A 71604-nucleotide genomic window follows, 5' to 3' on the forward strand; every position below is an offset into this window, starting at 1 on the left:
AAAATACTTCTCTGTTTGCTTATCCTAATGTGTTTTTTTGTTTTTTGTTTTTTTTTTTTTTTTTTTTTTTTAGTTCAAATGCTTGAGGATCACACCTAGTTTTAAAGATTCAAAATCTGCTCTTTCTATGAAAGACTGAGGAAGGTCTTACCCCTGTTTTCTGTTGCTTACCACAACATAAGCCTGGAAGAGACCACCAGAGACAAAGAATTTCCTTCTTTACAGTTGCAGACAGTGAAGTTTACTTTAAGTTCAAAGGATCCCATATGGACATTCCCTTCTGCTCAATACTTTGTGCGTTTCACAGATCGCAAAGTACACCCCCACGCACTGTAACAAACTTCTGATTTCCCCAAAGTGTGAAATTTTGCATGTGTTAGATAAATAGGGATCAGTAGCATTCCCAACAGCTTGTGCCTCTACATTTCTCTTCAATGTGCACTGAAATCAGTGTATTATGTGCAGTGCCTGTGTCCTCTGAATGATATGGTCTGGTGAGCATGCTCATACCTCATGCATACTGACAAAAAGGACCCATAACAAAATCTAATCATAGCCCCTCTTCACTCTTTTCCTTTTGTGCTTTGTAAACCTTGAACGGACCAGAATTGCTCTCTACCATTTTCCATTCTGTCTCTGGACTGTGTTTAGCTGAACATTTCATATCCTTGACTAAGACACTAGAAATGTTCCTTGTTGAGCAAAGTAATGGCAAATTGGGTGACAGGCTTGTTTGACAGCTTTTTAGAGGGGAATGGAGATGCAAGTCAGCACTACAGCACTTTCCTGAGTATGGACTTTTAATCAAAGAATAAAGTACAGATTTATGGAGATTCTGCTTATCTGAAATTTTTTTCAGATGCCAGGTGAAGCCTAATTTAAAAGAGAGGTGAGCTGGTTCACAATTCTGTAAGGTGCTGAGTGATTCTAAAGTGGTGCTGAATGCTATTGATTACCATTATTTGCAGTGGCAGTCCAGGATAATCACATTTGGCAGGATCTGAACCACCATAAATGAGCAAGATAAATGGGTAATAAAAAGAATGCAATATAAGAAAAGTAAGTTTGTATTTCTTGTTTTTGAAGCATACATTATGGATTAAGTCTTTCAGGAAATATGTGCTGTGTGTTATAAACCTTTACGGATTACAGGATTACACAGTGTTCATCTTAATTGACTTTAGTAATGATTAACTTAAACCTAAAAGCCTGAGATAGTCCTTCTTCAAAAGATACTATCCCGTATTTTCTCTGAAGAAGCATCTCCTAATAGTTCCATAATGAGAAAAAGGAAGACAACAGATTCTTGTGCAGATCTGAGTGAAGGGAAGGAGAATTTAAGGCTGAAGCGAGAGGTCGGACTGATTAGTGGAGTGTCATTAATTGCAGGCACCATGATAGGCTCGGGGATCTTTATGTCCCCTGAGTGGGTGCTGTATTATATGGGGAGCCCGGCCAGCAGTCTCCTTATCTGGGCTTCATGTGGACTCCTGGGCATGTTTGGAGCCTTGTCTTATGCTGAGCTTGGAACAATAATTAAAGAATCTGGAGGAGAATATATTTACCTCTTGAGGATTTTTGGTTCTTTTCCTGCTTTCCTTTTTGCCTACACTTCTGTTATCCTGGTGAGACCAGCGAGTTTGGCAGCTGTCTGTCTGAGCTTTGCTGAATATGCTGTCGCACCATTCTACCCTGGATGTTCATCTCCTCAGATTGCCATCAAATTTACAGCTGCTGCCTGCATCCTGCTTTTAACTATCATCAACTGTCTCAACGTGAGGTTGGCGACATCTATTATGAACATTTTTACAGCTGCCAAACTCTTGGCTTTGCTTGTGATTGTGGTGGGAGGGTTGGTGCTGCTTGCCAAGGGACAAACTCAGAGTTTTCAGAATGCTTTTCAAAACACGACTGCAGGTATTGGGCCTGTTGGAGTGGCATTTTATCAGGGGCTGTGGTCCTATGATGGGTGGAACAACCTGAACTACATAACTGAGGAACTGAAGAAACCTGAGGTGAGTGAGTGAGCTGGATTTTACTTACTTAACATTTCTATTAAAATGTTTTTTTCTATCTATTTTTGTGTTAAGAGGGGTAGTCAAGAGATTAGAGCATCAAGTAAAGAACACTGAGCTTTCCTTCTGTTTTGCTTTGTGCTCTGGGGCAGGACACTCTTGAATGTGTCCAAAAGGGCTATGGAGACAGCAAAAATGGGTCTTTAGGCAAAGCAGCAGCCTATGTACAAGAAAGCACTAAAACAGCTCAGTGACTGGGAAAAGCTATTAGGTTGGATGTTTTGGGGATGAAGTCTTAATATTCACAGGGTCTTACTCTAGGCACCTAGATTTATGCAGAAAACTACTGCCACCTCACTTCTCCTGTAATCCGTAAAAGGTTTATAACAACACATTTCCTGACAGGCTTAATCCATAATGTATGCTTCAAAAACATCTCTCTCTCCTCATTGCATGGAGGAGCCTCAAAGCAAACGAAGCTGTATTGGAGAGGGAATTTAACACCAAAAAACCTTTGTTTTTAATATCTACTTCTTAGGCATTGCGATATCTATGTTATAGGTGCTAAAATAGCTCACTTGCATCTCATGTTGGCTCTCTGTGCTACACTTCCTCTTCTCATAGATCAGGCATTACAGCACTGAACAATTCGGTGTTAAGAAGAGCTATGTGAGTTCAGAGGGTATTGACTGTTCTTTCCACCAGTGCAGCACACAAGATTTTGCAGACTTAAATGAAAGTGCACAGTTAAATATTAACCTGAATGACAACAAATATCTTAGATCATATTACATATTCTCCCAGAGGACTGTGAGCACTGATATTCAGACCCTTGCAGGGTCAGCATAAGAAATTGCCGTATCCTGTCCCACAGTGGGAATGAGGAATGCAAAAACTGGTATCTCAAGATTTCAGATGTATATATAATTGCACTGTGATCACTCTTAGCCAGTGTGATCACTGTGACCACTCTTAGCTACTGAGTAATTGCACTGTGACCACTCTTAGGCATTCCTAGCCACTTCTTTCAGTTGCATAAAGCCAGTTTACTGATTTTCCTGAACCTTAAAATGGTCTATGGAGTTCTAAGATAGCATCCTTTCACTAGGAAAAAAAAAGATAAATTCCTTCCTAGAACAAATTTCCCTTGTGCTGCCCAGCTTTGAACCTTGCTAACTGTTAAATGGGCTGCAATACACACTGGTACTTCATCCACGTCAGTGAGATATTCATGGGAAAACGCAGCACACCAGAAAACGTGATGAGCTGGCAACAAATAAACCAGCATTAAAATAATTAATAAGCATGGAACAGACATCATGGGCATACCTGATATTTTTTGAAGGTTGATGTAAAAAACTGCCTTGAGAATATGAATCTAAGTCTACTGTGAATGTATTCTCTGGGAAGGACTGGTGAATGAATGAGTTGGAATGAGAGATACAGGCATCAGCAAAGATAAAACCCCCAAAATCCTAGTGCAGGCCTACATATGCAACAACTAACATTGTCATCTCTGTTCCAGGTGACCCTCCCAAGAGCTGTGATGATTGCTATTCCTTTGGTGACATGCCTGTATTTACTAGTAAATGTGAGCTACTTTGCAGCCATGACTCCATCTGAACTGCTGTCTTCAGGAGCAGTGGCTGTCACTTGGGGGTGAGCTCTGTTTGTGGTAACAGCCAAGATGGTCCAGTAGCAAATAGGTTCCCTCTTGAAATTCAGAATATTTCAGCGCTGTTCCCAATGGGAATGATAGCACCTCACTGGTCAGGCCAGGAAGACCTGTCAGGCATTTACATGTTACAAAGAAGCATGCTGCCAGTCAGCTCTCTGTGACCTTCAGGGCAGCATGTAGCCTTTCTCTCATCAAAGACCAGGCTGACCTGCCCAGTCTGGCCCAAAGACACTGAGGCACACCTTGGCTACCAAGCTGAGGTGCTCTGCAGTGTGCCCCTGTTAGCCTGCTCCATCATTCACACTGGGAAAACATTCCCTTGTAGCCCATGTTTTTCTCCAGGGAGACTGGCTGTAAAGAAGGCATAAAGTGCACAGTGGAGCATCTCCCCATAAACACTGGTAATGCAGCTAGGATGAATATCAAGAACTGGGGACTGGGAAATGTCCCACAGTTGAGGTGCTTCCAGAAAATGTGAGAAGACAATGTACTGCCCCATTAAGGCAAAGGCAGTGTTGTGGAAGTGAGACAAGAGCCAGCTTGGTGAATCCTGTCCACTCAGCACCTGGAAATTAGACAAGACCAGAGTATATTGGTTCTGTTTCCCCATCGATGGAAGAGAAAATGACAGTGATCTCTTCATCATGCTTTGTGAAGGACAGGTGTTATGCATGAGTTAGGTTGGCTTTGGTAGTTGTAATTTTAAGTTGGCTTGGGCTTTTCCAAAGTGCTTAAAAAATGTTTTTATATATCACCATCTGAAGGGTAGTGTGTTGTCAAACAGGCTCTGTGCAGGACAAAGATTTCAAGATGAGAAGGAAGGGACTGTATTGAAAAATGCAGGCAACAGAATTCCACCAGTGACTTCTAAGCAGCTGATCTTCCACCAGAATATCCAATCTCTGTCTAAATATTTCCAAACACACAGAATCAATGATAGCCCTAAATGAGTTGTCCTGCTGAGACAATGACACATTAGATCCAGAGATTAAGTTGCTGCTCTTCCTCTTCCTAAAAAGTCATTAGTGCCTGTGTATACATTTCACAAGATCTCCAATTTGAAGATCTAACTGAACTCCTGCTTGATGCATCCTTCAACAGCTTTTCATGTCTTTATAAGCAGGTATTTTTAAAGGTGCTTTGTTTGAACAAGTTACAAAGCCTCATTAAGCTGCAATGGTATGAGGTTTTTCTGTACTTCCTTCTTGTCATTCCTGATGAACAAGTTATTTTTAAGCTTCCTCTTTTTTAACACATTTCTTTTTCCTGCCTAATTAACTTTTTCATGCCTGAGAGTGCAAATCAGGAAGAAACATTGAGCTGGAAAGCAGGGCACTCAAAAACCTGGAGGACAGGTAGACACAGGCTGAGGAGGGTGCAATGTTTGTGGTGCACAAGCAAGAGATGTAGTAGCATAACTAGGCCATTGAGGAAGGACAGAAGGAGTATAAAGAAGCCAGAGAAAGAAATGTAGCATTTCTATTCAGCCTGTATAAGAGAGCCTGTTGAAGAGCGACATTGGTGGTGAGAGGTCCAGCCAAAAAAGGAGCTAGCAAAACTCCTCTCGGCATTCCTTTGATTCCATGGCTTTAACAGCAACTGCAGATCTCAGTGGGTTTGTAGGAAGTCACTCACAGTAGTGCCTGCAGTTCATTTTTAGCACCCAAACACCAAAGTGCAAATCCCATAAGTGCAAAGTACATTGTTACAATTACTGAACATTTTATTTGAAATTTTGTGATATGTGCTGTTTTCCTTTGAGATGTTGAGGTTTAGAGTCATGTGATCATATGAAGTGTCCAGATTCTGTTATTTAGAAAGAGGGAAACTTTTAGTTAGGGTTATGGCAAGTAGTTTTATAACTTGAACCCTAAAAGGCCAGAACCCAGATACTAAACTAGTAAACTACATTTTAAAAAGTTTTGTGGTACATAGGCTACTATCATGGTTTTGGAAGGCCAAACACTTGATTTTTGAACATTTGTGACAGATTGTCCTGAAAAAGAGTACATACAGCTTAAAGTCACAAAATTCAGAAGGGAATATAAAGTATTGTTAAAAAATAGTGATACTTGAATTTGGGGGTTTTAGCCAATTAGATGAGCAATGTATGTGTGTGTATTTCTGTGTGTTCATGTGTGTGAGCACTTGTGATAATTTCCCCAAAACATCTGCATTTTGTTACTCAATTAGTATTCTTAACTTCATAGTGCTTCATTACAAAAGATGAATACCACTTTTAGGTCAGAAAATTATCATCTCCTCTAAATATCTACCTCCAACTAAATTTGCAACCCTACTTCTATTATGAAGAAACCAAATTGCAAATGTCTGTATATGGTTCAGAGTCAAACTTCTAAAATCCAACTATTGTTTTGGCTTAAGCATGTTTCACAGAGGAGCAGAAGAATGTACATGCAGATCTTTAAGTTTAAATTCTCAGGGATATTGGGTAAGAAGTTATAATGAAAATTATTCCTTCAGTTTTGGTGGCAACAGTCCTTCTACAATTTCTCATCTAATATTGTTTTTTGTAATAGCAATACCTCCAGGATTCACACTATAGCAGCTGTATACAAAAATGTGTTTTTTGCCTGTTGTGATGCCTTATACACCACGGGAATGTAGACAGACATAGACACACACCCGGCAGGAAGAAAAACTGCTTCTTCTGCACGAGACAAAGCTACTAACAACCAAATATTTTGAGAACTGGAAGAAGGCTTTAAACTATTAGAAAGACTTTGGAAAAAACTTCCTGTGAGACTAGTGTAGAAAAGAAGCCTAACTGGTTCTAACATGAGTACTTGATACATTTATGAGCAGGATGATATGATAAGAATTCTTTTCCACCTCAGGGACAAAGTCCTGGGCAGCTGGGCATGGCTGATCTCCTTGTCTGTCGCACTATCTACATTTGGTTCTTCGAATGGCACATTTTTTAGTGGAGGCCGCTTGTGCTACATTGCTGCAAGGGAAGGACATATGGTAAGGATGAAAAAGGGTTTGCTTTGAGCAATTTTACTTTCATATGACACTAAAGCAGAAAGGAAAACACGGTGTATGTTCATCTACTAGAGCAATAGCTCTTCAGTGGTTTATTTCTTGCTCAAAGACTTTCTTCTCTTGCTTTTTCTAGTGTAATATATACAGTCAGTCTTGACTTTCCTCTTCAGCCACATAATTTCAGAGGGTTTTTATGGACAGATACCTGATTTACATCTACCTTGAATTTTATGAGCAGCTTCGAAGTCAAACAATCAAAATTCTGCTGTATTGGAGCATCTGGCAGAGGCTCTAGGGTGACCTAGCTTATATACCTAACAGTGAGTGGAAACTTGGCTGTGCTCTGGGAATAGTAGGAGAAATCCTAGCAGTCCTGGCCATGGCTTTGTTTGCCATGTCATCTCTGCAATGAAGGTATCTGCACATTGGCTCCACTTCCTCTCACTACTTGAGTTGAGCTGCATTTGTTTTCCTCTGTTTTGAAAAGGTGTGTTGTGTTTCTCCCGGACCTTTTTCCTTTTTTGGTCCTTCCTCCCTGCACTGTCAGGCAATTCTCCTCTCAGGTACGAAGGACACCATTCACAGGAGGCTGATGTCCATGAATGGGTTTTTCTTACTGGTGACAGTGTCTGACATATGCCAGAAAGCCCAAGCTCAGCACTTGACAGAGAATCTGAATTTAACTCTACTAGACTGAGTAGGACCTGAACTCTTACTGCACTTCTCAGACATCAGTGCTGTAGCACAAGTGCTGGCATGATATTTTGATTGGAAATGAAAAAAACCAAACCTTTCTCATTAAAATTTCCCACTCATCCAAGCAATGAACAGGCTAGTAATTCTCTGAATGTTCTGGAACAAATAATGCCTTGTTTTCTGGTTGGTTGCATAAATGTTTAAGGAGTAGTCCTTAATTTCTCATTTTGCAGTAAGCCTAAGAGCAGTCAAATCCCAGAGAGATGTAGCAGAGGGCAGGGGAGTGGCACCATGCACAAGGCCAAATTTGCTTACTTAAGATGATCGGAAAAGCTCTGATTTGATTCTCAGCCTTAATCTGTCATGCTCGTAGTCTGAAAATCTCATCTTGTCTGCCTAAGCTAAGCAAATTTAATATGAAATCAGTGAGACACAATAAAAATATCCTTGGGGGGGGGTTCCATGTTTACATTTCTTGGAGATTAACTGCTTTTGTATTATGAAGCTTATTTGATGATTAAGAGTGGATCTGGCTGCAGGCAGAACTCCCACTGGTAGCTGAGGGGGATGAGTAAGTATCTGTCTGAGTACATGATATGATCGTATATTGTTTTACTTTGGCTTTCAGCCAGACATTCTGTCTATGGCTCATGTGCAATGCCTCACACCCTCCCCTGCTCTGATATTTACATCTGTTATGTCTTTAATAATGATACTATTAGGAAACTTCACCACCATCGTGAACTTTTTCAGGTATGTATAGCATTTCTGTTTATATCCTCTATGATCCTGGTTTTCAAAATTGTTTTAGAAGTATTTTCTTTTAGTATTTTTTGAGCTAGGACTATTACTTTCTAACTAATATTGTGGTTGGGGGGAAGAAAGAAAATAAAGAATTTAAGAACTAGCATGCTTGCAATGCATGATTGCTTCTGTAACTATAGACTTGACTGGACATGATTCATCCTTGTATTCCAATTAGTCTATAATATCCAGATCATTGTAAAGTTCTGATCATTTGTGCTTGAAAGGAAACGAATGTAAGAATTATTAAAGTTATATCAATATTATCATTTTTAATCAGAGATATGTACACCTAGGATCTGCAAGGCAGGACTGATATTGCTGCATGATCTCACCCCAAGCTTTATGATTTTTTTTCAGTTTTATAGCCTGGTTTTTCTATGGCATGACTATTTTGGGTCTTCTATATTTAAAAATCAAGAAACCAGAACTGCCAAGATCTTACAAGGTGAAGTAATAATAAAATTAACCCCCCTAACCCTTGTCCTTTACTGCACAAATGGCTAAGAGAGCATTATGAGGAAGGAGCACTGTGGTGGGTGCTTACAGATTTTATGTGGTTGTCCTTCCTTTTTTAAATTCACATTTTGTCCCAGCAAATTCAGTGAAGAGCAAGATAGTGTGGAAGTGTAGGCAAAAGTCAAGATTGAATTCTCCAGCTTGATAAGCTAATAATGTACTCCCCCCTCACTGCAGAAAATACATCCACCATATCCTCATTTTCTTAGAAATTTGAGAGGAAAATTAAGATGATTCTGATAAACAAAGCCATTACCTATTTATGCTCTCAGAGTTCAGTCACCCACCTTAGCTTATCCAGATGTAAGAGCCTTGCAGAAGACAAAAATCTCTAAGAAGGTCCCAAGTCCTTTGGCATGTCTAGGAGACAGATGTGTTCCCCACAGACTTGCCTAGTGAAAGGAAATTTACAGTTACCTGTGCTTTCCCTTTGGTACCATGAGGGAGTTGAGTTGTAGGATTCCCTCAAGGGGTGAGGGAAACACTTTTGAAAGAAAAGATCTTAGGAACAGTGGGGCTTGTGGGACCGTGAATGCAGGATAGCAGCTTTTCCTTGAGACAGGCAGAATGAATGTCCTGGTTTTCAGGGGATTCTTCCAGGAGATGACAAGCTGTGCAAAGCAATAGTGAATGCCCTGAAGGGCCTAGCCGTGAAGCAGAAGGGCAGTGCCCTATCAAGACTTCCAGTCAGTAGCTTCTGTGTCTCTCTCCCAAGATTAAGATGCTGGATGAGGATGTTTAGCCAACCTGTTGGCCAAATGGGATTCAGGCAGAAGAAGTTCTGTTTCTGTAGTAATGTTTCATACACTGTTTATAGCCTTTATCTTGAAGGACTGACTCTTTTCTCAAGCTCATATCTGAAAGACCCAGGTCAACTGACAACTTATGGCTATTGGCCTGCAGAGTCGGTCTGTGTGTTGCAGGGTTATGTCTAAGGGGAAAGATTTCCCTTGGTCTGAAAACAATCATTTTTATTGCCATTTTGCCAGAAGCGTTAGAGCCCAGTAGGGAGGGAGCAGAATGGAGCATTCCACCAAAACACATGAAGCCGATGGCCATGCTCTTACTGCTGGGCATGACCAGCACTTACCACACCTTTTCAGCAGAAGGCACAGAAGTAAACAATGAAAAATCCCAGCTGGAACATTCATTTTTCAACTTGTTACAAGATTTTTTCCTCTTGTACGGTCACTAACATTTGAATGAGAATGGCTTCAAATTTAAATGCCTTATGGCCAAACTTACTGAAATAACCTTTGAGGTTGGCTGTCCAGCCATCTGTGAACATCTGAAGGCACCTTCTTGCCCAGGGGTGGTACGATTCAGCTCTATGTGATTTATGCACAAAGGTGTGTGTTTTGCCCACTGCTCAGCTTTTCGACCCCAGGCAGTAGGGCAAGCAGGAGTGGGCCTGGTACTAAAAACAGCAGTTTGCATCGTCAGGTCTGGGAGAGCAGGGAAGACTAGTGATTGGGATAGGTGGCAGTGGGTAGCTCTGGAAGGGGTAATGAATCTTAGAGCAGGAGTGTACTGGGCATCTAGATGCCTGGATTAATCGAGATTCCTGGATAATACCTCAGGCTGCAGCAGAGCTTCACCTAAAAATGAACCTGTTCTCACAAAGAAAGGCAATACTATGCTGTGAAGCCTCTGCCCAAATTCTAGGATTGTCTAGGTCCTCAGTGAAGGATTACATGATTCCTTACCTTGATGTTTTCTTTTGCAGGTCCCAATCATCATCCCCATAATCGTGTTGATGGCGGCTGTTTACTTGGTGTTGGCTCCCATCATTGATCAACCCCAGATTGAGTTCCTCTACATAGTCCTATTCATTTCCAGTGGCATCATTTTTTACTTCCCCCTGGTTCGCTTCAAGTGCCACTCCCCCTTTTTACAGAGGGTTACTTTACATCTCCAGTTGTTTCTGGAAGTTGCTCCAACTGCTAAGAATGGAAACTGAGATAACATCCTCCTAGGGTATAGCTGGCTGCCCCTGCTGATTTATTCCAACACCTTGGTTTTCAAGCTCTGCCACAAAATATTTTTCTGTGAAGGAGAATGAGTACAGCGAAAGCGAACCCAAAATGTCTAACTAAGAGGGACTAGAGTAATGACTTCTCACGTTTCCTTGAGTGTCTCTAAAATTTGCAGACAAATTTTTCAGCTTTGCCTTGCGAAATTGCAGGCTGGTTCAAGCAGAATATATGCTTCTTCATTTTCGGACATGGGAAGAAGTGCCCTCCAAAACCTTAGCACTTATTTTTCAATGCAACAAAACACTGTCAATGAAATACTATTTCTATAGCAGCCTAAGCCTTTCCTGGCAATGTCTTTAATAACTTTCACCTAGCTCTGTCTTCTGTGACTGCAAAGCTTCTCAGATAAATAAAACATAGGCAAAAGAGACATTTTCAGAATAAAACAAGCCTTTCCACCCAGATGTCTGCTCTGGGACCATGGATTGCTTCTTCCAGTCTCAGATGCACAGTCACAACAGTTCTTTCTCTGACTCAGCATGTACTCCCACCATATTTTAGCCAAATCTTCCTACATCTCCCATAAAAAAAGCTCTGAGATCGGAAGTGCTTTAAAGCTCTATTAGGTTACTCATTTGAGAATGCATTTATCATCTGAGATCCACCCATTCATGGTGAGGACACAGGCTACATCACTCAAGTACTGGCAATCACCCAATACTCTTCCTACAATTCCCACAAAGACATAAAATTTCTCTTGTAACTGAATGAGAAAAAGAGAATTCTACATATGGGTCAACATATTCTTGTTGTGAATTAAAGAAACCACATACTAGGCTACATTAGGATAAGTGTGGCCAGCAGATCAAGGAAATGTACCTTGAGACTGGATATTGGTAAGGACACACCTGAAATACTGCAGCCAGTATTAGGCTCTCCTGTTAAGAGGGAGTTGTGAAGATGACAGAGCCAGGTTCTTCTTGACAGTGGCAACTAGGGCTAACAGCCACAAGTTGTGGCTTGAGATGTTCAGACTGAAATTCAGGAAAATTTCTTCATGAGCAAGGAAGTGCAGCCCTAGAGCCATGTGCAGGGCAGTGCACTTTGGATAAGTAACCTTTATATATTATTGATTTGTGTATGGATGCAGAGGATCTGAAAAGCAAAAAAGTATCATTTTCTGTGCCAGTTTCATTTTCTATAGCTATTATTGTTATGAGATATTCATTTTATTTATGTTGCCTAGGGTTTACAAGTGGAGGTGTTTCTAACATCAAAACAAGATGCTCATAGAATGGCAGGATGATTACAATAAAATGGACATTAAATTGAAATGAGGTTTATTTTGGTGTGCTTGTTTCTGTTTTCCATCCAAGAAAAATAATTCCATAGAAATATTACTATATGAATATAAACAATTGACACCAGGCTCATCTCGCCTTGGAAGGGAGATTTAAGTGCATGTGTGGGTGCTTATATATGAACACAGTTATTTTCCAAAGTGATTGCTTATCTATTTCAATCTCAGCACATGCAAATCAAGATTTCTCTTTCCTTCACCAGATCTTTGCAGTAGAAGTGTCAGGAAGAGCCAGGATATCCTTACTGTTCATTCTTACAGCACAGTAGCAAACACGATGGCAGGCAGAACTCTGCAGATGTTGCTGAGCTCCATGTTGCAGGTTGTACTGCATGATCGTGGTGGTCGCTGAGTGCTGAGTGCACATCTCTGGGTGCTTCAGATCCCTGGGTCTTGTCCCCCTTCCTTCATGGGCCCTGAGGAAAATAAGGTTGTCAGCATTGCCTCAACATACCATAAGACCTGCACTCCAACTCAGGACCCTGCGTATAACTGAATCTTGTGACTGACAGGTTCACGTGGCAACATGCAACCATCAGACGGGAGTTTTACCTTGATGCACAAATGTGCTTCAGTTTTTTGCTTCAGTCTTTACTGCTATGGCTAGCCCTCAGCAATATCAGACCCTAGAGACAAGAGAGAGAGAGTCTGGAGAAAGGAAGACTTCTCCATAGTCAAGGATGATCGGATTCGAGATCATTTAGGAAAACTTGACACCCACAAAGCCATGGGTCCCAATGGGATGCATCCAGAAGTGCTGAGGAAGCTGGCAGATATTATTGCTAGGCCGCTTTCCATCATCTCTGAAAGGTCATGGAGAACAGGAGAGGTGCAGCTAGGAAATCATGCTTAACCAATGGACAAAGTAGAAAAACAGTTCAAAAATTTTGCCTGTTCCTACTGTTCAGTCTGTGGCTGCCATACTTCATTGACAAGTCACTATTCCTATTCTGCTCTGAAGAGAGAGCTGCAAAATCAACCCAGATTTTCAGCAGGAGGTATGAGTCCTGGAAGAAGTAGGCAGCATCACAACTACATTGCTCCTGGCCCCTGAATTAGGCATTCAGACCTGCCCTGGGTATCTTTCAGAGTATTGCACTGTCTGTTGCAGCCTTAGTCTAGGGCTCTGCCAGCTTACCTCTCTCTCTACTTGTACCTCTAACTGTTTAAGATGAGGATAATGAAACATATGAATCTTGCAGGGCTATAGAGAATCTTAATCCATTCATGTTTGTAAAGTGAAAGGAAATCATCTCACTGAAGAAAGAATAAAAGGTTGCCAGTAATGAGGATTTTTCCCTAGGCCAAGCAGTCCTTCTTACCTACAATCAATATTAAGTGTGGTGCCTGCAGGATACGCATGTTTTCACCCTGGCTGGAGGGCCATTCCTGTAAGTCATGCCCAGCCGAGTCACCACTTTGGTGTCCTTGAATGGATGCCAGATCTTCAGCACCCTCTGCGCAGCTAAGGCACCATCCAGGTAGGAGCTGTGCCTTCAGCACAGCAAGGAGTTGCAGAGGAGGATGGCTCTGTTTGAACACACCTGGAGCATGCTGTAAGATGTCCCTTGGATGCAGCTCTCTGGGATCCCCTGCAGAGGCCTGCAGAGGGGGAGAGAGCATTGCCCTTTGGAGCGAGCTGAAAAGTTTGGACCAGACCCTGCTGGGGTTCACACGTGGCATCAGATTCTCCATGTGCTGGGCACAAGCATGACCACAGCAGAGGGAGCGGTAAGTAGCTTTTCATTCCCTCAGTGCTGCCTGGACTCCAAGACACTGTGGAGGCAGAAATGACCCTTCGAAAAATCTCCCCCAGTCTTCCTCAAGTTGCTTATGGGTTGCTTTCAGCCCAGCTCTCTCCCAGTACCAGTCCTCCTCCTCCTACCCTGAGGTCCAAGCCAACAACCTGCCAACAACCCCGTCTGCTTTTCCACTCTTGCTTAATTTACTTTGAGCAAAAGTATCTTTCCTCAGATTTGTAATGCAAAAGGTAACACCAAAGTGCTTTTCTCAGGAGAAGATGTGAATGGAGGGCTAAGGGTAGGACAGCTGTGGAGCTGTAGGAATATCCATGGACCGTAAGTGGCACACAGGGAAGAAGGTGGGCTGGAAGTTCACTGCGCACCCTTGGGCTAAAACCTCAGTTTTGTTAGCTCAGACAGTGAAAGACGCAGCTTTGAGAGGGTGCAGAAGAGCACGGAAGCCCAGGTGTGCACCTCCCCTGTGCTGCTGTGTCTAATGCACAGGTAGCGATGCCATTGCCGTACAGACAGCTGTTGGAGTTAAGGGCTTTAGTCTGTGAAGATCATTTTGCAGAGGAAATATGTTCCGGTAGATGGCAGTGGCAGACATCTGACTGGTTGAAGGCCTCCATAACGTCATCATCTCCCGGTGCCAGAGGTATCCTTGCTGGGAGAGTGCCAGAAAAGAGCTCGCATAGGCTCGTGCAGGCAGCGCAGGAGCTGGGGAAGCTGCGCTGTGGCAGGCTGTTTCCAAGAAGGACAGACAGCAAAGCTATGCTCACTCGTACAGAAGAGGCTGAGTAAGGAATTATTGCTCATGCTAAGGAAGTCATGTTATGGTACAGCTTTAGCCAGCTTAGCAGCTTGTCATCTCTCTCCTGCTGCCCCAGCTCCACCAGTCCCCTGCAGCCAGCATGCAACCCCCTGCCTACCCGGAGCCTGTTCTAGCGCTCGTATAATGTCATAGTACAATTAAATTCATTGAAATGGCAGAAAAGCTCGTTTGGGGGCAGGTTGAAGAGCTCAGTATATATATATTCAGCTAAGTAAGCTTTATTTGTGATCAGACAAGTGTCACCTCAGGTGCAAGGGAGAGGGGGAAATCATGTGGCTGAAAGTAGGATGGGGAGAGGGGAAGGAGAGATGGAGGGAGAGAGAAACGAAGAGGGAACAGGTCCTCCCCTCCTCAGCAGTGGCTTGCTGTTGGCTGAGCTCCGCTGCCTCCTGAGGCTGTACCCGCGGCACCCTCGATGGAGTGCAGGAGGCCCACCAAAGCAGCCTGGCGAACATGTGGTGAGGAGACTTCTGCTAGGCTGTAACTATTGCACTGACTATTGCACCCAGCCCCAGGAAAAAGGATTCCTCTAGTGGTCATTGCCAAGGTGTTAGCCTGAAGGCTTTTTTGCTTAAAACAGTAGCAATTAAAAAGGAAGACAGCTTATCAGGCTTAAATCAGCACAAGTTCTTGTGAAGTCAGACATAGTCATGAAAACTGAATTATTCATGGCTGTATTCGAAACATAACCATTTCCCTGCCATGCTGGAAATCCAGAAGAAATGCTGCTGCGCTGGAGCTGGATACCCCAGAGGTACTCACTTTTGTAACCTGCTTTAAAAACCCAGCTCTTTGTCTCGTCTTGAGATCAAAGCTCTTTTTTCTTTTGAGTCACCTCGCAGAGCATGTGCCCGCAGAGCCCTGCCTAGTGGGGCTCAAGGCTTGCTGGAAAGTCACAGAGTAAAACTCAAGAGTTAAGCTGTGCAACTGAGCACAGACTGAATACGACTTTCATTTCACTGTCTGATCTGAATGGAAAGAGATAAACATATGGGACAATGGCTAAGGTTCAATTAAAACTAAATTTTCTGTAGCTCAGCGCTCTAGTAGAAGAATAGTAGCATTTATTTATGGCTGGTTGTTCCGTAACACAGAGAAGCTGTAGCTGTGAAGTAGGGCCTGCATTTTGCTAGGTGCTTTATAAATACAGAAGCTCCCTCACCCTGAGAAAATAAGTCATTTTGCCAGAGGCCACCATAATTGCACTGTACAGTTCTTGAGCTGTGCAGAAGAAATACAGTTTTGTTTTCAGTAGAATACAGTTTACATGCTGGAGCCCAGATTCCTGTGCAGTTCAATAGGCTTTGGTCTATGCTGACAATCCCAATGTGCACCAAGCAGTCCACAGGACTGCGTTGGGGGAGAGTATGTTTGCTTTAGGGGTATTTTCTTAGAAGAGATGGTACTAGCAAACAATTTTCCTTCTCTGGTATTCCCTCATATAGGACGGTAGGGGAATTTGCTCATCCTGGGGCAGAAGAGAAAAAGTTATCAATCTGCCAGATCAGTTCGTCCACAAGGACATATCCCCTCCCCAAGAGCAGAGCAGACATCGCTGTAGGCAATATCCATATCCTGGCTTATGCCATGTGAGCAGCCACGGAGATGTCTTGCAAGGCATCGGCACAGCTTCAGCCAGGAATGGACATATGTAAGCTGTACCTCAAAGCCTGCAAAACGATTAATACAAATGAAAAAATAACACCTGCTCTCTTTTGTAAAAAGACATAGAAAAGAAAGTGCAGATGGGGCAAATACTTTAGCTGCGTGCTCTGAAGACGTTCTAGGCAGATTCAGTGAGCCAGCCATGAAAGACATCAACTACAGCTAATTAATTAGCTAAAAACACTTTGAATATTAACAGATTACTTCTGATAATGGCACTGTTTTTTGTTGCTGCTCAGAGCAGCAAATTCTGTGGGCTTACAATGTATTACCTGGCTTTTCCCAAGCCTCTGGGACACATGCTGCCCCTGGGATGCTGAGCATCCTTTCTGTGGGAGAATCCACATGGTGCAAGACATCGTCATGTCATGTGGGCTCAGATTTGGGTCCTGTCTGGGGCTTGTTGTTTTGAACAGCCCCTGGGCTTTTGCCTGTTTTTGAATGCATGGCCCAAAGAAACAGAGAATAAAGGGAGAAATGAGAGCAGGCTGTGAACCTGGATGGCTTTTTGGAGTAGCTGTGAGAGAAAGACTAAGAGATGAAAGAGGCAGAAACTTGTTTTAACAGGGATAACACTGCACCTGCAATGCCATCAGCCGGGGAGGACTCAGTTTTGGAGCTACTGGACAGAAGGAAAAAAAGATTTGGTGAAAACTAGGGTGAAGAAGCAGAGGAAAGTGGGAAGCTGAACTCCGCATACAAGTGTTCTTTTCTACATCTTCATATTACGAACTGAAGAAAACTAAATTTTTCCACTCAGCATTGCTATGTTTAGTAAGATTTCTTATGGGCTTAGCTAGGGACGGTACTTGAGACTGGAGTCCCCGTGTGAAATCCCTGCACAGTGATGAGAGAGTTCCTGCCTCAAAGTGTCTGCAGTCCCAAAAGCAATGCTGAAGAGGTCCATCGTGGGGAGGTCAGGTAGACCTCCTGGTCCCTCTGGGCCCTGTAGGCCCGTTGTTTGCTACCGTGCTCCCTGGGCAGACAGCAGAGACCGCTGGGAATGGGTGCTGAGGTCAGAGGTATGCTTAGGTGACCTGACCAGCTCTGCCACTTCTCAGCAGGATGTCACTGTCCCTGGAGTAAATGGTGTGCACCTTCTGAGTCATTCCTGTGTTTTTGCACTGACAGACAACCCATATCCTAAATTAGTCCTTCTCAGCTGAGCAGTCAGAACATCTTAAATCAGTTGGTTTCCTGCAAGAGAAGGAAAGGTCCTTGAAGGTCAGTGCAACAGCACCTTGCCACTCAGTCTGGTTCCCCTGAAGTAGCCACACGCTGGTGTTATTCCAGGCTGCAGTGGCTTGGGGAGGAACAAATGCAACCATGACTGGTGCAAGCAATTAACCTGTTAAAAAAAAAAAAAAAAAACAAACAAACAAACAAAAAGAAAAAACAGTATATTTTAATCACAAATGTTTAAAACCACCTCTCACACCAGTTTTGGGGACAGACCTGGTCAAATCCTCTATCACTTACTAGTCAGCCTCTCTTCGTGGCTAGTGCAGCTCCTTTGGAGGTCATTGTGGTCTCTCTGAACTCTTCCCCCGAAGTGAACTTTAGCCACTGGTCCTGTTCCAGAGTTTATTCTATAAAAATCCAGGCCAAATCCAGTTTGTTGTCTCTCACAGGCTGGGTGGGTTAGGGGAGCTTTCCAGAAGTCTGATATATTGTCAGAGACTATGGACAGCAAATGCGATCCAGATGTGTCCTTCAGTACGAGGCTTTTCTTTCAGAAGGATTTTTCCCAGATCATTCCCTAGATTTTGCTGACGGGGTTTCTTGTATGACGTACGGCCGCTTGGCTTCCCTCCATGTCCCGGCCATCGGCATCGGTTTCCTGGGGGGAAGGTACAGCCAAAACCTTGACCGACGTGGCGGTGCTTTGCTGTTGCAGCAGCCGTTCTCTCCTCAGAACAACCTGCCTCCTGGACATCACCTGTGCTTGGGGAGCGAGGTCCGATCCCCTCGGCACCCAGAGCTGTCCAGGACCACCCCCACTCCCCGGCACCCCCCTCACTTCTTCCTCAAGAGTCATTGGCAAACAGCTCGCTGAAGGCAGACGAACGCTGCCAGCCTCAGCTGCCAATCTGCCCCCAGTTCTCCTTGGTTATAGCAGGGACCCTGGTCTGTCCCCCCCAAATCCCTTGCTGAGGAAGGGTGCTAACAGGGAGAGAGGAAGACCCTGTCTCTTTGGAGGGCCCCACATCAACCCACCACCTCAAAAAGGCAAAGTGGGCTGTAGGCCTCTCTTCTTCCTGATTGTATGGAGAAAGGACCCCAAAACGGCACCCTCCTTGCATGGGTGTGCCACGCGGTCCGGTCGGGTTGAGTCCCCAAACCCCTCTAATGTAGCTTCCTGGCTGGCTGGGCTGGCACAGCACAGCCACTCCCCTGACTCCACGTTTTAGCCACTCTACAAGGCCCACCTGGATGCAACCCTGTCTAACATGCTCTAGGTGACCCTGCTGAGCAGGGATGTTGGACTAGATGATCTCCAGAGGTCCCTTCCAACCTTACTGATTCTATGATTCTATGATACATCTAACACCTAACTTGGGTCATTAAGACAACAGGGCACTTAAGTCCTGCTACATTTACCTAAAAAAGACTTTTCAAAGCTTACAGAAAGCAAAAAATGGAGCTGAGGACTGAACTTGGATTTCTTATAGCCTCCCAGCTGTACACCAGAAATTATTATGAAAAATTTATTGATTGCAATGAAATATAGCTGCACTGAAAGAGCTAAGGCAGCAGTCCACATGGCTCAGTGTTTCAGATCCTTTGCCTCAATACTTTTCCAACTACCAAGATGTATTTTTTCTTCCAGGAAGACATTTGGCAGCAGGGTTAAACAAATCCTAAGGGCTGTTAAAACTTAGACACATCATTGAGAGATCAGTGATGCACAAGAAAAATTTCTGTCTTTATAAATGCTCAAAAGTGCATTCAGTTACTGCATTCTGCTTTTGCATTGAGATTTCCAAACATCTTCCAGCAAGATCATGGGATTACCAGGTTGCAGGTAACCAGATATCAGCGGTGTATCATCCTGTATGTTATTCAGTGAGTTCAGATTTTCATGCCTTAGTGCAATATGAAAATTCAGCAGAGAATTCACTTGAATAAAAAATATATGCCCAGGACTGCAATGCTGAGGAATTTAAACCAAAATCACTTTCAATAAATGCAATCTATTGAGTCTCTTGACTGTCTATTTGAATGTTTCAATTTAAAATGCTGCTTAGAAAGAGTAAATAAAATATCCTTCAGTTCTTAGGATTCAATTTATCCTCAGTTACAACTCATTGAGAGTTACCCCAAGGGTGAATTTGCCCTACATCTCATTTCTGCCCTGGAGTGTTTTCATAACAGTCTGAGTCATCCAAAGCTCCTAAGCTGAATTAATTTCTGCTGCTTTCTGCATCTCATAGTCAATATCCCACAGACAAAGCCATGTCTGTGATTCAGAAAAGTGCTGATTAATACCAAACAGGAACAAGCCAGACACTGCTATTCGTCCCTGGCTGTTCCGAATCAGCTCGCTGGAGTCAGTGTGGTTTTCTGAAGGTCATGAAAGCTGCCAGGTGGCAATAGCAAAAGCCAGAAGCCCTATGGAAGAGACATGGAAGCCACGTGAGTTATCAGGAGCTTGTGGAGGGTCCTGCCCTCATCCCTCCCACAGAGACAGGAGCCAGCTCCAGCGCTGTAGCTGTTGCTACTTAGCTACACCAGCACAGCAGACCTCACTGGCTTGCAATATGCACTCTCTAACATGTCTAAACAGGCAGCAGCAAGTACTTCTACTGCAGCTTTGGCCTTAGCAAACCTGTCTAGCACTCCTTCGCTCATGCACGTGGCTACAGCCTGTTACCTGCCTTCATTCCCTGCTGAGGACTCCCTGGGGTTTAGCTCCCAGACTGTTCAGCCTGTCCTTGTCCTGCAGGGAAGGTCCTCTTTCACTCAGCTTTTTGCTTTTGTCTGCTGGCATAGCACTGAGCGCAGTTAGGAGGGAGGAGACAAAGATCCTGTCTCTTAACTGTTCTTCAGCCCTTGCGATAGTAGTGGAGTTGTGGGGCTGGGGAGGGCAAGCTAAGGGATGTCCCAGCCCATCTCCAGCCTGGGCTTCTCTTTCCCCAGTGCAAAGCAGAGCAGCAGCCCTGCCCTGCGCTGGCAGATGGCTACTTTGAAACTCTCAGCAGCCCTTGGCTATGTGGGGGGTACAGGGGGTTCCTGGCTCTCATCTTGGGTAGGGATGGTTGCTAGAGCCTCACACAGAGAGACAACTACAAAGATCATCTGCAGTGGGGAGCTGTGCCTTGGGATTTCTCACATCCTCCACATGTTGGCAAGGTACTGAGAAGCTACACGTGAGCAGCGAGCTTGAGGCAGCTGGATTTTTCAGCATTTTTGACTATGCTCTCAACTGCTTTTTCAGTTCCAGGCAGAAACACCGTCCCAGCCTATGAAGCAGAAGAAGCCCTAGTGGGCACACAGCAAAGACCCATATGAGCTCTGAACTCACAGTCTCCAAACATGTGCAGATCCTCCTGCAATTTCAGCTAGGCCAGCAGACGTTTCACCTGTGAATGAAGCAAGCAGGGTAAGTTTGATTGTGTTTCCGCTTTGTAACCATTGAGCTGTGTGTTCCCTACAGCAGGGCCCTGTTAGGAGTGGTGGAGGGTGGTGGGAGTGGTTCTCCTGTTGTGCTTTGATGCATAGGCAGATGGTGCAATCAAGTTAATTAACAGCACTGAACCCAGTTTGCCAAGAACCTATTGATTTTCCAGAAGGGTAACAAATTTTCTCTGTATGTACGAGCATTCAGCCTGAAGTGATTTGCTATAAGCCCGAGAGAAATCAGCTTTCCGTGTGATTTAGGGAGGGTGATGTTGCATCCAGACACATGCCAATATGATCTTTCTTGAGAATCATTACATTGTGCCTCAGTAATTAATTAGAAATAAATAACATTTATCTTTAATATTAATTTGTAACTGAGCTAGGACAGCAGGCTGAATGCCAGGATCAGGTTCTATATTAAGTGGAAGGCTTCCTCATAAGTCACAGTGCTTAAGGGATTAACCCTGGGCTCTTTCTCTCCCTGGGGATCTTAAGATTGGGTGCCTAAACAAGTAGAATGAGATTGGCTCTTTTCTCAACAAATTGAGAGTCTAGGAAGTTACCCTATGACTTGCTTTTGTCTTAAAGTGTTTGATTTGTTGAAGCCGGCAGTAAGGAACTGAAACCCTGCCACTGCTAGGAGCTCTTTCTTCTCGCCTGGGGTGGCTCTGCCCCTTGTGCTATGTGCTGTATAAACGTGTAACCAAAGGATGACCGTGAGTTAGCCACCTCCTTTTTCGATCGCCTTGGAAATCTTCACAGAAATGTGCCAGCAAAGCCTAAAAGTGTTACCATGAGACTCTTTCATATCTGTCTATTTATAAAGTCAAGCCTGTCTTGTGATGGGGATCCAGCTGTCTGGGCCATAGGAGAGGAAAGGAGAGGAAAATAAGTTTGTTTTTGAGATGCTGGATGCTACTCATTCACCAGCTCTTGGCCTTCCCTTCACTTGGGCTTTTGCCTGGTGTTCGTGGCCCTACTTGAGGCAGAAGCATTGGCTCAGTGAATGGGAGTGTTGATCTGCAGCCGCAGCAGATGACCAAGTCTTATGGGACTTAAGCTCCAGTTGTTCAAGAAAGATAGCAAACTCAGGGTCATCCTTTGGTTACATGTTTCTCACAAGACAGGGGTAAAGAGAAACAAAAGTCAGAGCTGCCTATCTTACGTTTCAGAGCACCACTATCTGCTAGCAATTTATTATGAAGGCAGCCTATATCATGCTTACAGCAAGTCACTGAAAATGTACCTGGACACATTCATCATTTTTAATAGTAGAGCAGTGATTTCAGTCAAATATTGATTTAAAGTTATCCTCCTGTACACAGCTATTTAACGGTGGACAGAGAACCTTCCATAAGATGCATTTGTTATTAGTTCTCTTTTCTACATCTGGCTACTGATTAATATTTATTTAGACTTTCCCTGTCAAAGGCCTGAAACGAAGCCACATTTCATTTCCTTTCAGGGATAAGTGGTGGCAAACAATGATCACTGATGAACAGTGCTTGAGGGCAAGGGCAGCAGCAGATAAACTTGAAAGTATCTTCTAACGGCTGTAAGGACTTGTGAGTGCAGGATCATCCCTGCAAACAGCAAGGGTCACAGAGACACAGTGGCAGGCAAGGAAGCCTCAATAATCCAGTCTGAGAAACAAGCCCATGACCTGGCCCTAGCCCCTCCAGGGCTGTTCCAGGAGATCCAGCAGCTCCACGGTCTATGTGTTAAACCCAGCAAGATGAGTTAACAAGAGAGGCTGCTACAGCCCAAGGGGTATTACTGCCCAGGGGGATGGGAAACATTATGGGGACAGGGAAAGAACATGTTGGGATTGTACAAGCCTTATTATCTAGTGTTTAGAGCAGGAGCCAAAGGGAAAAGGAGGGATCAAGATGGTCTGGGGAAAAACAAACATGGGAAAATAGAGGGAAATGAGGATAAGAGGGAGCAGTTGTGTGTAAACAGTTGGCTGGTCACTGCATTTGTCTGGCCATGCCTTGCACCTCATCACTGCCATCTATGCCCCCATTTTATTCTGCTCCATTTCTACCTGTTTTCCTGGATGAGGGACTTTGTGTGTGGAGGTCTGTGGAGGTCCAAGTTCTGGCATCTGGATGGACTGCAGCACATGCACGTTTCGTGCATTTGTGTGCCGGTGTATAATCACTAGAGAGGCATCCAGCTGGACTAGCTGACAAGTAGGATAAGAGGATTGGGAGCCAAGGACTGAAGCAGCCTGTATGTGTGTGCCTGTTGGGAATACATGCTCAGCCTCAGTACCGGCGGGACCTGGGGACATGAAGCTGCAGCAGCCTTGCCTCTATCACGCTGCCAACTTCAGCAGCCCCTGACAATGATACGTTCATTTGGGCTAGTGGCTAGGTTTGAACCAAGGATAACCTCCACAAAGGCAATTTCCCCTTACTGTCTGAGCAAGAGGATGGCAGCTCCACCATATGGTGCTGCTTGGATCAGACACACCTGAGCTGACGAAGTTGTTCCTGATGGCATCGAGCTACTCAAAAACCAGTCCTTGGTGTAATTAATGAATGAGACATTCCTGTACTGTCCCCTAAACAGGCAGAGCCTCAGAGGTGTGCTGAGACATCCCCCCAGGACAGGTCTCACTCAGACATAGGAGGCAGCTGGTGTAAAGCACGTATTTGGGGACCACATATTCACTCTCAGCAACAAAGCAGAGTAAGGACTTGAAAACATCTTGACCACTGAGTCCTGTCTCCATCTCTTACCATTGTGAAATGCCCAGTTGAGCAGATAGGTAGAGAATATACAGACAGGGCAGGCTGGAGAACAGCTGGACTGAAAAGCCCATCAGATCCTAGGTGTTTGCTAGAGATATGAATACATTAACAGTATCAAGATAGTTTCAGTGACGCACATATCCACTAGCAGAAATGAAGCTGGATACAGAGGCTTTCAAGGCTTTAAGATATGTAAAATTTAGCTTAGGTAAATAAAATTCTAGTCTTTCTGCTCTTTCATACCCTACTCTGAGCTGCCATGGAGGAGTAACAGGATCCATCCTCTTATTTCCATCAAAACACAGTAATAAATTATAGGCTCTTATATCAGTTGTCATTCTGTGAGTGATTGCTGAGATACACTCCAAGCTGATGAATTATTTAAATCAAATGCAGCACATTTTGGAAAGTGAATTTGATTAAGTGGCAAGATATTGTGAAGAAACTTGAGACAAAATCCTAAGAGAATTTATTTTCATAAAATCTAGCATGTTTCCTGGCTAATCATCATGAGTAAATAGGTGAATTAGTAGGTAAACCGGCCACTACAAAGATCTAACACCGACACAGAGACAAACACAAAGTGGAGGATGGTCTTGTTAAGCAAGGCGTATTACCTTCCCTCTGTTCCACTCCACAAAAGGGCCATGAGTATTTTATACTTCTCTTTTTCCCAAAGCTCTACAGGGTGTTCTATTGTGGCATGTTTTTGCTAAAGCATTATAAAGTGTCATTTCATAGATGATACTGAAGCCTAAAGGTTCTGCCCAAATCTCTGTATAAAGCACATTCTAGTTTTGTTATGGCTCTGTGGCTCATCATAGTATACAGAGCTTTATAGGGAAAAGACAGGTTCTTTATTAGGCCACATCTGTAAGAGGAGCTTGAAGACATGAATGTCCAGAAGCTTGTCTGTTTTTTCCAACAAAATCAGCTTGTCTACAAACCCTGTCTTAATGACACTCTTACTACATTATTGCACAAAATACATAAATCATCTTTGCACTAGAAAATTATTCTCACATAACATCTGATTATTGCTATGTATGGATATTTTCTTCCTTCTTTCCTTTCTCTCTTTCTCTTTCTTCCTCCTTCCTTCTTCTTTCCTTTCCTTCTTTTTCTTTCTTCCCTTCTTTCTTTATCTCTTTCTCTATATTTCATTTAACTGAAAACCATAATTTATTTGCATAATTGCTTCATTGAAAGCACAAAGAAGCTCTCACTTAATTGCCATGAACATGATCATATTCACTAATTTAGTACAAATGTTTCCTGCTGTTTCAATTGGACATCTGTCTTAAACTGTTGTGAGGGGAAAAAAACAGAGTATTTCACCCTAGAAATGGCACAGTTGAATGATATGTGAACATTCAGTTAATTTTGCTCTTCTCTTCCACAGTATTTCTTCCTTGCTTTAATTTTCCTGAACATATCATATTTTATATTTAACTTAAATTTATTTAAATTTATTTAAATCCACAGAATTATAAAAAATGTTTGATAAAACAGTCTCTCTTTTCCCCTTTCCCTTCTCCTGTCCTGTCCTTTCCAACACTGAAAGACTTGCCTTAGAAGATAGTGGTTCTGGCTCATGTTCAGCCTTGATTTTGACTGCTGGCGGTTTCCTTCCACATGGATTCATCACTATTGATTTTTGCTCCAGATTTTAAGATATAGGCATGCATAGCCAGTCACACTCCCAGTGCCAGTCCCATACAGATTTGCTAACTCTCTCATGGCTAACACTTGAGCCCTCCACGTGCCTGAATGCAGCTCGTCCCAGCAGACTTGGAGGTAGGAGGCCCCACACGAGCTAGAGGGTGTGTGCACACCGCTGACTGCAGAGGCTTGCAAAGACATACTTGGAAACGGGAAGGAGGAACCCGTTGCGCTCCATGCTGCCACAGGCACACGGATGGTTTCCTTCCAGTGACTTTGCAGAGTGGACACGCACAGTCGCTTCTGTACAGTCATACAGGGAGCTTGCAGAGCAGGAAACCTGGATGTGTATGTCTCAGGCTAATACTCTAACATCTATGTCCCCTCCTTTTTGAATCACATGTAAATGCTAGAAGGCAGCAGGAAACAATCCAGTCTGCAGATTTCTCACGGGAACCATGTCCTAAAATGTGGACAACTGTCCAAAGGATTTCTTGAAGAGCCAGCTGGTAACCTGCTCTTGCAAAAGTGCTCTGACATAGGTAAAAATAGAAAGCATTTGGATTTTTGACAAAAGTATCAAAACCAGAATTTGGACAGTTTTAGCATAAGTGATGACCAAAAATCTCACAGAGATTTTCCTTTTCCATTTACAGAGGAGTATACTGTGGAAACAGATTGCCAGTATTTTATTTCATCAAAAAATATTTAAAAGGGTTAATCTTAAAAAATAAATACTAAGGTCAATACAAGAACAGCTTAATTAAGAGATATGTACTGACAGTGAAATCAATTACTTTTACCTTGAACAAAGCACCCTTCTGAAGGAAAATACTATGATTTAGATTAAAAACAGATGCCAGACAATGTGCTGGCCAGTGTTGCACTGAGAAACAGTGTAAGCTCAAAGTGGTCTCCACTTTCAAAGCAGTGGGAGCAGTAAGTGGTTGGCACCTTTGCAAAACTGTATCCTCCCAATTCAATACCCCACATCAGAGGCACCTGAGACACCTGTGTTCTTTGACTTATCTGCAGTCTAATCCTTCCCACCCCCACACAAACATATAAAATGGAAATAACAATTTAAAGCCATCTACATAAATACAGCTCTTTGAAATGCATTAATACATGTTACTGCCTGGATCAGGAGAGTACTTATGCACAGCACAAACTCACATCCAAGGTGCAAGTGGAGAACAGGATTTCTTTTCTAAATTTGGGAACAATATCGGGTTGCACTGAAAGGATTATTATAAACAGAGGGGAAAGAAAATGAAGGTTGATAATGGTCCAGGAGGGAAAAAGGAAAGGGCAAGGAAAAATGGTCAAAAAAAGGAAGCTCCAGGAAGTATATAGTTTGCAGTTACTTTAGGCAGCTTACTTAATCTTCATGCAGTTCAGGTTTCTCATTTTTGAAAATGGAGAAAACACCTACTTATTACCAAGAGGTGGGTTGGTAATTCATGTTGAAAAGTGCTCTGAGATTCTTGGAAGATACTTTGAAAACTGTAAAGTATCACCCTTGAAACATCTGTTATACCACAGTGAAATTGTGGATTTCAAAACTGCTACTGAATATTGATACAGAAGAAAAGCAGCAACCCATTCAGTAATGAATACTTGGCCAGCTCTAGCATTTCTTCCCATGATACCAGCAACAGAAAAATACAGGTGGGAAGAATGAGTAAGAAAATATCTTAAATACATATTTTACTAGGTTTCTCATCTGAAAAATCTAGTTTGCTAAGTGTACAGCTGCAGATAGCATAATCAGTTTAGAAATTTGTGTTTACTCCATTTTATTTCTTCCTGGGAAACTGAAACCAGGCTGCCAGCATGATGAAACTGCCAGTAAGGAAGTCAGCAAAGGAAAGTGCTAGTCTATGATATTCTCCTAGTTCATGATAGTCATGCTCCACTAGCTCTGTCCCTTTATTTCAGGATCCTAAGGAGTTCACCTCAGATTTTTTTTTTCCATCCAGTTACTGACACACAGCACGTGTCCCTTCAAATTCACATTCTCTGCATTCACATTATTTACCAGCTCTCAGTGTTGCACCTTTAATGTGAACCCATAGCTCAGTTCCTTGTGCTGGCAGCAGTCGCTGCTTCAGAGAAGGGAGGAGTACAGAGATCCACCCAAAGACTTTCCATTTTGGTCCATCTCTGTATCTTTTTGAGGTTCTCTGCTTAGGTTGACAGCATGTCTCAGTCTCTTTCCAGATTGCTAATGACTTGCAAAGCTGACTGTAGTTTCTGGCATTCCCTTTACTTTATCTCTTCTGCCTGCAAGTGCTAAGGAAAGAAAGAAAGATTTAAGATACATTCAGAGCATAGGGACAGAGAGACTTAAAAACTGAAGTCTTGTCTTTTACCAGAGTCCTCAAACCTCTCTCATCTTACAGGTAAGAATTCTATCAAAAACTAGATTATTCTAACCTAGAGCTAGGCTATTTTAACTCAGTTTATTTCCCTGAAGAAGAGGTGGAGACAACACCGCCTTTATTGCACTCTATAAGTGCATCCCTAATGCCAGTTCTGCGAATGAGTCATAGAGAAAGTCAGACCTGTTCTGCCTGTCAGAAATCCACTGCTATTGACACAGCAGATTATTGCATACCTGCATGAAGACTCCTTTCCCTAAGGACATCCTTGAAGGAAGTATATAGAAGGGTCTGCACACTAGGAAACCTTGTCATCATGGCTCTTTACCAGTGAGTCTTGCTAGATCACTGGTAAGGGAGCTGGGGTTAGATTGCAACTCCATGTTCTTGTGAGTGTCCCAGTAGTGCTGGTCTAGCTCCCACTCTAGTTGGTATGCATCTCCCTTTACCGAAGGACTTCATTGGAGAACTATAGCTTGGTCATTTCCATCTCTCAAGATGGAATTCTAATTTTTCAAATCTAACTTTTCAATTGTGAGAATTTGTAGATTTTAAATCAGCCAGATGTTTTTTCCTTCTATCACATAAAGAGTAGCCCCAAAGCATCCACAGAACAGCAGCAAAGACATCTACTTACCTTTCCACAGCATGAAATCCAACAGCAAAACAATAATCATTCCTCTTACAAAATTCGGCAGGACCTGTGATGCCTCTTTCTTCTCCCTTTTTTCTCATTTAACACACACTGGCTAATAATCTCCAGGGCTGTATCAACACCTTCTTTCGTCTTGGCAGAGCACTCCAGGTAAGTACATGCCCCAATGCTGGCAGCGAAAGCTTTTCCTTTTGCAGTGCTAATTGGCTCTTTGCCTGCAGCAGTTAGTTTCTTCTTGACACCTTCATCATCCCTTAGCTCTATCTTGGTAGCCACCAGAATAATAGGTATTGTGAGGCAGAAGAGTTTTATTTCTGGAACCCAAATATCGAGGATGTTTTGCAGCGAGTCTGGCCTGTCTACAGAAAAACACATTAAAATAATGTCTGTGTCCTGATAGAAAACTGAACGGAGATTTTGGTAACCGGCTTCATTCTTGCCTGATGCATCAAAGAGAATTAGCTTCACATCATTCCCATCTACCTCTACGTCAGTGGCATAAGTGTCAAACACAGTTGGCTCATAGCATTGGGGAAGCTGTTCGTGGCGCAGAGCAAAGAGGAGCCATGTCTTACCACAGCCGTTATCTCCGACAACAGTTAGCTTTCTCCTAAGAACAGCCATGCCTGGAAAACCAAGGTAAGGTACCAAATGAATTAATCCAGTGCTCTTTTCTTTTTTTCTTTTTTTTTTTTTTTTTTAGCTCTTGTGAAGAGTAGGAGAATGGAAGAAGAAATTCTATTATTTTGGAATTCTTCCCTTATCTCATCTTTTCTCTTCATATATCTGTTTTACCTGTATTCCCCCTTTTTTGCCCTTCAGCTCCTCTGGTATTAGAATGTTCTGAAATTGTGCTTACCTTGTTCTTGATTACTTTTACACATCAAAAATTCAAGATAAAAACTAAGTCTGCATGTATCCAAGATTCTTGCAGTGTCTTATGCTTCTGTTTCATCATCTCATGTATTGTTTATAGCCAATGTTCAGTTCATAGCAGATTTCATTTTCTAGATTCAATGACTTAATTTTGTAAGAGAGATGGAATATAAAACACTGTATGGAACAACTATCCAAATAGGTTTTATTGCCTACATTTTTCTCACCATTTGGATAGTTGTTCCAGTGAAAATCCACCAATGGCAATAGCTATCCTTTATAAATCCATGCTGCTTTTATTCATAGATCTGTTCTCCTGTGGGATTAAGAAAATGTTCTGTCTCTTCATATATTTATTGTTACTTTATATAAAATAGAAGTTTGTTAGACTTACAGGATAGTAATCTCCAGCACCAATCTTCCTTCCTTGATTTTCAGTATTGCATAGGTCATAGATTCTCCTTTACAGAGAACTCATCACCACTTTACAAAGACCATTATGACAAACATTGTATTTAAAGGAATGGGTTTATGTTTCTAAATATAGCCAACCAATCCACAAAGAGAACCGGATGAGATCACACCTTTTAAGAGAAATCCACTTCACTGGCTACAAAGTACAAGTTGCACAATCTATTAATGAGCTATGGTACATTTACTTTAGAAATTCCCAATTCCTGTTGCAAAAGACCTTAAGTCTCATCTTGAGTGAGCATTTCAGTACCAAGTGTCCCAAAATGGTTTTGTGCATAGTGCTGAGTACTAGAGAGCAAAACAGCAGATCAAAGTCCTTCTAGCCAGACCCTGAGGATACTCTTTTCCAGATCTGCTGAGACATCTTAGAGAAATGAATCACAGAACAGCTGAGGTAGGAAGTCATCTCTGGAGATCACATGGTCCAACCCCTTGCCCAAAGCAGGGCCAGCTACAGCAGGTTCTCAGGGCTTTGTGTCCAGTTAATTGGGTTTTGAACATCTCCAAGGATGGAGACTCCACGACCTCTCCAGGCAACCTATTCCAGTGTTTGACCCACCCTCAGAGTAGTGAAATGAAATCTATCAGGGCAAGTCTTTAGCGAAATAACTGTCCAGTGTTCAAGTTAAGTGATAGTGCAAACTATCGTGGACTTCAGAGATGAAGAATGAATTCTCTGCTATCCTATTGGCATTGGACAAGTCATTTCTTTTGTCTCTGTCTCAGTTTCCCTGGTAGACAAAGACTGCAAGGTGCTCACATCCACTAAAAACTATGGACAGAGGGTACCAAGATAGTTTAATTTGGTCTCTCTGAAGAGAGAAGTAACTGTAAAGGCATTATTGGTGAGGCAGATACTTAACTGCTGGCATGTAGTTATGAGGTCAATTCATTTTTTTTTCATATAGGTACTGAAGAGTTCTTCATCTGAGACGAAGATTTTAGCCTCAAGATGGAGAACTTCACCATCTTGCTTGTTCTTTAACTTGAGTGAGCTGGAGGCCTGAGGGCATTTTAGTGGTAGTCTAATTTTACTTTGTCACACTGTACTTCCTGAGTACTATTCAAGTATAACTCTGTTAGTCTTGCCATTACAGCCTAAATCTTATAGTAACTTGACAAAATAAAAGTCATTGGATTCTAATTTGCTTTACTTACCCTCAGGCAGAGCAATGGCAGTGAGTCCCATACACATCTTTAAGATCATAAAGCCATTTATTGTTTGGCATGTGCTTTCACTTGTGCTGTACTTAGTCTGAAAAGTCTCTGCTTGAAAACACACAGGTCTTTTCCACTCCTTCTTTTGAAACTTGGCATTCCAGTTTCTAGGCAGATTAGTCTGGCTTCTGTTGAGAGCACTGATCAGAAGAGGATCTGGGAATTAAATTCTATTAAATTCTTCAGGGACACTGGAAAGCAATGAACCTGCCATGATGTGCAACAAGTGCTCTGGTTCCTGCACTTGCCAGAAACTCTTCTCAGCCTGGAAAGCATGTCTGCCTGTCCTCTCACAAGTACTCAGAGGTTTTCTAGCAGGGGCCTGTTAACTGCTCATATTTAGCTAGCTCCTGCTTTCCATACTTCACTAAGAGGCTTTGCCTGCCTGAGGACTGGTGGGTACTGCAGAATGCTTGTTGCTAGTACTGCAGTACAAGTTACCATGCAGGACTTGGTTTGCCATTACTGGCACATATGGCTCCCTCGGCATGCTATGCCACAGCGGGCAATGTAGTAACTTGCCTACTTATTGACAAAGCAGACAGAGATCACATTCCCTGCTGGGCTTTCATGTTTTTGGTACAGATTTATGCTTAAATTATCTGAATTACAGATGTGCCCTTTACAAAATCTGCCTAGGAAAAAGAACAGGGGGGCATATAATCTGAAAACAATCTCCAGTAATTGTAGTGGAATTGTCTTCTTGAACAAAAAAGTGCCAATTGGATTAAATCATATAAAATCAAAAGGCTGAGTTTTTATCTGAAACCACCAGCAAAAGCAGTGAAAGCAAAGAAGTGGTGTCTTCTTACTCCTGCTTCATACGTTCCTCATCAATCATACAGATATATGTGTTTCAGCATAATTAATAAATTCTCCAGTGAGAGAGTTTGTATTTGGGGATTACTGGAAGTGAAGTTTCAGCTTGCTTAGGAAGTATAATTTAGCATATCATGTAAATTTGAGCAGGATATAAAAAATCACAATGTAAGGCTCAAACTCAGCCCTGAAATATGTGAGCTGGCTACAATCCCTGGTCCCTTCCAGACCATGCCCGCACATAGAATCAGCCATGTACAAAATCCCATAACTAGAAGAGAAAGCCTCATCAGCCCAGAGACTATTTTCATTTTTTTCTTCCCAGATTTTCCATCTCTGCTCCCAATAACCATCCCAAGAAGTGGGGTACTATTCCACCGAGTAGTATCCACTGTGCTCATGCCTTGCTGCAATTCTTCTTTCTGCTGCACTCAGCACTGTGATGCTACCAGATTTTCGTTTTCCCTGACACATTGGTCTAAACAGGAAGAGAAAAGAATTCCCGTGTACAGTTCCTCTCTTGATTTTCACCGTCCCTGAAATTTGCTCACCTCATGTTTTTGCATATGATCTGCATATGATGATGCTTTTGTGAGAAAGCATACTCCAGAGAAGGAAAGTAAATATACTCAAAAAGATAATATAAATTAAGGGCCTCCTCACTTGGAATCAGACAGCTCTGTGCAGGTACCACACTTTGGCTTCCTGCAACTTCAGTAAAAAATCAGATTGTGTGAATACATGTTGTGGGCTTTCAGATAGCATTTATGGGCTAAATCCACTGCAGGAGAAAGGCAGCAGGTAGCAAATTTCTGTTATATCTGAAGCTCAGGCCGACATAAAGCATCACATGTACTACACATTTAAGTTTAAATGCATGTTAACTACAATGACTTCGATGTTCCTGAAGGGCTCTCTTCTGTAGTGTGTCCTAGGACAGTGAAGTGAGTGGGACTCCAGTGTGAGTCACAGGACCAGGCCTCCCAGTACAACGCCTATGTAGGCTTTTCCAACTCCTATGTCAAGGGACTATGCGGACTTCGCTGAAGTCTTTCTTGCAAGGTGAGAGATGAAGTGTCAGGCTAGCCAGCTTCAATGTAACTGCAGAAGACTATCCTAGCAAATTAAGCAGTTATAACTCAGGTCCTGATTGGGTACCGGCACTACATCTGCACTGTTCAGTGACTCCTGGCATGGCTTGGACTCAGGCCAGCTAGACCTCTGCTACTAATTTTCTGAGCTGAATTTGGAAGCTGGGACTAGAGACAATCCCCAGCGGACAGTTTAAATGGGGCCTTCCCATTTTGAAGTCTAAAAGAGTCTGAGAGCACAAACGCACGTTCCCTTACTAAACGCCGAGGCACACAGATAATTGCTAACAGCACTTTGGGTGAACAACAGAGCTGTGTTCTTTGGAACGAACAAGTTGTGCATTTCCCTAGCTTTCATGGCACTGCAGAGATGAGATGATCAACCTAATTTCTCAATCAAAATGCTCTTTTTTTTCTATTTCACGAAATGCTAATACCAATGAAAAGACAAATCCAAATACTCAGGCAAATACTGTTTTTCATGCACTCAAAAAGCCAGACACAAAAGTATTTAGAATGTATTTAAACAACATCTATCATTATCACTTGCTGCTTTTCTCTCTGACCCTCAGAGAACGCTTTCTTGCTTTTGACTCAAGAACATGGGCATTCATGCCACAAGATGGCACTGAACTCCAACATAAAATCCATCATTTTAATATTCTTAAAGAGCTTCAAGAAAAACAGAGAATGTATTTAGAAGATTTACATTATACAGCAAATTAACTCCATTTGCCTATCAAAAGGGCCTACATGCTTGTGATTACATTTATAGAGAAAACAGCTACAAGCTGCAACCATACCATCACTACAAGGAAGTGGTAGCATGGGAAAGATCTCCTTTCTATACAGGTTACTTCTGGTTCATGAAGAATTTAAAATTGTAAGTGGTGACCACAAATGTAAAGGGCCAATGCAGATTAAAAAATTAATCCAATAAAAGGTCAGAGGTACTGGATATCATCCAACTGTGTGACTACATTTTCAGTTTCTTGTTCTTTCAAACATCAGTTTGAACTTACCCATTTGCACATTTCAAATCCCAAAGCCTGTAACTTGTTTTTTTTTTCAAGCTGGAAAGTGCATATCTGCATAGATGAAGTCTATCATGTGAAAAATACTACACAAATACATATAGATCAAGGTAAGATCAAGGTATACAACTGTCTTGTAAATTAGAGATGGAATTGATTATCACAGTCATCGTATTCCTAACCAACCAGAGACATACGCTTTTGGCAGGGAGAAAGGGGAGTTAGAAAAAGCCTAACAGAAGATGAATTATATTTCACTGTGTAGGATTAAGTGAACCATAACCACTAATTTGCCTTACTGACAATACATTTTTGTAGCAGTCTATTGAAAGCAGCATGTTAAACTGCTCATTTGGTCTTTAAGTGCATTTTTTTAATACAGATGGAATCATACTGGCAAAATTATTTATTTTTGTTCTCTGCACTAATGCTTCCACTTGCTAGCAGAAAAGGACACTTTGGACATCATCCTGAGAAGCAGTAGCCACAAAACATCATCTAGGCGAAAATGTTTGCAGAAAAAAAGCTTAAGACAACACCCAGCAGACAGCGACAGCTGCAGCAGGCACACAGTGAACCAGCACCAGCAGTTTCACGGCACTGGACTTTACAGTGCCTGCCTTTCCGAACGCACCCAGCGCGAGCCCGCCGATTACGTCACGGCACTTGCACTCTATCCTCCAAGCAATCTGAAACGCCTGCCTTCTGCGCTCATTTATTTTCCACATTCATTTTTTTCATTACTGTGACTTCGGATATCTCTGTAAATTGAGACTAAGAGGGCATTTCAGCTCAACTCTGCTACTTCTCCTGATTTATAATTCCTCAGTTCCCTTTTGGCCAAAAGCTGGCAGGAGACAGACTCAAAACATGATGAATTTTTTTCCTTTAAGGAAGGGAAGTGCCTGAGCCCTGCGTTTTTTTCAGACACGTCCAGCGAATGCTTTTATTTCACTGTCCGAAATAATCCCGGTTCCACTTTGGGGCTTTAAAGGCCGGACCCGGGGCAGGCGGTTCTCCCTCTTCCCTCGCCGCTGCCATGGGCCCGCCCCCCCTCCATCCCGGGTGGACGGCCCAGCGCGGCAGCGGTGAAGCAACCGGGGACGGAACCGGGGACAGGACAGGCGCCTGCAGCGGCCCCCGGCAACCCCCTCGCGGCCCCGGCCCCGGCCCGCTCCCCTCACGGCCCGGCGCCGCCGCCCCGGCCCAGTTCCCTCACGGCCTGGCCCAGCCACCCCCCCCCTCCGCCCCGGCCCGGTCCCCTCAGGAACCGCCGCCGCCCCACAACATGGCCCCACGCAGCCCCCTCCCCCTCCCCTCGCGCCCCCGCCCGCGCCCGCCGCCGCCGCGCGCGCCCGCCTGGCCCCGCCCGCCGCGCGCCGCCAATCGCGGCGCTCCCCGCCGGGGATGACCTCACTCACTTCGCTCCCATTGGCCGGCTATATTAAGAAAGTCGCCGGCGCCTTTAAATAGCGGCGCTGGGCGCAGCTTGCGGCAGTGGCGGCGGCGAGGAGCGGTACGGAGCTGCGCGGCGACAGCGACAGCGGCGCTCCGCTGCCAAGGGGCAAACCGAGCCGGGCCGCGCGGGGCCGGCGCCGCTAGCCGCAGCCGGGGCGCGCCCCGCCGTGCAGGCAGCGGGGGCCGACGCGGTTGCCCCGGGGCGGGGGCCAGAGGCCGGAGTCGAGCTCGCTGCGGGGCCGCGGCGGCGGGGAGAGCGGGGCGCGCCGCGCCACCTGCCCGCGCGGGCCTCGGCTCGCCACGGTGCCCGGCGACAAGGCGGAGGAAGGCGGAGGCGGCGGCCGAGGGGAGGAGGGCGCTGCCATCGTCCTGCTGCACAGCAAGGCCAGCTTGGCGAGCCTGGCCATGGCCGCCATCCGCAAGAAGCTGGTGGTGGTGGGGGACGGCGCCTGCGGCAAGACCTGCCTCCTCATCGTCTTCAGCAAGGACGAGTTCCCCGAGGTGTACGTGCCCACTGTCTTCGAGAACTACGTGGCCGACATCGAGGTGGACGGCAAGCAGGTGGAGCTGGCCCTCTGGGACACGGCTGGCCAGGAGGACTATGACCGCCTGCGCCCCCTGTCCTACCCTGACACTGATGTGATCCTCATGTGCTTCTCTGTGGACAGCCCGGACTCTCTGGAGAACATCCCAGAGAAATGGGTGCCTGAAGTCAAGCACTTCTGCCCCAATGTGCCCATCATCCTGGTGGCCAACAAGAAAGACCTGCGCAACGACGAGCACGTGCGCAACGAGCTGGCCCGCATGAAGCAGGAGCCGGTGCGCACCGAGGATGGCCGCGCCATGGCCATTCGCATCCAGGCCTACGACTATCTGGAGTGCTCAGCCAAGACCAAGGAGGGTGTCCGGGAGGTTTTCGAGACTGCCACCCGGGCGGCCTTGCAGAAGCGCTATGGCACCCAGAACGGCTGCATCAACTGCTGCAAAGTCCTATAGGGTGCAGCTGGCGTGCAGCCCCCAGGTTGCCTGTCGGCAAGCGAGAGGTGCTGGGCCATGCGCACACACGGCAGCCCCCTCTGCGGGGAGGCTGGTGATGAAGCAGGCTGGGGGCGAAGGGAGGGAGAGTGCTCCCTCAGCCAGGAAGGGGTTTGCCAGGTTGGCCGCAGGGGCAGCGGGTGGGAGGGTTGCATGACCAGAGTCTCGGGGGGTGGTGGGTGGGGGGTAAAGGTGGGGAGAAGCTTCTTCCCAGCACTGCTCCCTGTGCGTTAACCGCTGACTCTTGCCAACCGAAAGCTGCTGAGCCCGGACTGAGCAAACCATGTGCCCAGCTCTTCCCTTTGGCCCACCACCTGTGGCTTCTGCATGGCCTCCTCCCTCCTGCTGGAGGAGGGTCATGAGGCTGAGGCGCTCCAAGGGACTCCCGCGTGCATGCGTCCACCTCCCCCAGCACCCGGGCGGGTGGGCTGGGGAAGGGGCAGCATGTCACCTCCCCAGCAGATGTTGTGGCCTGAGCCTTGGCCTGCTGCAGAGCATCGTGCCCTGCAGCTGGGCCTGGGAGGGGAGGGCTGTCCCCTGCCATGCGTGTGTATATATCTTACCTTTTCTGTGTTGTGCAAACCGGGGTAGGGCAAGGGGTGCTTACTTAAAGTGAGGTGGGGAGGGGGTGCCCAGCTGGGACTTGCCTTGTGCGGAGGAGCTCGCCCAGAGGGCCTGATGCCTGCTGATAATGTGAGCCTTGAACTGACTCCAGCTGCAGAAGTCTTCAGGCTGGAAAGTGGGAAGCTGGACTGCTTCGTCCTCCTTGCTGGACATCATCCTCCTGGGGGACTAGGCAGGATGAGCAGGGGGGAGGGGGTTATATTGCCATATATTATGATCTTGGTGCCTGCTCCTTCATTTAATGTCTCCTGCATATATATTGATTTGGGTTTATTTAAGAGTTTATTTTCGAAAGAAACTACTTTGCACAACTTGGGTTTTATTTTTTTTCTAAATTAAACGCTCAATGCACTTGTCATCCACATACAACACTGTAGCATTGTGAATACTCTACATAGTAACCTCATGTGGGGCTTTTTTTAAATCGTAATTTTATTTTTTTTTTTGTTTGGGACTTTTTTGACATAAGGAAATAAAACCACTGTATCTCTTTGCCTTGAGGGAAAAAAATGGGTGAAAGCACTGGTTCTTGTGCATTGAGTACATCAAACTTTAGTATTAAAGGGCAGTTAAAAGTATTTAGGTTTATTTAAAACTTATTTTCACAGGGTAGCAAACCTGGGTGAAAATAATCTTGTGTCTCTCTGGTTCAGAGAACAAATGTATCCATTTGTTTGTTTACTTTTCTCCCCTTTTTCCCCCCAACAGTGGTACTGAGACTGTTTCTGTTTTTAATAAACTGACATGGCAAAAACAATGAGATGTATATGATGTTTACATAAAACTATGAACTGTGTATGCAGTTTTTTATGTAAAATATTAAAAAGACTCTATGCTGACAGTTGTGAGAGCGTTGTTTCAGCTTTATGGAGCTCAACTTGCAAAAGCACAGCTGAAATGTATGGAAATAGCACCTTTGGAGAAGGAAGAGTTGCCTCTTGCCTGCACACACTCCTCGTGCTTTCCTCCACTGGTTGAAGCCCTTAGCAGGCAGCTCTCAGAGGACTGGTGGATTTATTTTCCTTGGGGGGAGCTAGTTTCCTGTGCAGGTTGAGCCTGGCAGGGTGCTTGCACGCAGCCTGGGAGCTGATCAGCTTCCTTTGCTGTTGCAAACCCACTGGGGAGTACAAGCTGCCTTTGGGTCTCCCTGACACGAGCTCTGGGTCCTGTGCTCTGTGGTCACTGCTTTTTGGGGGCTGGGGTGATGGACGGCAGCTGCAAATACTAGTTGCAATAGATGTGAGGTTTGGGCTTGTGTAATAACAAATTGGTGCTGTTATAGCAGAGAACTGAAGGGTAGTAGCAGCTGTAGGACTCATTTTCAAGCAAAGTATCTTTTTAATAAAATGCCATTTAGTTACTGGAGTCCCCTTTGCCTCAAGCAAATGCCTTTGTTTTCTGCAGTAGGACTTGTGAGCAGGCTTCATCTGCTTGTGAATCAGAAGCATAAAGCTCCTATGTAGCTAGATTCTCTAATTGCTGGCCTCATGAATTCCCACAGCAATGCAAGAAATTCAAGTTTTTTTCCCACACTGGACAGCCCCAGCAGGGTTATATCCCTTCTTCTCTTGCTGTCTCTGCGCTTTGAGGTGCGCTGTTTTCTCCTTACGCTCTGGTCAGATGTAGGTGTAAGTGTGAAGGCTTGCAAGTGGTGGTGGAGTGCCTGCGCAGTATCTATGTGCAGTGGCGCAGGTACCTGCATCATTGAAAGCTTCAGGTAGAAGAGGTGGCACCAGGCAATGCCAGGAGCAAGCAGAGCTGTCCTTGTCTCCTCCTGTAAAAGCTGGGCAGTGTTTCACTGATACTGTATGTCAGTTTAACCCCTTCTGTGTGGTATTTTGGCATCAAATGTGGGGAAGCAGCATGATGCACATCTGCAACTGTGACAAATAATTTGCATTCCCCATTTATTAAGGAGAGCCTTAGAGATTAGAAGGTGTGGGGTGTTCCTCAGTCTGGGACAAAATAAATTACATACATAGACTTTTGTCTAACAGTGAGGCCTATGTATAGAGTACTGAGGTCCCACTTCATTTCAGAAAAACTTCCTTAAGTACCTGTAAGAGAAATCTCTACATTACAGCTTCACCTGAGGGTCTCCTCGGGACAGTTTTATATTTTTGCAAAGCCTCTTGACTCCTTTTGCAGAGATGTAAGAAAGCAACCAAGCCTTTTGTTTATCTAGTGTTTATCTATATTTGCTAGGATGTGCTGGAGTGTTCAGAAACATTAACAAATATCATGGTAAACAAGCCACATTTAGCTGTTCTTGCTTCGGACACTCACAGAGGGCTTTGTAAGCCTCCCACTGAAGTTCATATAGCTCATAGCTCTGTAGGACTTCTACAGCCCACCATATAGATTGTAGGCTCCTTGTTCTATATTTGGAAAATCAATTAGAAATAATATGGAAAAGATTGGGTTTGCATTTAAAGATTTCAAATACAAGACTACACTTGTTCATGCCATGAGTTTATTCTGTTGTTTCATATGATCCTTAATGAAAGATAATGGGATTTTCATTTAGACAGTTTAGAAAGAATTTCTTAAAAGATATCCAAGCACCATGACTATCTGTTTCCAAGGATATCAAATTTCCATGATATTAAAAAGGTGAGTTTCTCAGCCTCAGTTTGCAAATCCTAAACTCCCTTATATGAAAAAAAACTCAACTTTTTTTATGTTTAAAGGGCCATTGCCCAGCAGTCTATTCTTACAGAAGCATTCAAAAGCCCAATTCTATATATCTTAGCACTTTTCCATACAGAATCGATCAATGATAATAAAATCAGCATGGGAAACTTTTTCTTTAAGCTGATGTGATAGTTGCCAAACATATAAATTTGTTGAGACTGTAACAACAATAACTAATATTCACAACATCCCAAGGCAAAAGCACTAATATTTATATTTTAAATATTGGGAAAAGAGTTAGCACTGCATCTCTGTATAATTAGTTCTATCAATATTTTCCACTAAGATTCTTATAGGGTAATTACATTCATTATTTCTAAGTGGACTTTTGCCCAAGTTGGGGCTACAGTATCTGGCCCAAGCGGGAATAACTGTAAGAAAGCACATTTCAGTTTTAACTGAGTGTGACTTTCCTCTACTACTTGTGAAGTCATGAATAAGCCTACAGAGATCCCAGCGTGGGAGTCCACCCTTTGGGGTCAGAGGCAGGATCAGGGCCATAATTTGTTCTGCCCTGTGCTACGTATTGCACTTGCTCATTAACATCACTGCTTTGGCGGGGGGGACCTGTGGCTCATCCTGTCCTCGCTTGTCCCTCACTTGTACTCCTCTGGTCTCCTGCCTTGTCTTCTGTAGCCTTTTGATAGGAGAAGAGATGACAGGGAGCAGAGCATTGAAAGACGCTTAACAACCAACTCATCTCTTACACCCCTGCATACATCTGGGCATTCAGAGACTTTCTCTGCTCTGTCCTCATGCCCACACACATGTCCCCAGCTGAGGAAAGGCTGCACCTTCCCTTACTCTCTTGAGGGACATGTTCAAGCTCCACAAAGGAATGCTTCTGCTGGCAGACCTCGAACTCCGCTGGGGGAGTTTGCCCATCCTTAGCAGCAAGTCCTGAAGTATAGAAAAGCCTCATTCAAAGGCCTATTCATCTCAGTTCTCCATTCCAGTGAGGAGGCCACTTTCACACTCTTACCCTGAGACCCAGTTGGACTTCTGGCAGTGCAGGGGTATCTCCTCAGGGCAGACTGAAAATTAAGTCCCTCAGTGAAAGTCAGTACCTTCCTCTTCCCTTTGGGAGATGCAGCAACAGAAGCTGTAAGTTGTCCTTACGTGATAAAGTGGAGACTTTCTGTTTAAAATGCATTTTCAGAACTGTAGGCCCCCCCCCCCCAAAAAAAAAAAGGAATAAAGGAATAAACTTTCTTTCTCTGGAAGTCAGTAAAAATCACTCGTAGTTTTGGCAAAATGTTTGTTAATTTACTTGTTATACATTGAAATGAAATTGCATGTTTTTGTCATTTCTTTTTAAAAACTTACTCTCATGCAACTCCACATACTACAGTGGGGTTGCATGAGTGTAAGCAAGGGCAGAATTTGAAGGAATGTCTTCTTATATGGCTTTTAGCTTTTGCAGCAATAATTTCATTTAGTTCCATCTGCCTTACAGTTCATTTTAGTAGGATGCAATCCTGTTTTAGCAATTCAATAAAGAATTAGCGCAAACTCCGTGTACTGGAAGACAAAAAAGTACTTTGAGGAAATCCATGAGTATTTTACTAGTGTCACTGTCATCAACTGTAAGTCACTCGTGGATTTTATTCCTTGACTGTAGAAAGTACAAGATGACGAGTTTCATCTTCCAGATTTTAGTGAAGTGTAGCACTAGTGAATCTAGTTCTTTCCTGTTATTGCTGCCTCTGCAACAGTATCTGTTCATAAACAGAAATTAATAGTCTACTGAGCTAACTTCAAAAGCTCTGTCTAAGACACATCATTTTCTCCCACCGTTCTGAAGAAGTCTTCACAGATCTGGCTCACCTGGTCTGTGTGTGAAGATAGTTGCTGTAGGTCAGAGAATCAGGTCTTCTTCACTGTTCAAGTGTGGAGGAAGCTAATAAGCACCTATTCAAGGAAGTATTTTGGAGAAAGGCTTAGTTCTGTTCCTGGAGGAGTCTCTTTGAAACCAGGGCAGCCACTCAAGGAAGCTCTTCATGGGCATCTTCAGGTTTGGAGTCTAAGGGAGGGAAAGATCTCAGCAGGCAGAATCAGGACAGACACCTACAGATGGCAGCTCCCCCTGCCTGGGAAGGCAAGGCTTTGTGCTCTGGTCATGCTCAAGGGAAGCCTCATGAGCAGGGCTTTGCTGACACTGCTGCCTGCACCAGATTGACTGACATGCCGACAGGTCTGTTCCCACAGGGAACAATGTGGAGAGTGGCATTCATCCCCTCGAGCATTACCTGTCTAAAATGTAACTATCTAGGCCATGTCTGTTGTCACCATACTCTGGGTAGTCAGCAGAAAGAGCCAGGGTATGGTCCCACATGCGGCTGAGTGGATCCCGCCACTGCTGCAGGGAAGCAGTGTTTTTTTCTGCTGGGCTGGTGAGCTGAGCTGGCTTATCCAGCGCCGGCACTGGCACCAGGGCTGGGGCAAGGAAACAGAAGGAGAAGCACTGTTGATGGAGGAAGTTTGAGCAAAGTGCTACATCTAGACATGGAACACCAGAGAGTTCAAATTAAGGTGAGACAGTTTGTGAGTACAGGGGTGTACATACAACATCATCAGGCCTAGGATCTGGGGGAGATGTGTATATACCCATATGACCAGAGAGATGTCTCTAAGAGTTTGGTTTGTGTAGCCTGATGTAACAAATGGACATTTTTTTTGCATAAATAGAGGAGAGAATGAGTTGTTCTTCTCCTCTATCCCCATGAATTTTTCAGAGTTCATGATGAGAAAAAGGAGTTATCTTTAGATTCCCTTGCAGTGCCAGTGGTAAGCCACAGGCTGTGATAAGCAGCACTCAGATATATTAAGTTTTGTGGTCAGACACTCTCACACTGCCCAGAAAGAAAGACCGTTCTCAGCTTTTTAGGCATGCAGTGAGAGGCTTTGTAGTTACTTTTAACAGGTGACTACATGTGTCAGCGGTTTATTATTCATGCATAATTCAGCAGAAAATACCACTTGCTATACTAATAAGTGCGGGAATATCTGCTTCGCTTACATGAATGAAATATCGAACTCATGATAAAAGGTGGGGTGTAAGAACAAGAGGCCAGAACCAGAGGCCCTGATGCGATATCTGTACTGAACTGTAGTGGCGTAACAGGAAGAATATTAGATTGGTGCTTACAGCACAGAGTAAATATACGTATACATTTTTAAGCACAGTTTGCTAGCCTAAATGTTGTTTTTGTGTGAGCTACATCCTGGTTCCAGATAAAGGGGACCAGTGGGTGGGATTTAGCTCTAAATGCCATTCATCCTCTCCTGAATTCAAAGCTTGACTTGGCCGGGCTGGAGAGAGGAATTTGGACACAAAGTGGGTTTCCTGGTGGGTTCATTTGCATGATAATGTGCCCTCTTCTCCCAGCTCCCAGGGATAAGGGGAGGGGAGGGCTGGGGCAGCCTTTGGAAACCCACTGAGGTCTCCAAAGAGGGACGGAGGTGCTGGCAAGCTGAGGCCCTGGAAGAGCCTTTTCTCCTGGTGCCAAGCTTTTGTGCAGTGGGTTTTTCCCCCTCACATACAGGTTTGACCCTCTGCTTCTTGTCATGGGGCTATTCCCACTGACCTCAGCAGAACAAGTCAGAAATGCAGAATCAGGTCTTGTTTTGCAGACTTATCTGGGATTTGAGGTCAGCAGTCTGACCCTTTCCAGGATATCCAATTTTCTCCCTCGGTGAGAACAGAGCGAGGTTTAGAATAGAGGTTTTCATAATAGCATGCATAGCTAGATGTAGACACATTATCTGTGTAAAATACAAAAAGAAAATCTCTCCTTTTGCATTTGAGGTTCTCATAGGAGTAAATGGGCAGTTTGCATCTCCAGCCTCATCAGTCCTGAAGATACTAAGGAACATCACTGCTTGCTGTGCAAGTGTAACTTACGTTAGTGACAAAAGTTACACAGCCATGCCGACAATTGAGTGTATTCCTTTTTGTATTCCTATTTATTTATTTATTTATTTATTTTGAGCAGGGAATAATCTTTATGTTTCAGGGCTTAAATTGACCATGCCCCCAGGGACATCTGGAAGAAACTCCTCCCAGTATCAGACTAATCTGTAAGTATTCATAATTTGTTTTCATACACTTTCAATTTTGTCTGACATTTGTGGGGAGAGACACTAAAGTCGCTGTCACCTAGAACAGCAAGGAGAACAAATGCAAGAAAATTTACATCAAAACATCCTTGCACCGACCTGTCTCCCCCTAGTGAGGTGGTGGGCAGGAACAGTTTCCACAGATTTCACAATTTTCACACTCTGATGCTTGATTTTTATCCCACTGTTCCCAGAACAAGGCATCTTTCAGCCTGTGGCAAAAAGAAAGCTGGAGACATTTCGTATTGCTGATGACTCCAACATTTCGCTTAGAACGCTCCTAAGGATAAACTAGAATGAGATGCTGGCAAGACCAAGAGACGTGTATATGTGTAAAATGATAAGAAGGAAAGTAAACCATAATATTTATCTTACGATTTGGAATTTAGTGAGGGTGTGACTAACGCTCGCCTTCTTGCTAACGGCCTGCCTTGGTTCCCACACACTGGTGACCTCGCCTCTCCAATGCTCTCATTGACTAACGCTGTCATGATAAATCTAGAGCAACTGTTGTCAGCCTATATTTAGCTTTGAAGATTGCTGCCTGTTTCAGATGTGGAAAGGGCTTGGGTGCAGGAAGGCTTCTTTGTCTTTTTCAGCCCTAGCACTGGATTTAATAAAAAGCCACTAACCCGCTGCACACACCTAGCTTCACTTGCGTGCTTACACCAACACAGCTAGAGTAAGTGGTAACATATAGTACGAAACATTGGTTTCAGTCATTTTTTTTTTACTCCATTTAGTGTAAGCATGTATTTGAAACATAAACTTCTGAAATTTTATGTGCCATATGCTAGGTGAAGAAATAAGCTGGAGAGAGATTTCTTCCATGTGATCACGAGAAAGTGGGGCACTCAATCATTTAAAGGGGTTGAAGTCTGGCTGTTGAGCTCAGTGCAAGTATCCGGCAGGTTTATGGACCTGCATTCCCCTGTGCACCCCTGCAGAAATGCTCAGGAAAGTCTCTTTGGCTCATTTGCCCCTAAACCAACCACTACCTAAATCCTGCCTGAAGCTGCGTGAATCTGGTGACCCCAGGAGTGGGGGCTGTCACGTCCTTGCTGTACATCCCCAGGCAGCTCATGGCAAGCTGCCTGTGGGCTACGTTTGGTGGCAAGCAGAGGGCGAGTGTGGACATGAGGTCCTTGCTGCCCTTTAGGCATGCTGGCTTGCAGGTATGGTGGGAATGGGTGCCCCAGGCACCCCTCCAGCACAAGTGTCCCATAGCAAGTGCAGGGTTCTCCTATACCATGAAGCGGAGAAGCTGTAAATAATGTATTGATTCCCTCCACAAGTAATATTGAGCTTGGGAGCTCTGTGAGCTTCAGGATTATTATCATCTTACCTAAGGAGGTAAATTTATCAGCCTAATTATACCAATATCAACACAGCCATATGACTATTGGTGTACTGGTAAAACTTTCTGAGTTATCATTACACTGACCTTTTGCAGATTAGTCCCTTCTCAGTAGGACTGTCCATACAGTAATGACACGAGGGTGATGACTGATAACCCCAGCACATCCCTCTGCAAGCAGCAGCAGGCTGACCAAGAGCAATGCCTAAACTGGAGCCTTTGCTCATTCCGCAGAGGCTGAAAATTCACTGCAGAAGTTTCTTGTTCTCATCCTGCTCCTTTGATCTGTTGAAAAAGGATCCAGTTTCAAGGGAAAATCAGCCAGGACAAACCACAGAGGGCTAGAATTACCTGCATGTAAAGAAGCCAGGGCAAGACAAGATATACATTTCAGGCTGCTCTCAGTCCTTATTCAGCTAATGTTTGAGCACAGGACTGATAGGGGACCATATCAGTTGCTCTTAAAGATCCAGATGTTTAAAGTTTAAAACAACCATTTATTAGGCATTCCCAGGTGGCTAGTCTGTAAACTAGTCACACACCAGTTTTGGAATTCTCAGGTCTTCTATGGTCAGACTGGCCCCAAATTAATTTTGTGCTTGAATGGTTTTAACAAAATTAAGAAAAATATATATTCTCATATGCTACGTTTGCATGGGAAATAGGTCACTGTGTTCTCAAAAGCTAACAACAAATAACCTGGAAAGTGCTCACACCCCAAAATGTGCTGGATTGTGCTAATGAATGAAATTAATGGAGGAGGCAGCAGCCCTGAGGCTGGGCCTGGAGCCTTCCAAGCTGCACTGCCTGGTAACACACATCTTCACATGATTGCTGGATGGCACTCAAAACTGTTGTGTGTTTTGTGAAATGAAGTGGGGGCTGTATCCCAGCTTCTCAAACCCACTACCAATAAACTGAAGCAAATTTAAGTGAAGGTTTTGGAATGATTGTTTTCCCATACAGAAACACTTGTTAGATAACAAATTGATTTGGATCTCTCTGAAATTATCATAATACTGCCCTTATTATAGCTGATGTGTGCTTTTATTGTTGTGTGGATATAACTTGATCATATTTTAACTTTCTCACACTCATGGTAAAACCCTGGTAGATTTTAGACCATCTTTAACGAGTATTTCTGGACAAGGGAACTGTTGTGTATAGGGTGATCAAGGAGTCTCAGAAAAACTGTAGATAATACAGACTGGTAATGGTTTTCTGGACAAAAATAGGTCTGGAAAATTAAATGCAAATAGTTATCTTAACAGGATTGTTTAATCTACACTATTTGCAAGATTGAAATTTTCCAGAATTTGTGATCATTCACAACTGTTCTATAGAATTTCCTGGTGTCTCTCTCAAAGCTCTTCAGCCTTTTGTTTATTTTAAGCAATTCAGACTAGACAACTCCTTTTGTGCTTGAAAATGGTACTACAAAAATAATGAATAGCCCTGAAGGGGAGAGAAAAAAAATATATCCAGAAACTGTCAGACATTTTCAGCAAAAAATATCCAAGTGCAAAAGGAGTCATTCTGGCACAGAGCCCCATCGTCTGGGTTACTGCGGAGCTCTGTGACATCTCTGGGACAGATTCCCAGCTAGTTGAGTTCCTTGGCTAAGGGCTGCAGATCCTAGAAAGTAACAGACCTGCTTCCTCTAACTGATACTTGATTTGCTGAGGATTTTGTTAAGTCCCCTCTATCCACATGATCCAAATTTTAGTCTTCCACTCCAGGACTGAGACGGTGGAGTCTCTGGAGAGCAGATCACTGAATGGCAAAGCCCAGCATGTGATAAGGCTTAGAGTTTTTTTGCTTTGTTTTTTTTCTGGGCATGTTTTTTTTTTTTTTTTTTTTTTTTTTTTTAACCACACAATAGAAGTTCAACTAGATAGAAACTGCTCACAAGTTGAGAGGAAATTCATGCTGTACTTCACCTACACTAATGTCAGTGTCAACATTGGCACATCTTTGGACCAGGTGACCTTCTGAGGTCCAACGTAGATTATCCTATGACTCTGCAAGTCACATCTTAGATGTCACAAAGTCAGGAGAGGTTCAAGCTCATCTTTCACCTGTTATCCCCTAGCTAGACTTACATTCAAATAGCTCTCCTCCCTGCAGGACATTTTCAATGTTGCAGTGACCGTCTTATCCACCACACAGCTTATGCATTTTGTTTTCAAGCCCTCAAGGGAAAATATGTCAAAAATTTCCATTCAGTTATACTCTGAGACTATTATTTAAATTGAGTTTCTTAGGCGAAATGAGGACCAGTACTGAGCTATGTGGGATGCAAGATGAACAGAGATGATGGTGCAGAGACATATGCTCTCACTCCACTTGCTATGCCCATTAAATGGGGCTTCCCAAACATTGAGGCCATGTGCTGCACTGGTAGGATGTTTCCTTCCTGACAACCACTTTCTAAGGCTAGGATCACTCTGAGGGTTGTGCTCCTGGTTGCAGCTCAGGTGAGGACCCCTTGCGATTGATGTTTGGAGTCTGACTGTGATTATACAGCCCCATTGCTGTATGTGGAGTTTGACATACAGCACAGTTACAAGCAAAAGTATAAAATCTGCAGTGCTTAATAGTATTGCAATGATGCCAGGTGCTGACCTCCTCCACAGTGCGGTCCCTGGTACTGCATGCGGGGAATGTCACAACGTTGAGTTAGAGCTTCACCTGTGATAGCCCTGTGATATAGGAGACTTGCTGGGCTCACTTGCTGCACTTCTCTTTATGGATCTGTCCAGCCTTTACAACTGCAAAGAAGAGCCTGAGGGCAGCTGTCATGGGAAATGCTAAAGGCTGAGAATGGACAGCATGCATTTTTCCTAGTACAAATGGAGGCTGGACTCCTTGCATAGGCAGAAGAACATCTGATCCACTCAGCTCAGCATTTCACCTGCTTCTACATAGCTCTACCAGAGACCTCATGTCTCTGGCTGGAGCCTCCTGCACACCCTGTGCAGCTGCCAGGTCCCTACCAAAGATGCAAGAGACCTGTTAGACTCTTCAGTCCCTCTTGCAGCTTGAAGCAGAGTGCTGATTTTTGATGTAAACAGGGCCTGGGTAACTCCCTGCTGTGAACACATAATTACAGTTTAGACCGTAGACAAACTGAGACATGCCGCACGATGCCTTTGTCTTCTGGACGGCAGCCGAACGATCAACTAAATCTCACTCAACGCATCATAACATAGGCGTTCCCCTCACACAATGTGCTACGTTGATAATATCCTGACTGTCACGTGCCTTTGCACGGGAAACCACGGGCTCTAGCTGTACTCCTGGCCTTGCGCCGTTTACGTGGCAGGCCTCGGGGCAGTCAGGCTTTCTGGCATTTGGGCAGACGTGGACGCTCCCCCTTCTTGTCACGCCAGCAGGGCTGCCCATGCCAGCCTGTCAGCCCCTCCCAATCTGCCCATGCCTGGACCTGGTCCACTGTCTCTTTGCATGAATAGTTGTGGTCAGTGTTGCACCCAACAGCCCTTGTCCAGGGTGCAGATTTTGGCTGGGTCCTGACTGGGGTAGATATGCTCTGTGAATTCTCTCTATCCTGGACCTGCTAATCCCCTAGGATTTTCCCATATTATCAAAATGTCTCTGAAAGTCACTCTATGGATGGAAAATTTTCAACTGGACTTCTACTAGGGAGATGTTTCAGTGTCTGTTTTTCTCTTGGGCATCTCTAGAGGAGATGCATCGTATCTGTGGTGCCGCAGCACAAACGGAACACTTCCCAGTATAAATAAGAGCAGGCAAAGTCTCAGAGTATTTATTTGGGGTATTACCCATAGCCTTTCTCTTGGCTTGACACAGAACCATCTCAATTGTGTTTCATGATGCTTTTGGCACAGGGAGCAATACATATACTGATATAATCCACTCCCCTACTGCCATGGAAGAGAATCAGGCTCAGCTACACTTTTGGGGGACTCTTCAGCTAGCTATAGCACAGATAGCTGGGTGCTGTGTCCCCCACAGACCCAAGGGTGCATGCAGGGGAGGACACAGCACTGGTGAAAACAGTGCCCGGGTTCCACAGAGCAATGTTTTATTGATGACTGAATTCACTCTGCACCACAGATTCCCCCTCTGATAAGGCAATGCTGCACTACGCACACAAGCCTTGTTTGCTGTCTGGGCCTTGACTAATTCCTTTTTGCCAGCAATGAGGCAAAACAGAAAAGAGAGCTGAGTCACTGCAGATTCTCATGCTGGGCCCATTTTTGTGGCAAAAACAGCTGATTTTATTTTCCATAACTGTCAGCCATGGAAAGCAGCTTTGTTTTTCTGTTTTAAAAGAGAAAGGAAGAATGACTTTGAAAGCCTGCAAACATCTATTAGTTATTAGGACTGATGGAGCTAGACTGCACTTGTAGAACATTTATTCCTCCTACACCTTCAATAACTCAGCTTTGTACAGCAAGATCAACAAATTACTCTTATGAAACTGTGCTGTCAGCTCCGAGGTGTGTTTCCTCTCCCCGTTCAGGCTGTAGTAACTACCATAATGAAAGGGATGCTTCCTAGGTGAGTTAAGAGATTAAGTGTGTGTGTGTGTGGGGGGGTTGTTTGCTTTTTGAGCTTGCTCCACAGTTTAATAAGCTCTGGAAGACACTTTTTAAGAGTTGCTTAGTTTTTTTTTTGTTTGGTTGGTTTTTTTTTTTGGAAATCAGCTTTCATGATTCACGTGCCCTCTTAGTTTGCATTATTCCTGCTTCCTCACAAGCTTTTCTCCCCAGACACGAGTGGGACTTCAATGCTCTGCTGCTTGTGAGCTGCCAGTGGCCATACCTCCAATAGCAGCCGTGGTGGTATTGCCATTTGCCACCTTGAACCATGTTCAGCTGTGATAATCCAGGCACCTGTCAAAACCAAGAGCTGAGAGACAGACTGCTCTTCAATGTCTGACTTCAGAAATCTTTTTAAATCCAAGGAGTATCTTAGACGCCCAAAATATAGACTATTTCTTCCACATAAACTTACTCTGAAATATCTCTTTAATCTTGAGAGAGAGGGAGAGAGGAGGCAAATGCCATCCCTGTCTGGTGTGCGTGCCCTGCTCTGGTGCTCTGCGCAGAAGCAGTCTCAGTCCTTTTCCCACATTAACACTCTGGCCAGCTGCCTGGCAACTTCTGCATTTGGTCTGGAGGGCGGGTTGCTAGGACTGAGCTTTTAGAAATAAAGGAATAGGACACAGAGACCTTTTTTTTCCCTGAAGAATGCAATTTCTTTTTTTCACTTTCACATCCGGCTCTGTGAAAAAACACCTGGTAATCCTCCTCCTCTTCTTTTCCTGGCCCAGAGTAAGGAAAAGACCCCCATTAATTTCTCTTGGCTGTATTTTAACAGTTCATACAGAAACAAATGCAACCCCTCCCAAGAAGGCAATATTCCACCTTGGACAGGGAGAATTATCACCAGGGCCCTGCTGGGCCCTGCAGTGGAGCAGCCAATGCAGAGGGGATATGGGCAGTCCGCCCCTTTCACGTTAAACACATGGCACATCTGCCAAACTTCCAGGCCTGATGGCTGGATAAGGCAGTTCATCTTTATGAACTTTGCACAGCTCTTATCTGACCACAGATGTTAACAGCACCATGTTTGCCCTTCACTCATGTCATTTTTTGTTCAGCAGAGGAAAATATCCGTTTTCCCTACTGAGATGTTTTCTGCCCTGTGGATAATAAAAAGTAAATGAGACTGAAAAATTCCCAGGGACACCTGCCTCCCTTTCCTTTCCTCATTTCATTTCCTCGTTTCATTTATAGTTGACTCACATGTGATTTTTCCCCTCCAAGTATTTCTTTTCCTTTTGATGACAAAGTGCCTCCTGTTCACAGCACCCAGAAAATGTGAAGCAAAGGAAATACAACCATGGCAACAAATGAACATCCTAAAAGGTGCTGGACTTGCACCCTTACATCCTATACTTACCATGTATTATTCTCCCTATTGCATTTCTTCCTGTCAGCCTCTTTAAATTGTGTCCTCAGTGATTCCTATCATGCATACAGAGCCACCCTTCTCCATAGTAACCCCAGCTGGCAGCTAAATATTTAACAGTCTGACAGTATCTTTTTTAGTCATGCAGCTTTTATTGCTTGGGATTACCAGAACTTGGAGTTTTTACATTTAATCTATCAGCTTTTTGGGGGTCTATGGGTATGTTATCTAGCCAGTAGAGTAAAGGACAGGCTCTACCACAGCAGCTAGTGCTGGGTAGTTGGTGGGAAAGCTTCAGAATGGGTTTCCTAATAAAAAACTTTTTTGTCAGGAGAAATACACTGGGCATCAGGTGCCCTCTCAATCTTTCTGTGCCTTAAGGCAAGAAAGCTAATGTTCCTTATAAATATTTCTGATTACTGGCTTGGTTGTGGATAATACCATCAGCCACTCTGAACATCTGCTCTGCTTAACAGCTTCCTCTGCAGGCCTGGCTCATACACGCCTCTGTATTAGTTTCAAGTGATAACTATGTAGGACAAGGAGGTGATTTAGAAATCCCTGGAAATAGCACTATCAGAACAGCTCAGAGTGTGAAAGTGCTATACACCACTTAGCTCATTTCCCTCCCATGTGGGACTAGATAAAACACATTTATTCCTGCATCACTGCGTCTACACTACAGGATTTACATTTCTTTTGGCATGCCAATTTTTATACGCAGACCAGGCTGAGGCTGTTACTTTGAAACATCTGTGATGCTGAGTTAATTATGCACAATGTGAAAGACTTTTTTTCTGCCATTTTCAATCTCTTCTGCACCCCTTCTTTCTGTGTCCCAGGAGTTACCTAGTGCGTAGTGGTGGCTGCCACTCAGCTCCCAGTAATGTTGGGGATCAGAGCTTGCTAGCAAAGGCTGCCTTCAGGCACAGGCAACCTATAGCAGCAGCTGCTGAGGCAGAGAAAAGCCGCTGTCAGGTGCTGCCTCCCTTCCCTGAGCTCCAGCCCAGGAAAGCCAGCCTGGCTTAGCTGGGCAGCGGAGGGATGTAGCGGACAGTCAGAGCCAGCACCAGCAACACTCTAGGCTCATCCTTACTTCTCTGCTCCCTGACACTGTAGAATTTCCCCTGTGTCCCTTTCCCTGTCCTGTTCCCCCCATTTTCACAAACAGGAACAGACCAAGCCTTGCCTGTTCCTTTTCCTAATGGAAAATTTCAGCTGTGCCAACAGACACTCCATTGCTGACAGTGGGAATGAAGTTTTGTTGAAGCAATAACTAAGCTTGCTTGGCAGGTGTTGTAAGGCAGTGAAAACCATGCAGTCTGCCATTGCTCAATTTTTTTTAATAAGCTTCTTTCAGGCAGGAGAAGTATGGCCAAATAGGGCTTGTGATGCATGCTGTCAGGTGCCCTCTGCTCTGATCCTGGGTCTGCTACTGATTCTCCTAGGCCAAACATTTCACCCCTTTAGGGTCCCCTCTCCCCTCTCATGATTCATACTGTTTCAATCTGTTCATCCAGGGCCTAAGACAACTAGTCTCTTAATTTTCAGTTTGGATGGTACTGTAAAACACAAAGTTGAAAATACTCACGAGTTAATATAGTCTTCACAGTCAAACCATCCTCTTGAATGAACTAACATATTCAAGTCAGAAGAGACCATCTTAACTTACAAACTTCGTCTTGCTTATGCCTAGACCACCATGGCTACAGCAACACTACTGCTACTGCATGACTCACTGCTGCTTCTCTGCACAGCATAATGACATTTTTAAAAGCATTGAAAAAAACAGTCAGGCTTGTCACTGCTGGTCAAGGAATAGCACCATTCAGTGAGAAATGATAGGACTCAAGGAAACATGCACAGAGGTATTTATAACATGGCTGCTTGATGGGAGGAGGGAGGTGTACCTGAATACCAGAGAGCAGAAACAGGCCAGCCCTGAAGGTGAAAAGGTATGAATTTCTATTTGAGGAACACAGCATGACTGGAGTCGCATGAGAAAGTAACTAATAGCGGATAAAGCCAGTGCAACATCGTCTGCCTCAACTCACGGTATCTCTTTGCCAAATTCTGCCCCCTTTGTTCAGTGCCGAAACCTGACCTGAACAAGGAAGGCAGAATCTGGCCGTTAGTTTTGGATCTTTTGTGCATTTAACTAGATTTTTAGGGGTGCTGAAGGATCCTTGGAAGAGGCAACCTGAATGGTTTTAGGTGTTGATGAAAAGTGATAGGTCTGCAACATGCGATCAGAATGAATATTCAAGATCGTATTGTTGTTTCACCTTGTTTTTTTGACAGCTGATGAAATTATGTACTGAATAGTTACTGCCTTTTCATTAGCTGTGCCTTTATTGCCTTGGACTGAAGCAGCCTTTTAAACAAGGGCTGTTAGCCATTTTCACAATTCTAGATTTTAATCATCAGCAGCTTGTAAATTCCTTTTTCAGAGGCTGGAAAGATTTCCAAGGAACTGACAGAAGTGTTTTATTGAAGCAACCCCTCTTTTCTCTTCGGGAATTACGACCCTATAAGTCTTCATTTTGTTTGACATTCCAATTTGCAGCTTCAGTGCCACAAGAAATGCCTTGGTTTTCAGTTTAGTGATGAAACTTGTGATATTGCAAGTGTAATAGAAAAATGAAGATCTGCAAAGGCCTAGTTAAGCTTTTCCTTTGCTAATATACATAGCTGACAAGACAGGAAGAAAACATCACCCCGGTGGAGGTATTTAGATACATATTTAAGGATTAACATGAAAGCCTTTCCTCGACTGTGGTGTCTGGCCAATAGTATTAACAGCTGGCCTGAACAGAGTTAGGCTGTTCCATGAATGCTGGGGCAGAGTGGAGAAGCCTCCTTACCAGCCCAGATCACCTGGAATTTAAGTCTAAGTACATAGGAGGAAGATATCACCAGGCTGGGTTCATTCATGTCCTAGAGCAGGCAGCTGCGGGATGCAGGATCTGGCGCAAAGTGATGCCTCTGCACAACGACTGTTCAGCACAGCTCAGCCTCTGCACTGCTGGCCAAATTCTCTAAGAGGTATTAGCTCCGTCACTGCAGCCCAATTCCCATATGTAACATTTCATCTTTGCCAACCTAAATGAATCCCCCACAGTTTCAGCAAGGAGTCGCAGACTTGTTATTGTTCTGGAGTGTTGTCATGCCCTGTTAAACACACTCTGCAATGGGGCAATGCTCCTCCAATCTGCTGCTGTTACTGTTTGTCCTGTGCTTGGTGGACAGCCGGGGACAATGTATCACATACATAGATGCTCTGTCAGCTTGGTTTGGGATTTGCAGAGGGAGAGAGGAAAGTGCCAACAGCCTTATTTATCCTCATATAGGATATGATTCACCACTCAGTCTTATTTTCTCACCTGCTGGCCTGGTCAGTGCCCATGGACACAATGCTTTCTGTGTGGCAGCAGGAAGTTGGATGGTACAGCCCTCACGTTCTGCGGCAATCTGAGGATTGCTGGGGTACAGCTGGACAGACCAAAGCCTTTTAGCCTGCTCGTATTAGAGCACTTCTTATTTTTCTGTCTACAGGGCCCTCCTCAGACCCAAGTGGCTTGGCTAAGAAGCCATGGTTACAAATGAATTCATAGCTGCCTTCCTGGCCTGAGGGATTCCCCTGAACTTTACTGTAGTGCTTTCTCCTCCCCAGTCTTCTGAAATCCTTACAGGGAATGAGAACTAAAAAAGCAAGTATGTTTAATTCTGGGGAAAAAATGAACTTTTATGAAGAAGCATTTCCCATGACAGTGGCAAGAAGCCCAAGAGCTGGTCATCTCAGTTCCTCTTCATTTCTCTGCATAGGAAAATTATGCTACCTTGATGTAAGTAGGGTCAGGAAAACCCTTGTCTCCCTTGCAATAGCCCTGCACCTTTGAGAACCAGCAAAAATGTAGTGACATCCTTCTGTGCCTCTCTCTCATTTCTTCCCAAACACTGGCAGCTTACAGCCCTGTAAGGTTGACTTTCTAGTCAAAGAGCTTCTGCAGGGCAGGGGTGCCCAGGAGGCAGCTGTGTGATGAACAGAATTTATCTTTCACCTTTTGCTTTGTAATAGGGAGAACTTGATGCATGGAGACATCCCTTTTCCATCATGTCTTGAATCCCTTATTTTGGACCTGTAGAAGGTTTTGCAGGTTTTTGGCAGTGGGGCCTTTGAGACTTCTGTGTACAGGGATAGAGCAACTATCTCTTAGTGCTGGCTTTGGTGTGTTTCAGAGTTGCCCAAAACCAACCACAGCAGCAGAACCTGCACAGACTGGCCCTTACAAACAGGCATACTGTTTAGCAGAGCTGTAGGCAAAGTGAACTGTAATGCTACTGACAGTGGTAAGTTCTGGGATAGATGAGGGGAAGTGTTATAATGTTGTGTAGTTTTCCCTGTCCCCTGCCATCCATACTCAAATCTACCAATCCTTTAAGTGGTAAAGACATCTACTACCCAGCAGTGACCTTAATTTCTCCAGACTATCCTTTTTTATGCAGTGCAGAAGATACATCAGGAATAACTTTAGCAATGAAATGCCAAATGGGCCAAGACTGAGTACTGATAAATACACTTGCTAGGGGACATTGTCCCATAGGTACCTCTTGCATTTTCCATGGTCTCTATCTTTGGCTTATGTATGTCAGTGGGGACTGCTGCTTCCCAAAAAGCATGGGTTAAATCAGTGAACCATTAAAACAGACATTTTGGTTCTCTTTTCTCTCCTCTTCCACAGGCTGATGGAGGAAGCATTTTTGTGAGGTAGGACCACAGGCCCAAAGCTGATAGCCAAGAATTAATTCTTTGCCTGTGCCAGTCTTTGCTTCCCTTACTAAAGGCTTTTCTTTTGCTGGTGGTGCCATTGCAGGATGCACAGAGGAGGCTGTGTGAGGAGGCAGAATACCTTTTAAAACTCTTTGGACTCATTGACACAGCTGGTGATTTACGTACAGGTGCCTGGGTGCTAAATGACCTTGCTCCAGCTTTTGAAGTTTGGTAAATGAATAACCAGCCCTCTCCTGGGCAGGGCTGCAAACTTTGTACTATGTTGCAGACAATGATGAAATCCCAGCAGGCTTCCCAGTATGGAGATGACGTGACAACAGCCCTTCCCCCTCTGACAGTGACACTAAAGATGTCCTTTCCTGCATGTCTGCTCCTGAGAATCCACAGGTCTGATTTTCAGTGCTCTCAGTGTCTGCAGAGCAGGTAGCCTCACTGCTTTCTCAGCCCTAGTATTTGCAAGCTAGAGGTGAAACTATATGGCAGTCTGTGGACTGCACCACAAGCCTTCAAGGAGGAATGGTCATTTGAGGCAACAGGACAGCACTGACTCTCTTAGACCTGCAAAGGATAGGAAGATGCACACTGACAAGACAGTGCTGCCAGCAAAGCTCATATTTTCTCTAAGTAGGGAAATTATGACTTCTCTTTCAGGGTAAAAACTAGGTTTATGCATCTAAAGGCTGAATCCCTGCCTTTAGACAACCACACAGTTATTAAGTCCAACACTAGCTTGGTGTACGTCTGCAAGGGAGGAATTTTGCCTGCTGCTATGGGCTCAGTGGGAGATAGATCTGCTTTGTCAGCGTTGTCCCATGGTTCACATGGTCACAATTACATGGGCTTTTCCCCACTGTTAACTTCCCTGGCATGCTTTAGGGAAGTGATGCTCCTCATCACTTCTTCACATCTTCACTGATGCTCTGCTGTCTCGATCTGCTGAAGCAGCCTCCTTCCAGCCAATACACTTTTCTGCTATTGCACAAATTCAGTACCCCACTCAGGTGGGCAAGCAGATGCTTTCTAGAGCAAGGTTTGCTCCTCTAATCAGCCGAGTAAGGGGAAGCTTTGTGTGGTGTGAATATGACAGTAAGCTTTGCATTAGATGATGTATGGCTGGCAGGAAGCCAGGGGCTGCCAAAACCATTTAAGTTGTCACATAAAAGTGATGCCTGTGTTGAGCTCTGGGAACTGCAAAATTTAGACTGATTTAGTTGTGCTTATACGAGGCTTGACTATAAGTACAGATAACATACACTAAGAGATTTTCTCCAAGTACCTGTCCTGAGTATGGGGACTGCTTAGTGTGTGATGAAGAAAGACACTTACTTTCCCCATCCAAAGTTATAGTCATCTGTAGGTCATTGCATATTACCCGATTTGGAGATGGAGCTGTTGTCACTGGATTAGTGCTTGCCACCCACATCCAGCTAAGCTCTTGAGAATCTCTTGTTGGATGAACCAGGGAAGGATAGGGTCTAACAAGCCACTTAAGTTCTCATTCTCAAGACCAACTGACTCTCACTCACTACAGATCCATAAAACTGCATAAGCTCTCTGAAAACATGGAAGTTGCAAGTCTCACATTGGCAAAATGCATCTCTCCGTGACTCTGCATTCATACAGAAAAGTTTGAGTTCAAACAAAATTGACTTTCCTGCTTCTCTAGGTCAGATGGCTGCATATATACTAGATGAGTCCTTTGTTGCCATGGGAATGCTGTGAAAGAGAGATTTGCTGTGGAAGATGGGGAGTATTTGCTCTTCACCTGGCCAAAATGAGTTGCTTGCCATTGGAAGTACAGGGAAGCACTGTGCCATTGGAGGGCCTCTGTCAGAGCTTAGTATTATAAAGTCTCTACTTGCCTTAGTTAACAAGTTGCTTAATGTTTCCTTGGCCAAAGAATATATGAATCACATGTCTGTGTAGAAAAAAAGCAAGTGGGTGGATTAAAAAAATGAAAGTTCTGTAATTAAATCCAATACAGATCATGTTACAATTTGACATGTCAATTTGAACACATGTGCCTAATTTTACTGTGCTTTTTTCAGTCTCTGTTATTTGGTCATGCATAACAGTAACAATAGACAGGTTTCTAGATAAACATTGCCTAGGAGATGCTTGGGAAGTGCCTGTGATGAAATGCCTGTGTGTCAGAAAGCTCTATTACAGGCATCATATGTGCTGCAGACTGCTTGGAGCACATTCAGCGCCAGGCTCTGGTTACAAAGTAGCCTTGGAGTTCAACCTGCAGCACCTGCACCTTCAGTCCTCATCACAGATCACCTTCAATCTAACTTTCTTCCTGGCAATCCACACAACTGTGCCTTTCTCCTGATGTTTGATGTACTTTCTGTGTTTAGCAGAAAGAACCGGAAAACCAGTCTGGAAAAAAAGCAGGAGACTTCTCTGTTCTGTCCTTCTAACTGTTGCTAATTTTTAATGCAGGTCTATATTCCAGCATCACAAATGCTTAACCTTAAATGCTTTTGAAACTTAGAAACAGCCAGATAAGATTTCCATTTCAGTTTTGTTTTCCTTTGCACGCCTGGCTGAGACTGCAATCATGGCTGCCAAGTTCATACAAGAGAGGCTTCACTTATGGTATGTCTAGCCAGGAACATACACAGTAGCGCCAGGGGACTCACAAGAAAGCCAGTTGTGCTAGACTGCCAGCCTTAATTTGGAAAGTTAGTGTTCAGAGGGTTCAGATTGACATCCAGATCTCTCATGCTTTTCCAAACCATAATGCTGAATACTCTGTCATTTATCCATCACTAGACAGATGGTCTTACAGGCTCAATAAGCCAATTAGGTTAACCTTACATCACTCTTCTGTGAATAATCCTCATTTTCATGTTTGTTTTGGACTTTTAAATTCTTACTCCACTTTGAAGTATTCTGAAGTTCATACAGACATAGAGACACCCTGCATCAAGGAAGAGAGTCATGATTATCTGCTACTGAAGTTGTTCAGAAGTGTCCTGCTTTGAACAGCAGATCTCCTTTAAAGAAGGGACTGTTATTAGACCTTACCTTTAACCCTTTCTTAACTTTAAAAAGTCTCTAAAATCAGCTGATTTATGTTTGTGGAACTATCAGGTGTGGGCTCCCACTGTCCGCAATGAGTTCTGGCTGTCAGCTGCCACTCAGAGACCTCCCAATGACCCTTTCATTGTGCCAGGTGCTCAGTGGCACTGTCACCACCTGTCCAGGGAACACACGTGTCTCAGGTCATCTCCATGACTGAGATGCTGCCAGGAAATCAATATGGAGCATGGCAGCAGGGAGACAGCTAGGACAAGGATAGAAGACAGAGCAGTACTGAGCAAGCTCAGGGAAAGAGGAAGGGAAGGAGCTCTCCAAAAGCCAGAGCAGAAGGTACCAACAGGTGCCATGACTGCTGAGACCCAGGATGGGCCTCAGCAGATCCCAGCTGCCTCTTTCTGTGCTGCTGCCCCCTTAGGCTTACATCTTCTTTTTTTCAGTCGTTTCTTAGTTGAGAGGAGGTAGGAGAATGAATCCAGTCTGTGCGTGCATGTATGTATGTGCATGCTGGGGGAAACGGGGAAAATGCTTTAGGCTTTATGCAAAGCCTTTTGTTTTCTCTAAACTTCCCTGTCAGAAATAGGGAAGAGCGACACCAGCAGTCTTAGTCTGTTTGGTCTTGCTCTACTAAGCAGATTCTGATACATACCCATCACATAAGCCTTATTTTTCCAGGTAAGAAAGCGTTCTTCCTGTACAGGAACTTCTTCCCTCTCCTGCAATTGTTGTTGATTGAATATTGAATATTATACAGCACCATTCTCTATTAACAATGGATGTAGCAAAGTAATACTCAGTCTAGAGAATTAAGAAGCATTTGGACCTTTGATATGTGGCTTTCCAACCCCTTTCAGTCTTACATGAACTCTAGTTTTGTAACACATATCTCACTATGTGGTATTTGGTTCCTACGCACAGTGTCATAGGAAAGAGCAACACTGCCTGCTGTTCACAAGTATTCCCACAAACTTTCCATTCCGTATCATCCAAAATTATTTCTCTAATCAGTGCCAATAGGATTAAAGGGGCACATAAAGCACCTGAAGGGAAAGCAGTAACATAATCTACACACAAAGACTTCCTGAGGCAGGAAGAGAAGTGCAGCGGAGACACTGCCTGCCTAGAAACAGCACCTGGGCTGCATGCTGTTTTGGTCTCCTGCCTTGAGAACACAGCTCCACTGGATTATCCCATCTGTGTGATGGGAACATACTTGTTCCTTGGGGGAAGCTGTGGAGAGCTTGGTCCATCTGTAGGAGCTTGTTTGTGCACAAGCATCGCATTGCTTTAGGTGTCTGCAGCTCAAGTAGTGCTACACTGGGGCACAACCACAGTTATACCTATAGAAAAGCCTTTTCACTGATACAGGCTGGACTGGGAAATAAGCTGGTGCAGAACAACACATTTCCATATAATGACTACACTGTGGACTCCACTGTGGACACAAAACCCAGGTGATGTGGTGAATGTAGGAGAGAACTATTTACATCAGAAAGGCTGTGCTTTGGATTTTTATGTGAAAGATCTGATTATAGGGACTTAAAATTCTGTCAGTGCAGCTGCTTCAGATGGTTAAGCGCTGGCTTGCTCACAGCACAGGATAACATTCCCAGGTTGTTTCGGACAAAGTGTTTAAGGATTTGTTTCTTTATGCCTTCTCCAAAAGCCAAATCTTTCATATGACAACAGCTCAGGAAGATCAAAGTTATTGCATTAGAAATAGCTACTTTGCAGAAGATGATCACTTGATTTGGTTAAAAGATTTTGACCTGAGTCTTTTGCTGATGCAGTTGCAAATGACAAGGGAATGTCAGATAGTGACAAGTCTCAAACCAGGGATGGTATGAGACAGCTATACAGCTGGATCCAACTCCAGCAAAAAGATGTAAGCTTTCTTTGTTTTCTCTTAGAGTGGATATGATTAAAGCCTTGTGACTTCAGCAACACTAAAAGTGCACTGTAAGAATTAGTAAACTCTTACTCTAGCAGATTTTTAGCTCTTGATACTGGTCTGTGTCATACTTTGGCTATATCAGGGCAGTAGGGTACTGCTGGAAGTAGCTATTTGCTATAGAAAAATGCCTATGTTGCTAAGAACAGTTGTGGCCTTGTTTCAAAACTACTTACTGTGTAAAACCAAGGTTTGCCTACATGGCACAGTAATCTCCTTGGTTTAAAGAACTTGCAGTCCCACTACAAAATATATTCTCTCACTGCAGGCTGAGATATGAAGCTAGACAGATACAGCCAGAGCAATGCAGAGATCCTCATCTCCATAAAGAAATGGTCTTTTGCAGTTTCACTGGAGCTGGGAAGGCCCATTATGGTCAAAACTGAAATAACCCTTTCTTAATCTACAGAAAGACAGGCCCTTCACTTTAACCAGATCAGGTTTGGTGGATTTGATCAAGCTCTCCAGCCTTGTGTGGGAACATTTTTCCAATAGAACTGGAAAATTCCAGACATGGAATTACAGAAGTGAGGGATTAGAAGGAATCCTTAAAGATCACTGATTAACTCCACCTTCATGAGTTGATGTGAGATTAAGCATATCTAGTCTACCTGAAATCTCCACTCTATGTCAAGGATTCCACACCTGTAGAAGCACATAAGCTTTGCCAGTCATAGAATTATAGAATCATAGAATCAGTAAGGTTGGAAGGGACCTCTGGAGATCACCTAGTCCAACCTCCCTGCTCAAGCAGGGTCACCTAGAGCATGGTAGACAGGGTTGCATCCAGGCGGCCTTGAAGATCTCCAGAGAGGGAGACTCCACAACCACTCTGGGCAACCTGTGCCAGTGCTCTGTCACTCTCACACAGAAAAAATTCCCCCTCACGGTCAGGCGGAACTTCCTGTGCTTCAATTTCTGCCCATTGCCTCTTGTCCTGTCACACGGGACAACTGAAAAGAGTTTGTCCCCGTCCCCTTGACACCCTCCCTTCAGGTACTTGTACACATTGATAAGATCCCCCCTCAGGCTTCTCTTCCCCAGCCTAAACAGGCCCAGCTCTCGCAGCCGTTCCTCAGAGGGCAGGTGCTCCAGCCCTCTGATCATCTTTGTAGCCCTGCGCTGGACTCTCCAGTAGCTCCATGTCTCTCTTGTCCTGGGGAGCCCAGAACTGGACACAGGACTCGAGATGAGACCTCCCCAGGGCTGAGGAGAGGGGCAGGATCACCTCCCTCCACCTGCTGGCAACACTCTTCGTACTGCACCCTAGGGTACCATTGGCCTTCTTGGCCACAAGGGCATAACTAATCCAGATATCCCTTGCTGCAAAACCTGGGAACAATGGAAAATTTTCCTTTTTACGTAACAGAAAGCTCCAACTATTTCCCTTATAAACTTCCCTTTTTCCAGAGTAAACAATCCTGGATTCTTAGTCTTTGCCTATAGGTGGTATTTTTGAATCCTTTCATCAGTCTGTCTGCTTCCCTTTAGCCTCTCCAGTTAATCTATGATCTTTCTCATTCAGCTGCAGTGGTCCAGTCGAGGCTTCTTCTGTGTGGGCCAAAACAGAGTAATTTTCTTGTCTTATAGAAAATCTGGTATTGTTGACTCGTCTTTATTATTTTTTGATCCCTTATGAACTCGAGGACCTCTTTGGTTTTCTGCTGCTAACTGGCTTGTTTCTCATTTACATCTGCGCCTTTGGTTCATCCTTCTCAAGTTCAATATTTTGCATGTGTATTTACTGAATTAATTTACTGAATTAAATCTTGCAGAGTTTGGTTCATTTCTACATTTTTCAAGATTCTTGAGCTCTGAATTTATATACTAGAATGGTTTTGTTGACAGCAAATTTTTAAAGTATATATTCTTGTTCATCATACAAATTGTTAATAAAAATAAGACAAACAAGTATGATGCACATCTGAAATGCCTCTCAAGTTTGGTTTGCTAGCTGATCATAAAGACTTTTGAGAGTAGTTACATGACATACCTTGTTCTGGAAATGAAAACCAAGCATTTAACTTTGTCTATAGGATAGGTGAGGATTCAGAAATTTTTCTATTCAATTATAAGCATTAATGGCAATCAGAAATGATGGCATTGTGCTGTTTGGGCAGAGTTCACCTATTACGGATCGCCCCATGTGCAAGTATGAAGTAGTACTCATACTGTATACAACACCCTCTGGAGAAATATGGCTGAAATTTCTTTTGTCCTCTGCTAAGCCAATTTTCAAACACCAAAACTTAAGGAGTTTAGTGGAAGAACCAGGGAAAAGGATGAGACTTCCCCCCAATCACAAGAGTGATTTAAAAAGACCTAATCTCACATGCCAATGTGTTACCTTGCAAATGTTCAGAAGATGTATTATTTGTAACATTTGCACGGAAGTTCCCAGAGACCTTTTGTTATTCAGTCCATCAGACCGATGGATAGTGTTCAAATGACAGGTGATGTATCTTTTTACATCATTTACTGTATGTTAGTTCTGCTGTTTTGTTATTTGTCAGTGGTTTCCTCTCAGCAGAGAGGAAAGCTGCCTCTAACTTCTTGGGCAGCTGCCCTTTGAATCAAGTGAAACTTGTTGGTGATTGAGGCCTGAACTGGTAGTACCTGAACACACTCAGCTTGGAGAACTTTCTAGGGTGTGAGGTGGGGTAATCAAAGGACTAGGCTTGGAGCATCCCTCAACAGAGCCTGGGACTGACAGGTTTACTCCAAGGTTAAAAAAAAAAAAAAAAAAAAAAGAAAAGAAAAGAAAAAAAGAAAGATACAAACAGTGGTGTGTGTAAAGTGTAATAAAATGTGTTAGCCTGAACTGTCAACCATCACAACTTGTCATCACAACTCATGGAGGAGCAGTTGACAGGTAAAGCATAGTAGCTCTGTTGATTGCCTCCTCTCCCTGGATGTGCTCAGGTGAAAATTTGCAAGTCTGCTAATTTGCAAGCTGGTGCTTGTTGAAAAATGAATTTGCAAGAGCTGTTTAGATCCTGCAGTGGCCAGGGTCACTCATCCCCCTGATCAGCAGAAATGTCTTTCCATCTCAAAGCTGAGAACTCATCCATTTGCCTCGATGTAGTAACTTTATATTTTTAAGTAGGCTGTTAATTTTGGCTTGTAGTCATGACGCCCAATTGCAGAAAATACATATGAAAAAGACTGAAGAGAAAAATAATAGGCAGGTATAGGTTCTTCTTTGAAATATAGCAGCCATATTCTTCACCTTGTGAAACCTGGGTTCTGCTCTGGTCCTCAGAACAACGATACCCTCTGGGATAGGACATACCTGTACATCCTTCTTTTCTCTCTGGCTTGCACTCCAGCCAGTGCCTGAATACAATCTCTCACACTGCTCAGCTTGTATCCCAGCCAAGTATGGTTTAATTACTCCTTCTCTGATATTCTGTCACTGTAAGATTTCCTGAGCAGAAACAGGAATCCGAAATACATCGGAGAGATGTAAGTCAGTGTCCTGAGATGGAGTGAACTACAGCAGCGGTTTTACTGTTGTGCGTTGTGTAAAGAGATGGGATACTGATCCATGACCAAGAGTCTTAAGCATTACTACACACCAAGAAATTATAATTTTGTCATGTCTTTATGGAAAGAATCTTAAATTTATAAACACCAGGATAAACACCAGTCTTTATTTTCATTCCTGTCACTCAGAATTATGCAAAATGACTTAATAATTAGCTCAGTGCTGAGGAAATAAGTAACAGTTCTAATTTATGAACTTCTACTCAAATATTAAGCATGGTACAATTTCTTACAGTAGAGTTATATTGCTATATGTTGACTTCTATATCATGCTCATTTCCTCCATTTTGAGCAGCTTCTAGCAGTGCATTAAGTGTTACAGCTAATTCTCACTGGGTCTGAACATGGACGTGTTTATGATGCTACTTGACATTGCAGAAGCTCTCTGCTGCATAGACTTTTAAATGAAATCCTAAGTACTTTTTTTGAATGGGGAAGAGTGTGTGGCTGCTTCCCACAATGAACAGCCTTTGGACTGGTGCACTACGAACAAACAGACAATAACAGAATGTTAGACAACTATACGAAAACGAATTTTAATTTTCAATAAAAAATAAGAAAAGGTTGGGAGCTTTGGATCTTGTAAAGTCCAGCAAAAATTATACAAGTGAAAACTCTCTTTCAGAGTGATAATTCACCCTTTCTGTTGAGGCTCTTCAGGCTCTTCCAAAATGCTAGTATGACTCTGAATTAGTAATAGTTCTATATCTCAATTTGACAATAATAAGAAATATAAGAAATAAGTTTGTGTGTGATGAGCTTGAGGTCAGATGTGGTGTTTTGCACAGGAACTGAAAAAGTTTTCTGCTTCTGAAGGGGTCTAAGCCATCATATTTTAGGCTTTAAATCAGAGCAGGTTAGATGGATTCAAATTAGAAGGGCCTGATGAAACTCACTCTAGAATACCTAAAGCAGGATGTCTAAAGCAGGATGTCTAAACCATTATGGTTTATTTTAGAGAGATAATCTTCACAGCCTGTGAATGAACAGATGCAGCATCCATCTTTAAAAATGAGAAAGAAAGAGATACTGTGGATTTGAGACCTGGCAATCTCTATTTCTGCTCTTGGAAAGACTGGAACAAATTACAAAACAATCAGTTTACAGGAGATCAGGGGATAGTAAGGAAACAAGAAACAACCAGCATAAGTGCTCTCAAATCTCTTTTTGCATTTTTCTTCTATTTCACATGAAGGTCTCCTTGAAAATGTGAGCTGAACGCAGTCATGCTGGCAGGCCGAACCTGCTCTCACTGCTCCATTTAATTCAGTAAAATTCCTCTGGCCTGGGGCAGACACTGGGAGAACTGCCTACAACAAGGACATGATAGACAATCCAGGTCTCCTGTAACTGTGGCTTTGGCAATATTTAGGTTCAGAGAGTTCAGCCCCACTTGTTTAGTTAGGAAAATGATTCTGGACTCAGGTAGAAGCTGCACTTAAGTACTTTTAAGTGATCTGGAATAATTTCCAATGTAGATTCCCCCATACTCCTGAACTGCTGGTTGCTTGCCCTAGGCAGGATTCTCAAAGTAGCTCTGTTCCTGTTATGTTTCTTGCTGCAGATTTCCATGTTGAAGATTTGTCCTTGTTCCTGCATTGTGTTTGGGAGTGGCACTCTGCATTGTAGGAGAAATTGCTCTCATGCAAATTTTAGTTCCTGCAGCCTGCAGTAGGCGCTAATATTGGCACTACTGCTATGGTGTTTAGAATTGAGGGAAATCTCCATTTAAAGAAGAGCTATTTTTAACTTTCTACAACAGAACAGGACAGCTGTCTTGTGGCCAGAGATACAAACCACACGGTAATGTCTAATCTTACATTGGGGCCAAGAAATGTGAGTGCTCAGAAAAAGTGCAGGTAAGCTTGGTGCTGATTAGTCATCTGCAGAAGATAAAAAAAAAAGATACTAAGAAGTGCTAAGAGTCCAAAAAACAAAATTGGCTACATCATTTATTTGAAATACAATGTTTTGTGCCTTGCAAAATGCATTAAAATGCCTCAACACAGAATAAATCACATAAAATTTTCTATCATAATAAAAACTCACAGAAAATGTGAGGCAGTGAAAAGACACCATATTTCATAAGATGTTTTTTCCAAAAGCCGTCAACAAGTCGTAGTGCCCAAGCTAGGATATATATCAGAAACTCAGCTGTGTCCCCCTCTAAAACTGCTGCCTTTGGAAAGAGTTTTGGTGCATCAGGAAATGCAAAGAAATTTGGTACTTTAGTATTGTGCCTTGTGATTGCTGTTACGTGGCAAATTAACAATTTGTGGTTTTATTTTGAAGTCATTTGCAGCTTCAGCACACTGGATATTTTGTGTGTCCCTCTCTGCTTTTGATTTATGCATCTGGTGCAGCGACAACATTCAGATGTTAGTAAGGGGCATCTGACTAGTACTGGCCAACTCCAAAAGCCTTCCTTATGGAGTGATGTTCCTCTGGAGTTAGGTAGAAAGTGGGCCTGAAGCTTCCCAACTACTTTGGAGTAACTCTGCACAGTTGATTTCAGAAGAACCAAGGCTGCCTATGGCACTCTCAGAGCTGCTTTACTGCTCCACGGCAGAGTGCAGGAAACCTTGATTCTTTTTCTATCTTGTCTCATATGTCATGATAAAGAAATACATTTACTGATCTTGTCTCAACTCTGAGGGCTTCTTTTGCTTTCAGGGAACTGAAGTGGTGATAGATGACTAAAAGATTACAAATAGGGCTTGATCGAAATTTCACTGAAGTCAATGGAGAGACTAATAAGAGTTTTGCGTTCAGGCCCATAATTGCCTACTGGATGATTTCTAGTTAAACATGCAAAATAAACATTTTCAAACCACCTTCTTACAACTGTTCTAGTTCTGGACAGCTATTTTTAGAAACAAGACACCTTTTAGCTTACTAGGCCTCTCCCCCGCTATCATAGAAATCTCTTTCATAAGCTTTTGAAAGAATTCAGGTTGAAAGTCTCTCTTCAAAGAAATGATATTTTTTGCCTTTGCAAGAGATTCTGATTGCTTTAAAGGTAAGAAACCTTCTAATTTTCAGTCTAAATATATTTACAGACAGTCTGTACTCATGTGTTCTCATGCCAACACTGTTCTTTAAATTAAATGGATCCTTTTCTCTTCTCTGTTTGCTTCCATTCTGCTGTGTTTATAGAGAGCAGTTACAGATCTTCTTAGCCTCTGGTTTAGTACCCTGAGTAAGACAAGCTCTCTAGTTTCTGACACCTTTCCTACGGCTTTTTTACAGTTGTGGTCCTACTTCTCTTCCTTCAAGAATCTACTGTTCCTCAGGGTTCTGCTGCCATCCTTTCTTGATATATTTGTTCAAAGAAACTTGCTACCACACCCAGTCTTCTGTTCAATATTCATACTATTAATATTTTTGATGGAGGCCATCCAGTCACTGATTCAAGTGCAACAAACTCCTTGAGTTTTCTTTTCCCCTCACTGTCAATTCTAGTCCTGTGCGCTCTCAGTCACCTTGCCTTTGTCCACAATTAACCGTGGCATCCTGGTTAACACATGGGCAAAGCATTATTTTTGCTTTCAAGCTATGCCTAAATTACCCTCAAATGTTACTCTGCAGTCTTTCTTTCCTTTTTGTGCCTTTTATTTACAAGGTCTGACCCACACTGGAGAGTGGTGTTTCATGCTCTGTGCCTAAAGAATCCCTTTCTTGCATTCTGGGGATGGTCTTTGCTTATTCCAAACATCCTTTGAAACCAACCTCTTAGAACTGCCAGGCTGTTCTGATATTTTAGCAAGCCTGAGAATCTGAAAGGTGCAACTGTCCATTCAACAGTGTGATTAAATCATCAGAAAAGTGCTGTGCTTATTTTCCTTGCTTTATAGCACCTTCTAGCAACCCACAAACATGTGCGCAAGAGCAGTGCCAGATCACGATGACGACATTCATCTCATCCAGCATTATTCTGTCCCCATTTGGCATCATGTTCCTTGTGTGCCAGCCCAATGATATTTCTGGTTTGCCTTAGTGTGAACTGTTTGTTTTTCACTTGTGCCATTCATCCACAAGCAAGCTGTGTTTTTCTGATCGCAGTGACATTTCTGGAGGCTGGGGAGGATTTTGTGAGAAAAGTTACTTATATTTTTGTAAGCAACCACAGGAAAGTTTTCAGAGCTCTTGGACAATCTCTTCGCTTTACCACACTTTTATTCCCTTATCTCACAGTCCCAGTCACTTCTGAGAAAGATATCATAAGATTATCTGACCCTGCTATTGATTTGCATTCAGCTGTTTCTTGTGTTTCTGTGGGCAACATCTACTGGTGTTGGTCTGCCTCTGGGAAAGAGGAGACTAAACTTACTTTGAGAGCAACCTGGAGCAGCATAGGAGATTTAGACTCTGGAATAAGGAGAAAAGACACAGAACTCCAAAGTTCTTAGACTTCTGTATGCTCAATGACCACTTAACCCTATTTGAAAAGCACATGAATTATCTTGGGCAGTGTCACCAGCACAGTTTGCATTTTTCAATCAAATAAAAATGAAGTAAAACTTTGAAAGTTCAAGTGGCTACTTCCCCTGTCTTGCTTGCTTGCTTGCTTGCTTGTTTGTGTGAAAATGTCTGTCTATAATCCTGTTGAGGTGTCTTTTTTTTTTTTTTTTTTTTTTTCCAAGAACCATCTTCTGCTGTTTTGTGGATCAGCAATCCTGTGGGTGCACAGATTGAAAAAGATGTCCTATCAAACAGCTATGTGGGGAGCAAGGAAATTCTTGTGTTGTTCTTGAGAAAGGGGTCCAAAAGGGAATGGAAAGTCCAGGGAGACAGACGAAGAAAAAGTCTAAGGAAAGATGAGGGAAGTGCAGAACGTGATTTGCACAAAGCTGCTGTTTTCAGCAAATAATAGATTCATCCTGAGTGCATTGGGTGCATTTGGTCAGATGAATCCCACCTCAGCTATTATTGTTGTTGTGTACAAATGCAAGAGAGAGTCTCTAAAATACTTTGATAGACTTAGCAGATAGCACTGAGAGGGGAAGGATGAGGGTAGGAAAGGTTTATCTCATTTTTGGAGGGGAATTGAGCTGTCGACCAAATATGTTTTAGTCAGTGAGCTGAACAGCAGTGTAATATTCCTTGGCTCCATCTTTCAGTTGTCCAGTCTAGTGCCTCTAGAAAACCCAAGTTTGCTCCCTCACTCTTGTACAACTGTATTTAATCCTGCTTCTATATCCCATTTCAGGTGCTCTGGTTACCGGACACTGCTGTTTGACTGTATGCGTATCACTTAATTCTTGCAACATGCTGCATGATGTGCGGAGCTAAGCAACTAGGGCAGATCTGGCTTTAAGAAATGACCGGGTTCAGATTAACCTGCGATCATCTGCTTGTCAGCAACTTCACAGATACTAATCTTGCTAGATTTGGTTCTAATGCCAGAGACCTAGAGATGCTGCCAGCTTTAATGTTGGCAACATGGTCTTTATTTGTATGAGTGCTCTGCCTACCAGCGGTGCAGCTGCCCATTTCCCCTCAGCCCTTGAAATCAGGTATTTTTCCCACAGCTTGCCTCCAGGCCTGACTGGAACAAATGCTTCCATTGCAATCTAACTGAATCCTGAGCAAAAAGACTGTCTGTGTCAACCTTCTCTTCACTTTGTGAAGAGCTGCTATGCAGGTGAATGAACAAACAGCTGTCTTGTGAGGCTTTCTGGCAGGAATCCATAAAGATTTGCCTGGTTGAGGTGAAAACGCACCCCAACTTCTAGACAGTAGGAGATTCTGCATAAGCATCTCCTATAGCCTTTCCCTGTGGAGCAGGATTGCCACACTGATGTCACCAGTTGTGCTCTGTCAGCCTGCCAGGGAATGCCAGGGCTGAACAGAGCAGTAAGGTCATTTAGCAGCTCAGGGAACCCAAGAGCCATTGCATGTGTTACGCTTAGTTAGTGGGATTATCTGCTCATTCTGGAAATGAATGTCAGGGACAAAGGACACAATTTAGGAGTTCACAGAAGGCTGCCAGCTAAGACAGCAGTGATCTGGGTTAGTCTGTGAGGGAGAACTGATGTGGACAGAGACATACGTTGTTGCGCAGTTTCAGTCACTTCCATGTTGTACCATGTTTTTTTGGTCTGACACTAGCCTGCACAACATATATCTGCACAACACAACATTGTGCAAAGACCTGCAAGCCATTTCTGGAACTTGGAGCAGATTAGCTGTGTCACTGGTGTAGCACCACTTAACTAGCCTAGCTGCTGAAGGGACAGTACCCTGAGATACTGTAACCTACATACTATTTGGACTAGTGTGACAGCTTGTCCATACCCAGCTTGGGGATATTTGAAGTGACACTAAAGTGTGAGGCAGATGTGTCCTCACTTTGTAATATATGATATTCGTGTTGTGCCTGAATTTTCAAGGCCAATTCTGCTTCTTATTGATGTATCCTGGATGAGAATTAACCTGGTTTCTACCTCCTCATATCTGCAGATACTACTTCATGTATACATGATCCTTAGCCTGGTTCTGTCTTAATGATCCATGCTTAAAGGTGTTCAATACAGGAATATTTAAATATTACTTACATACTTCTGACAGAATTGAGAAAGTGAGTATGTGCACAATGATCCCAGCATATCTGATCTAACCTCTTAAACTGGCTCAGAATTTCTGCCCACAGCCTTAACTTTCCCCTTAGAAAATAGGAATCGTAAACTTCTCTTTGTGTTCTGATATGTATCTTCTCTTGGCTAGCTGCCTATTTCCCTGCTCCTTGGCAGACACAAGTACTGTTTGTATAAGCCATCCCCAAATGCTTCACAGTGCAGAGTAAGAATGACTTAAGTCACAGGCAGACTGCTGGTGCCCGAAAGTCTGGGGTTATATTCTTGATTCTCTTTTGGATCAGCTATTTGTCCTCAGGAAATCACCCAACTTGGCACATCCTTGAACATGAAATGTATGCTAAAATGAGCGGAAAACTTGTAACTGTGGCTCAAATGTTATTGTTTCTGTAACCTCTTATTGTCACTGTACAGCCATCCATACTGGGGTGTAGGGACAATGCACAGACCCCTGTCATACAACTTAGATGGACCACTCTGCTTAAAATGATGACCCCAGTTCCCCAGACAGTTAAAGACTATGAACATCTGAGAT

The 71604-nt window shown here is 43.6% G+C and overlaps 3 protein-coding genes across 3 annotated transcripts; 2 read left to right on the forward strand and 1 right to left on the reverse strand.

Moving 5' to 3' along the window:
* The first annotated feature begins 1280 nt into the window (after positions 1 to 1280).
* LOC134137998 (b(0,+)-type amino acid transporter 1-like) lies at positions 1281 to 10678 on the forward strand. The gene is made up of 6 exons (XM_062571181.1): positions 1281 to 2015; positions 3541 to 3674; positions 6552 to 6681; positions 8024 to 8148; positions 8560 to 8647; positions 10445 to 10678. The coding sequence occupies exons 1-6, from the start codon at positions 1281 to 1283 to the stop codon at positions 10676 to 10678; spliced, it is 1446 nt and encodes a 481-aa protein (XP_062427165.1).
* A 17728-nt stretch (positions 10679 to 28406) lies between these two features.
* LOC134138926 (rho-related GTP-binding protein RhoB-like) lies at positions 28407 to 29003 on the reverse strand. Its single transcript, XM_062573117.1, has one exon. It carries the CDS (start codon positions 29001 to 29003, stop codon positions 28407 to 28409), a length of 597 nt encoding a protein of 198 aa, XP_062429101.1.
* A 6396-nt stretch (positions 29004 to 35399) lies between these two features.
* LOC134138966 (rho-related GTP-binding protein RhoB) lies at positions 35400 to 37858 on the forward strand. Its single transcript, XM_062573177.1, has one exon. The coding sequence runs from the start codon at positions 35755 to 35757 to the stop codon at positions 36343 to 36345; it is 591 nt and encodes a 196-aa protein (XP_062429161.1). The 5' UTR covers positions 35400 to 35754; the 3' UTR covers positions 36346 to 37858.
* Positions 37859 to 71604: the final 33746 nt, after the last annotated feature.

The sequence above is a fragment of the Rhea pennata genome, chromosome 3, assembly GCF_028389875.1.
Source record: "Rhea pennata isolate bPtePen1 chromosome 3, bPtePen1.pri, whole genome shotgun sequence".
Lineage (NCBI taxonomy): Eukaryota > Metazoa > Chordata > Aves > Rheiformes > Rheidae > Rhea > Rhea pennata.

Excerpts from the sequence above, each read along its gene's own strand:
- LOC134137998 (XM_062571181.1), top strand. The coding sequence starts at position 1,281 with ATGAGAAAAAGGAAGACAACAGATTCTTGTGCAGATCTGAGTGAAGGG. Across the intron at positions 2,016-3,540 it reads AGGAACTGAAGAAACCTGAG|GTGACCCTCCCAAGAGCTGT; the intron begins GTGAGTGAGTGA and ends TCTCTGTTCCAG. Across the intron at positions 6,682-8,023 it reads CTGCAAGGGAAGGACATATG|CCAGACATTCTGTCTATGGC; the intron begins GTAAGGATGAAA and ends TTTGGCTTTCAG.
- LOC134138966 (XM_062573177.1), top strand. The coding sequence starts at position 35,755 with ATGGCCGCCATCCGCAAGAAGCTGGTGGTGGTGGGGGACGGCGCCTGC.
- LOC134138926 (XM_062573117.1), bottom strand. The coding sequence starts at position 29,003 with ATGGCTGTTCTTAGGAGAAAGCTAACTGTTGTCGGAGATAACGGCTGT.